Source organism: Salvia hispanica, chromosome 6 (assembly GCF_023119035.1).
Source record: "Salvia hispanica cultivar TCC Black 2014 chromosome 6, UniMelb_Shisp_WGS_1.0, whole genome shotgun sequence".
Lineage (NCBI taxonomy): Eukaryota > Viridiplantae > Streptophyta > Magnoliopsida > Lamiales > Lamiaceae > Salvia > Salvia hispanica.
In genome coordinates, this window is record NC_062970.1 from 32417747 (window position 1) to 32488943 (window position 71197).

At 37.6% G+C, this 71197-nt stretch overlaps 6 protein-coding genes across 8 annotated transcripts in view; 4 read left to right on the plus strand and 2 right to left on the minus strand.

The window, feature by feature from the left end:
* The window catches only part of LOC125192349 (translation initiation factor IF-2-like), a 3053-nt gene extending 2150 nt beyond the window's left edge, over positions 1-903 (plus strand). Inside the window, exons 3-4 of the mRNA XM_048089891.1 lie at positions 8-193; positions 569-903. Coding sequence (XP_047945848.1) covers positions 8-193; positions 569-649 — 267 coding nt within the window. The 3' untranslated portion in view covers positions 650-903. The remainder of the gene's footprint in view (positions 1-7; positions 194-568) is intronic.
* A 1210-nt stretch (positions 904-2113) lies between these two features.
* LOC125197049 (nuclear-pore anchor-like) lies at positions 2114-20347 on the minus strand. Its single transcript, XM_048095745.1, has 34 exons — positions 19824-20347; positions 19593-19739; positions 19234-19332; positions 18526-18654; positions 18317-18409; positions 18159-18224; positions 17717-17806; positions 17540-17617; positions 17313-17422; positions 16103-16223; positions 15859-15951; positions 15688-15736; positions 14977-15080; positions 14803-14871; positions 14469-14612; positions 14282-14386; positions 14081-14194; positions 13911-13989; positions 13449-13492; positions 13283-13353; positions 11745-11847; positions 11448-11582; positions 11275-11373; positions 11081-11122; positions 10954-11007; positions 10604-10783; positions 10443-10490; positions 9579-9626; positions 7760-7834; positions 7610-7684; positions 7342-7526; positions 6734-6836; positions 6307-6423; positions 2114-5204 (listed from the first exon to the last, which is right to left on the minus strand). Exons 1-34 carry the CDS (start codon positions 20127-20129, stop codon positions 2379-2381), a joined length of 6201 nt encoding a protein of 2066 aa, XP_047951702.1. The 5' UTR covers positions 20130-20347; the 3' UTR covers positions 2114-2378.
* A 2377-nt stretch (positions 20348-22724) lies between these two features.
* Positions 22725-24971, plus strand: LOC125196375 (serine/threonine-protein kinase AGC1-7-like). The gene is made up of 3 exons (XM_048094866.1): positions 22725-22841; positions 23075-23703; positions 23960-24971. Exons 2-3 carry the CDS (start codon positions 23075-23077, stop codon positions 24822-24824), a joined length of 1494 nt encoding a protein of 497 aa, XP_047950823.1. The 5' UTR covers positions 22725-22841; the 3' UTR covers positions 24825-24971.
* Positions 24972-29319: 4348 nt separating this feature from the next.
* Positions 29320-33598, plus strand: LOC125196067 (isocitrate dehydrogenase [NADP]-like). The gene is made up of 15 exons (XM_048094428.1): positions 29320-29492; positions 30058-30101; positions 30183-30292; positions 30557-30594; positions 30777-30854; positions 30940-30993; positions 31094-31195; positions 31363-31454; positions 32042-32145; positions 32268-32336; positions 32426-32541; positions 32698-32732; positions 32818-32960; positions 33043-33165; positions 33237-33598. The coding sequence occupies exons 1-15, from the start codon at positions 29444-29446 to the stop codon at positions 33328-33330; spliced, it is 1251 nt and encodes a 416-aa protein (XP_047950385.1). The 5' UTR covers positions 29320-29443; the 3' UTR covers positions 33331-33598.
* A 1933-nt stretch (positions 33599-35531) lies between these two features.
* LOC125194195 (uncharacterized protein At3g52155, chloroplastic) lies at positions 35532-38389 on the plus strand. Its single transcript, XM_048092275.1, has 5 exons — positions 35532-35998; positions 36171-36270; positions 36351-36530; positions 36968-37085; positions 37845-38389. The coding sequence occupies exons 1-5, from the start codon at positions 35776-35778 to the stop codon at positions 37923-37925; spliced, it is 702 nt and encodes a 233-aa protein (XP_047948232.1). The 5' UTR covers positions 35532-35775; the 3' UTR covers positions 37926-38389.
* Positions 38390-38606: 217 nt separating this feature from the next.
* On the minus strand, positions 38607-41956 carry LOC125194194 (myb family transcription factor PHL7-like). Of its 3 annotated transcripts, none has more exons than XM_048092272.1 (8): positions 41852-41956; positions 41687-41755; positions 41011-41226; positions 40480-40556; positions 40365-40407; positions 40177-40234; positions 39588-39657; positions 38607-39352 (listed from the first exon to the last, which is right to left on the minus strand). In XM_048092272.1, the coding sequence occupies exons 3-8, from the start codon at positions 41138-41140 to the stop codon at positions 38888-38890; spliced, it is 843 nt and encodes a 280-aa protein (XP_047948229.1). In that variant the 5' UTR covers positions 41141-41226; positions 41687-41755; positions 41852-41956; the 3' UTR covers positions 38607-38887. The 3 variants fall into 3 exon arrangements, with proteins under 3 accessions (XP_047948229.1, XP_047948231.1, XP_047948230.1); XM_048092274.1 differs by having other exon boundaries at positions 41707-41755; positions 41852-41952; XM_048092273.1 differs by having other exon boundaries at positions 41707-41948.
* Between the last annotated feature and the right edge of the window lie 29241 nt (positions 41957-71197).

Genomic DNA, 71197 nt, shown 5'->3' on the forward strand with positions numbered 1-71197 from the left:
TGTCCAGGAAATTATGGAAGAAACAATGAATAGAGTTCCTCTTATCAAATCGATTGTAGACTATTATGCTGGTCCAGATAGAGTTACTGCGAAGCAACAACTAGGAGAGCTAGAACGAGTGGCTGAAACTCTCCCAGCTAGTGCACCTGCTTCTGTGAAACGTTTCACTGACCGTGCTGTTCTCTCGTTGCAGGTAAAAACTTTGACATCCTAAACATAGGGCTTGTTTGTTTGTTGGGAATAATTTTGGATAAATTATTGCAAGTATCAAGGAAAACTACGAGCTTAAATCAATTAGTTAAATTCAATTAACCAATAGATGTAATAATTAAAGTAAAATTCTTATTTAAATTATTAAGTTAGATGATAATGATAATGATAATGATAATGATAATAATAATAATAATAATATAAATAAATAAATAAAGTGAGAGTAAAGGGTAGCTGGATTATTATTTGAATGTTTTTAAGGGGCGACCCTGTTTTGTGTGTATGATAGTAAGTCACACATCTCATTGTTATCTTGTTCGGATTTGACAAGAAATTTCAATTGTTTTTATTTATGCAGAGTAATCCGGGTTGGGGATTTGACAAGAAATTTCAATTCATGGATAAGCTGATAATGGAAGCTTCTCAGCAGTACAAGTGAGCTTTGGATGATTTGCCTGGTATATATTCTGCTTAATAAGAACCTTTATACTTACAATGGTGGAAGACTAAGAAGGGCTGTCTCTCTCACTTGGTTATGGCCTTTCGAAATTGATTGCCAATACGTAGGAGATTTTGTCCTCAGCACTTTTGCATTAGATGTTATGTCTCATTTCATAGACATATGCCAAATTGGTCAAACAAAGGGTTTATATCTGATATGATAAGGACCTCAAGTCCATGCTTAGCCAATTATATTTTGAGTTTTGGCATTGGGTTTCTGATCTAACGAACGTCTCTGTTATGTTTTTATTTGTTTGTGTTTTTTCCTGTGTGGTTTTTGTTCATAGCCTGCAAATCAGCCCATAACTTAGCCCTATTTTATCACTACATTTGGCCTGAAAAATAATCAATGAATGACATGAATTTAAATACAAAAATTGGTAAAGTATGATGGTTAGAGAGAAAAGGAGAGTAAAGTATTATTGGTGGAAACTAATTTTGATGGGTGGACCAAAATGAAAACAAAACTACTCTATTTTTCAAGAAGAAAATAGTAAAGAATTATTAATTAGTTATATACGATGTTATTTCCTTTATCAATATTTCATTCTATCCCCGAACAATTGTCCACTTTTGTTATTTTGGTTTGTATCCTAAAATTAGTCTACTTTAATTTCAATTTTATATTAAAATTCGTGTCATTTTTAAATTCTCTATTTTTATAGGATTAAAGTGAGTATCATTCAATATTATTATATTCCGTTCATAATAATATTGCATCACAATAATCTATAACTTCCATTACATATAAGTAATAAGCTCGTGTATTATAGTGAGGGGTTGAGGGACATTATAGGTAGACCATAACAATGACCAAAACACTCTATTCATTCCAATACAAGCGGTAGTACATTATTTTCTTCTTTTTATGTCTCACTGTGATTGACATATTAAAAAAAGTGGAAATATAACTATATTTTATTCTCTGTATCAACAAGATAAGTGGGTATTGAGTGTTTTTAGGACTGGGTAGTAGGTCGAATTGGGCCACACATAATATTACAATGAGTCTGGCTATATATTACTCCCTCCATCCCACAAAAGATGTCACACTTAAGGGATAATACGAGATTTTAAGAGATTTTATTTTGTGTGTTAAATGGAGAGAGAAAATATAATTTTTATATTCATGTGAGAGAGAACTTTTTCTAAAAAGAGAAATATGACATTTTTTATGGGACAAAAATTAAAAAGAAAAGTATGACATCTTTTATGAAATGGAGTATTTTTTTCACGTGGAATTGATTTAAATTTAAATGTAGCATGCAGATTGCAGGTAGCTTTACATATATTTAAGTCAGAGTTAATTAAAAATCAAAAAGTCAGAGCATCATAGACGAAACAAAAACAAAAGAAGCGACGATTCAAAGCTAAATCTGTTGCTCCTTAAATGGGTAGAAAATGACAAAAAAACGCGATGCACATCCATGCAGATTTATATTTTAATGTACGAACTCAAGAAAATCATGTAAATAAAGTTACGTGCATATCAACAAGATTTCCTAGTAAATAAATTCGAGAAAATTGTCCAAACATCATGGACGCAATCAAAACACATCAGTCGATATCAAAAAACTATCGCCAGTTGGATGAAATGTAAACTACTAGCTGCTCAGATACTTCAGAACCATGAACATCGTATGAAAAGCATCAATGCGTTTACATCCTTAACCAGGGGATTGCCCACGTCCAGTGCGTCCACGTACACCACGACCACGAACTGTTCGGCCACGAGCTCTGCTTGGTGAAGAAGTAACCCCTCCCATGCCAGCCTGCCTCAAGTGTGCTCGCTGCCTTGCTCTCTCCTGTAGATTAATAGTTGTTGCACCACTGTTCAGAGGTGACACAGGCTTTGCACCACTGTCCTGTGGGGGAGTTGATCCACCACTGTTAAGAGGTGACACAGGTTTTGCACCACTGTCCTGAGGGGGAGTCGATCCAGGTTGAACCGAAGATCCAACATCAACAATAGCAACAGTAGTGCTGGTTGATGCTTCCTCAGAGGGAGGATTGGATGAACCAGGTGCCCTATCGGTTTCTGCACTAGAATCTGCACCATGGATAAGCTTATCAGAACTGTCAGTTATGGTCTCATTTAAGTCACCTATCTTCTCTTCCTCTAGTGTATCAGATGTATCAATCTCCCCAGCTTCCAAGCCCAATGGTTCAATACTAGGTGATTTCTCAGGGTCCGTTGATTGTTCGCCTTGTAATTCTCCATTTCCTGGTCCTCCTGTCTCATTGATTGTGCTGCTATCACCATCATTATCAGCAAAATCACCAACCACCTCTCCCTCTTCTTTCTCACCACCTGACTCTGCAACTATGCGTTGAATATCTAGTTCGGTTTGATCTCTCAGTTGATCATCAGATAGCATAGAGTCGCTTGGTTTCTCCAATTTTTCATCTGCAGCATCAACTGGTTCACTGAACTCTTCATCTGCTAATGGTTCTACAGATTGATCTTCTCCAGTGTCAAGCTCATCCTTTTCAACAACTTCTTCCTTAATTTGCTGAAGGTTTCCCATATCATCTGATGATTCTTCAGTGATGACAGCTTCAGGTAGCTTTGTGGGAGGAGCAGCTAGTTCGTCACCTCCCACCTGTAGGCTATCTGGAGCTTTTGACTTTTTATGCAACGGTGCTGGGACATCAGAGGTAGTCTCTTCTGTAGTGAGCATCTCATCTTGCATTCGTTTACGTGCAGATGCTGTTGTGGGAGCACCTGCAGTTCCCTGAATCTCCACACTCTGGGATGGTAATCCAGTATTAGATTCATCTCCTTCTGTCATCTCCACATCACCTTGAGGTTCCTTAGGCTTTGTAATATTAGGACGAACCAGCTTCCTTCCCATTTTAAGGTTTGCTTTTGTTAACACAGGTCTTTTCTCTTTCTCCTCAGCTCTTGCTGCAGGAACACTGGCAGCAGGAGGTTCAGGGGTTTGAGACGATGGTACTGCTTGACCGGTGGACACTGCAACTGCTTGACCGGTGGGAACTGCAACAGATGTTGCATTATCAAGAGGTGGAGCATCTGTCGTGGTAGAGTCAGGGACACCAAAAGCTGGCTGTGCCAATTGTTCAAAATTATCTACAGCCAGGAAATAGGCAGAAGCAAAATCATCCAATATATTACTAGATGCACTTTCCGATTGACTGCCTCCAGGGTTCTTTATTCTTTCCACTTCATCTTGAAGAGCTTTCAAAGCTTGTTTATGCTTTGTAAGGTCGTCGGTGATTCTCCTCTTTTCTTGAGTGACATTTTCATGAGACTCGATTATTGTTTTCCGCATCTTTAGAAATTTTTGTTTTTCTTTATGGTGATCTTCTTTTTCTTTCTTCAGATCATCTCTTTGCCTCTCTACTGTTCTTTCTAGGATTTGTATCCTCGTATCTTTCTCCTTTTCTCTCAGCATCTGTTCTCCTCCAGAATCAACAGTATTTCGTTTTACAAGTTTAGCCTCCTCCAGTTGTTTGGACAAGGCTTGCCTAGCCTCCTCTAATTGTTTGGACAAAGACTGGACCTCTTTGCTCATCTCATCTTTTTCCTTTGCAAGGTTTTCAACCTTCCTTCTTGCTTGCACAGTATACCGCTTAAGTTTATCAATCTCGGATTTCTGAGAAGCTTCAGTTTGTGAGACTTCATTAATCTTGTTCTCTCGTTCACTCACTTCTGTTTTGCTTCTAGCTAGGTCTCTCTCTAGAATTGATACTGTTTCCTGCTTTTCTAATAAAAGCTTCTTAACTTCCTCCAGCTGACTATCCTTTTCCGCTAAGCTCATCTGCATCTGCTTAGAAGATTCCTTCAACTGATTATAATCATTGACATCAACATCCTTGCACTTCTGTACCAACTCGGCAATTCTCTTTTCAAGATGCATTTTTTCTTCCTTCAAAATTTCAACTTCTTTTCTATATGCTTCTAACTCTCTGTCTCTGTCTCTTAGAAGCTTCTCCAAATTCTCATTTTCAATTTTAGCATTCTGAAATGCTTCACGAAGTTTCAGGCATTCTTCAAAATTATGCCGGTTTTCCTCTCTGAGTTGCACATTGCTTTCACGCAGTAATGTAATCTCTCTGACCTGTAGTTGAAGAGATTGAAATTCTTCATCTGTAAGCAATGATGCACGTGATTTTCCTCGCTCTTCCTGAAGCAATGTTTGTGCAGACTCGGCCGACTTCAAAGCACTCTCTAATTGAGATTGCAAGCGATGCTTTTCTTGTTTCAATAATGAGATTTCTGTTTCAGCTATTTCCTTCGACCGTCGGAGATAGTTCACAACACTTTGCAACCCATCATCACCCCCAAGGTTCTTAGAACTGCTTCCAGAAGCTATTCCCTTTTCCTTCTCAGCCAACTTAATGTGCAAGGCTTCAAGTTGACTGTGCAAAATCTTGTTTAGTTCGTTAATTTCAGTGTACGTCTTGTCTGCTTCATTCCTATATACTTCAATGGCCAACTTTTCTGTCTCCCACTTTGACTTCAACTCCACCTGCAAAGACACATAATAAGAATCTCTCAAATTGCATAAACCTCTTGCAAGAAGAAACTACAGAAGAAAACTGTGGAAGGAAGTCTAAGTAGCACAACTTCCTAAACTATCCAGCATAGGACTTCTGTTTGAAAGATACTCAAACAGCACCATACATAAACTATCAATCAATATGTCTCAGCTTTTAGGCTTCACAAGTTCAGATAGTTACTGGAGAAAAATCTGTTCATTAGATTCATTTCATGCTATATATTAGATGAGGTACATCCCATCCATAATAACAGATATGCTCATCCAGCATTCCATATCTCCATGTCCCATTGAATGATATGTTCCATGTTCTTATGAGCCAAACTGTGTGGTGGGATTAAAAATTACGAGCCAGATAATGGATGAATTTCATATAGTCAAGTATAATGATTTCTAGAGGCTTACAAAAAATGGTAGGCTCCTAGGCTCCTAGTCCAAAGTGGTTTTTACAAAGAATACCAACAAATAACAAATCTTCCAAAATCAATGATGTCATACTAGAATTTAAACCAGTAACCAAATTCAAATATATGAATGCACTCCTAGCCCAAGGTGGCCATTTTAAAAAATACAAGTAAATACCTTCCCAAATCAAAGACATCATACCTGCACAAATACTAGTCACTAAATCCAAATTATATATAAACATATAGTATAAGGTTTGCCTAACATAAAAATTTCTTATTGTGAAATCTGTCAGAAGGCTTGCACTGCATATATAACTGACTTGCACTATACCTACAAGTCATTTGAAAGTTGAACCAATATGGGAATTCGCTCGCAATATTTGCTGAGTGTAGAACTAGTTCAGTGCAGTAAATTACAGGTTCAGCTCAAGTGACCAATAGGTGTTGTGCAAACATTCTCACAGTTCTCACAATAAAAGGTTTTATTTGAAGAAAACCCCATATGCACACATATATAATACCAACCTATGCCACAAGAAAAATAGGAATTTTCTATAATTCTCAACTTCATTTGTACAATTAACTACTATTCTGCATCCAGATTATTAACACCAATCATAAGAATAAAAAGAGAAAATCACATATGCAGTAGAAAGGGGTAATACATTTTCTGTCTTTAGCACATCTACCACTTTACGGAGCTCAGATGCTTCTTTTTGTGCCGAATCCAAGGCTTGCGATGTTTTCGTCAACTCTTGAATAGTTTCTGATTGTAGAATAACCTGGAAGAACAAACATAAACCAAATATAGTCATGTATTTCTCTTCAGAAAACCAGCTACTTAAACAAGATATCAAACAAATGTTATGGAACAATTTGTTTTAATAAGAAACAATTTTATTACAAAATCAAAAGGAATAAACATGAACATATACAATGACTAAACCTCAAAAGGTGGAGATAGTTATAAATCAAAACAAATATAAAATGACAGGGTACACATAATACCATAATGTAATAATTCCTACATATTACACTTTAAACCCACATTGTAACGTAACACAGCAGAGAGCAAAGTGGTGCGGAAGGAACCTGTCTCTCATAGTTGTCTTGAGCAGTTCGCCATTTCTTATGCTCCGACTCCAAGTCTTCTTTCAATGTAGAGATTTGGGATTCCATGACTACAATCTGTGATCTGTCACAATACAAGGCATGCAACTTTAGATAATCTCACGTGCAAGAAAATAACCCTGTCCTGCCATAAGCGACTCGTATTACTTTTTTTGACGTCCCACCTAAAGTGACTCATTTCCTTTTTTGGCAAAATATAACGAAATTACTCTCTCCTACTTTATTCTCTCTTCACTTAAATCTCTAAACATCATTTTCTTAATTCTTGTGCACAAAGAAAACAAGAAGATTATGTCCAGTACCACAAACAAATTCATACACCTGACATAAACTTTACCTAATGTCCAGTACCACATACAAATTCATACACCTGACTCCAACTTGTTTATTTGCATACTCAAATTGCAAAGAAGAAATTTGTTTGAACGCTGCTGAAGTATCATTCATTCATTGTTATTTAGTACCACATCAATTTTCATGAACTTCACTTCTCAGGCCTTCCAAGATATACTGTAAATTATCCACTGAAAGGGTGTTCACAACTTCACATAGGGCATATGAAAGCTTACATTTTTACAGAAAACGCATCCTTCACACTAGCAATCTCAGATAAAGCACCAGCAAGAGCCTCTTCTTTCCCAGAAGTTGCAGAAATTGCTTCCTCAGTCTTCAGCTTACATTCACTCTCAAGTTCATTAACATGCTCCCTGAGCAAATGAATCTCGTTTTCTAGCGACCTCTTAACTTCATCAGCCTATAACATGAAAAGACATAAATTGCAATGGAAAATTAGGTCAGTGAAGCAGACAATTACGGGAGGATAAATCTCAACAATACCTCTTTCTTAAAATTCTCATGGGCCAACTCCAACTGTGTGAGGGCTTCTTCATTTACTTGAGCGATGCTCTTGTACTAGTGTGGACAAATGAAATTCAGCACTTCTAACTAAAGGCAGAATGTAAACACCCAAACAAGACAAGAATATACCTGAAGCATGTGATTTTTGCTTGCCTCTGCTTCCTCTCTTAATTTCTCAATTTCATCCCTGAACTTGGCCAGCATCTAAATATATGACAGTGAATATGATCATTTTCAGTGTATAACAAAGATTCATTCTTTACAGCAAAGTAAAGAAATCACTAACAAACATTTCCAAAAATTAACTTTGGAGATTATGTTTAAGCTGACTGATGATGATTATATTACAATATTATTAGATTAGGATATCACAAGTTCAGATCAAAGAGACAAGCTAGCACAGGAGCAGAGATTTTGATTAACTATGGAAGACTTTTGCTCACACAGATTCCTGGAAACTTAAACTATAGGTTAATCCTTCCATACAAAATTGCTGGTAGAATTATATGGAAAGAATGATACTTAAAGTATTGCAAGCCCAAGAGAGGGTTATCAGAAACATAAAAACAGAAGAGTGATGTTACAGCATGGTAGTAGACCTACAAATTTACTGCCTAAGTTAACACCGGTGCTGTCATAATCTGCTAACAGCTAATCATATATTTTTCCTGAATTTACTTATTCCTCATTGCTGAAGCAGTTAAAAACAGATGAGCTATAACTCTCGGTGACATGCCTAGACTAGTTAGATAGCAGTAAAGGACTTGACACAAAAAGGGCCAATCTCATTCAAATTTTTAAACCACCGCCATTCATCTATACTTGTGTGCCCCACGCCCCAAGAGCGCTTTTGACAACATTGGTGGCACAAGCACCACAGCTCTAAGAAGATAGAATAATCTATTACATGACTCACAAGGGAAGATGGATAAATTGGGACAGAAGGTATCCTGATTTCCGGGAGAGGGGATGGCCGTGAATGAGAAGCAGGAAGGAACTAACAATCTCACTCGTCACATGACGCACGGGGCAGGTGGCCGGTGTGCTGGGAAAAAATATGGATGTTGGCACAAGGCAGTCTGACACCATGATTGAAGGGCGGGCTCACAGGTGCAGGAACAAGTGCATCGTTGGGTGCAGGGTATGATTTAGAATCCCAGGGTGCTGGTGAAGGAAGCATGTGGGTACACATGCCTGAGTTGTTCTGGTAGTTTATGATTAGCTATTTAATGTTTTTTAGTTAGTTAAAGATTTTATTGTTAGTAGGGCCGCAGGCTCCATATCTGGGTTTTGCTTGGCCCAAGAAATTAAACCATCTAGATTTTTCCTTCTGAGATCAGCAGCGCTGTGTGCTTTGGAATTGAAAGAACAAATTCTACGTTTTAAATGCTCTGGTTACTCTTCATTATTGTTTATTTGGTTTATTTGAGTACCCTTGTTTTGGTTATCATTGTTAGTTCTCCTTTAACTCAGTTTTTTTACTTTTGTTGGTTTTTCTTTTACTCAAACACCATCCCTGACCCAGGTTGTCCATAAAAATTTAAAAACACAACAGGTGTAAGCAGAAACTACATGAAAGACTTGTCACGGTATATTTATAGAGGTCATCCAATGTAGAAACATAGACGTCAATTTCAGCAAATGTTTTGAATTCTCCAATAGTCAGGATATCTAATAATTTAGATTTCATAACCATTAGTGCGAGGATTAACCAAGGAAAGCCAATCTGTTCTTCATCACACTCACATGACTCATAATGGCCATATAACTACTTGTTTATCGTTTGCATTGCAGAGTGTAAGAAACAACAGCAAGAATTATTGAAAGATGGGACATGTGTGCAAGTCAAAAATGTTCATATGAACCAAATTTTAGCGGGTATTATTCGAGTTGGCACACAAAAGACAAGATACATAACGAATATCAGAAGACAGAAAGTTTTAAATACCTTTTCAGAAGAAGAAGAAGAAGGTCCACTATCAGCACCATCAGAATCCTGCAGTGTATAGAAAAATGAAAGAAAATATGAAGAAACACCTAGTAGCTTGAGAATAGAAAATTTTGAAAGACAATAGAAGGTCCACTATCAAAACTCATCAATCGTTTAATCAGATTCATGAGGAAACTCAACATGTGTTTCAAAAACCCCCTATAAGGTGGTAACAAAAATAATTAGAGACTAGAGAGATTTCTAATTTTATTCAGAAGTTAATGGTTTTTGAAGAAAAAAAGCTACAGCTAATATTACCAAATATAAATTCACAAGAAAAATTATAAAGCTCACTAATCATCTGAACTAGTTACGAGGAGGACACGAATATCTTATAAGAGTTAATAACATGGAATATAGAACGTTTTCAAAATATAATAATAACAAAGCTCAAAGGGTATTTGATCATTTCAGATAAATTTCATTCAGTGTCTGGAATTTTTAACTTGATACCAACTACTGTAATGCAAGTAATTGCAATTTCATTTGTATGGCATTCCTTGTAAACCCACAGGAGTTTGCCATTTACTTCATTCACTACACATCATCATTCCAAGTTCATTCCATTCTAACCTTACTCCATCCATGCATACCAATCATCACCTAAACTACATAGAACTCTTGAACTAGCAGCATAATTTACTTGCATGCAAATGTGAATTACTAATTTATTATGAATGTCTGCGCTAATAGCAGTTCATCACTACAAATATTTTCATAATTTAATGTATAATATGCATGACTGTTCCCACACTATTTGCTGACTCTTAATCTGGAACGAGGCAAGATAGAGTATAGAAGATCCAAATGTCTAGGCCATACCTTTGTCCTTGTAGATTCCATAATCTTCTCCAGATCAGAATATCGAGCCTGGATAACATATTCAGACCAGTCAAAAAGACCATTGACTAGAAGGAATAGAGCAATAAAAGATGAAAACATATTCCATTTGAATATGACAATCACTAATAACACAGACGCACCTCTGCAATTGCTGCTCTAGAATTAGCATTTGCCACAGATCGCAAAGAATTAGCCAATTCTTTGTTCAATTCATCAATTTGTTTATGAGCATCCTTCAAACTACTCCCATGCTCAAGAGAAAGGCTTCGAACAAGATCCCGTTGTTCCTGAAGTTCTCTTTTTGCCTCAGCCCATTCTCTCTGCATAGAAAGTAAAAGTACTTTATAATAACTAACAAATGGAGTTTTTTCAAAATGACAAACTTCAGATTAAGAATTCAATTGCAAGACCTGTATGCATGCTGGAAATATTAGAGAAACCATGTATCTGTCGACATTCTCATATGCGACAAATCACAGGAAAGAAGTACCTCAATTTTGTTTACATAATCTTCTTGTTTTCTCCTCTCAACACCTCTAGCCTCCTAAACAATGAAGACATATTAGAGTCGCGACTGCTAACCTTAAAGAGGGAAAAAGTGGGAAAAGAATAGCTACCTCACGCACTTCCTCTGCACTCTGCATGGTGTCCAAAGTGGCCTGAGCACAGTCAAAATATTGAAAGTTAGAATACATCTTTTTACACGTTATTAATCACTTAAGAGTTTTTGTTACGATAATAATTATGATACTGCACTCACAGAGTCCAGCTACCGACGCATCTCAAATTTTAAAATATAAGAGAAGATTACCTGAAGTCGATGAACCCTCTCACTCAAACTACAAACTTCATCAGAAGCTCTTTTCTCAGAGTTCTGAAGCATTTCCTTTTCTTGCTTCAAAATTGATACCTAAAAGAGAAACAGTATACGTGATCAATAAGAACCTTAGAGTAAACATAACCAAAGAGAGACCTAAAAAATACCTCCATTGTCAACTTGCGAGACAGTTCATTGGCAGCATCCAAGGACTCTGCACTTTCACGGAGTTTCCTTTGGTAGTCAACTATTATCTGAGAGAACTCAACATTTCTTGCTCTAATTCCATTATGCTCTTCCCTCTGGTGCAAACCATAAATCAAAGCAACACATGTCACGCACCAGACAAAAAGGTTATCAACACGGAGATTAACACAAAATTGTCAAGTAAAATAATTTTCCATTAGCTTCCACAATTAACAGGTTTATGCCACTCCTAAGGATAAATCATTAAAGAAATAAACCTGTTGCTCAAACTCCTTCATAAACCTGGCAAGTTTTTCTTCTGCAAACATTGCTACCGTTTCCAATCTATCACGATCAGATCGCAATGATATGAGGTCATTCCTGAAGTAGAAGAATAAATACGTTCCAATTAGTATATAAAGCTAAACTTACTAATGACAGAATTCATTGTGTGTTTATCCAACAGTACAATGAGTTAATGTGTTAAGACTAAAAAAGGTATAAGAAGTCATCTTACTAACAGAAGCATCTTCATGGGAATCATAAGAAAGTGTTGTGAAATATAATTACAACTTAATTCCCTCATAACTATGGCATGGTCAACCCAATAGTGAAGAGATTGAACTTGCACTGATTTCTAAACAATTGATCTGAAACAAAATCCCATTAACTTCCAAGTCCACATGCCTTGTTAACCTATATAAATAACCAGGTTCACCAACTCCACAAATATTAATGCAATCTTCTTCTCCCCTATTCCCTCTGAAACAGATCATTTTCATCATGTTCCTAATAATACTAACAATTTGCCTCTGCTCTATCTGGTAAGGTATAGCAAAATCTAGGAAATCCATTCAACAGGAGTTGGTCATTGTTTACTTCATTGCGGAAGTACCACTGATAATATCAATAGAACTAATTGCACTGCCCCTGGTGGCATAATACAACAGTTTCCGGCATTACAAATTTACAACGGAAGTTAATGTTGATATAATTAAATATTGGTGTAACAATTTTGTCAAATAGATTAGCTTGATTGGTAGCAACCAATCATATTTAAAACAGGTATACATAATGAAGTTACAAATTAAACATAGATTGCTGCATTAAATTTCACACAATGCCCAATTGGGATCGAATTCCCACATTTGAGTGGCCATAATTTTTTCAACACTCTTATACTAAGATCCTGTAATACCACTATAGTTTCTTCTAAGATTTCACCCATTTTGAAATTTCACCCACTCGGAGAGGACATGCAAAACCCAAAGTGATACTCCTCCCATCCAGGATTAAATGGCTCACTTCGACTCAGTACAGGTTTGAAGAATGTAAAGAAAAGTGGGTGGAAAAAGTTAGTGGAATAAGTTCATGGAATGTGGGGCCATCCACCAAAAATAAGTGAAATGGGGCATATGGTGGACATCCAAAAATAGCTATGGGACATTTAATGGCGGGCGAAGGGAGTACATTATAAGCCATTGTGGCTATTGGCTAATAGACCATGAGATATTGATTGATAATCTAACCAAAAGGACAGGAATCAATAGCTCTACAGTGCTCTAAAGATGTCAGAAGATGTTTTACTTGCCCAGGGTGAACGTTTGATCATGTTTTACCTCAAATTTAGTTCACCACTATGGTGGTTGATAAAGCCAATCATTTTTCCCTTAACTTGAGGAGAAGAGAAGTGAAAGGTGCGAACCTCATTTTACAACCACAAAGTTACAGGAAAGAATACCATAAAAACATAAACAAGAATGAAAATACGAGACGCTCGACAAAATAAAAACAAGCAAGCATAGCATATGCTTACTTGGACTTTGCCAAATCTTCTTCCAGACTTCTCAGACGCTCTAAAGTATGTTCATGCTTTCTTGATGCCTCCTATAAATTATCACAGTATACAAATAAGGCTGAGGAATATGAGACAGAACAACAATGTATGCATTTATCATCCTATAATTTTTATGGATCCATACATGGCTATTTTCTTGTACGGGTATAATCTCCCTGCCTCCTCGCTCTGCAAAATGAATATATTGCTAATTAATCAGTAGATCTTTAGAAACAGAAAATATTGCCTTTAAAAACAACAGAAAATGGAAAGCTTCTAGAAGAGTGTTGTGGAAAAACAGAAAAGGGACAAGGCTCAGATAAAGAAGATAATGTATGATGTACTATTGTTCATTGTTAAAAAAGGTCAACAAAAAGAAAAGGGCTATATTTGAATCCCAATTTTTGGATATACAGATACAGTCAATATCTTCATGACTTTGTAATCTTAAGAAACTTGTTAAAACGAGGAACTATGCAGTATTTTCAGAATGCCCAATAGGGTAACAAAATCCAAGACACTCCATATTGTAAACTTGCTAGAGTTTAGAGGACGAATAAGCACATGAGATAAAACACAGCAAAGAACATATAGCAACAGGAAGAACCTGGAACTGCTTCAAGCCCGTGAGTAGGATAAGCACGAAGTTTTTGCTCCTCTTCATAGAGCCTCTTGTACATGGCCACCTATTTGCATATGAAAACAGCTTATCCAATATAACTTTAACTTGCACAAAAAGTACTAGAGATTTACAAACCGAGCATTTTAGAATCTTACAGAGGTATGAAGCGACTCAATCATGCGCTCCTGTTCCTCTGCCCTCAGCAACACTGCTTTAACTTTAGACACTGTCTCTTCTTTATGCATCTGAAGCTCCTTCTCATACTTTTCCTGCAAATGTTTCAAGGTCCCAAGTTTAATATCACCGAATGAACATGATATAAGAAAATATAATATAGCATAAAAGCTGCATATTGCCTTTAACTCTGCTCCGCTATCTTCAATCTGATCAGATAGATTGTGTACAATACTGCGCAACTGGACATTCTGTTCAACTAATCCATTTATGTCTTTGAAGGTCAACTGCAAGAGTGAATAAGTTCAATGGTCATTAACTCCTTATTCGAATAATGCAAGAATACATGAAAAGTAGACAAACATCTACCAGGCGGTCCAATATGACGTTTTCAGCTCTAGATTCAGTACCCACTGGCACAGAAATCCCACTAATGAGCTGATCATCTTGATAAGGGGAAACTGATCCACAACGCAACTGGACATCTCTACACTCCTTTAACAGTACAGCCACCTAAGACAACAACAAAAACAGGTATAGAATATAAAGGTTGGCAGCCTCAACCATATACTACCTACTGCAGAAAGCTACATTGTTCATATACAGAGTAAATCCCAAATATGTTTTTTCATAAGCCACGTCATATTATAATAAACCAATAGAACATTATCGTATTAAGAAAATGACATTTTCGCAACCAAACCTGTTGCTGGAGCTCAACAATCTCCTTCTGAGCAACTGCATAGTCACGCTCCTGCCTCTTTAACGTAGCCTGAAAGAGAAATTGGATCAGCAACAGCCTAAAGAATAGTATCTCACAGTCCACAGAGCCAATGTGCTTAGTTAAAAACATTTCAAAACAGACTGAGGGACAAACCTTGAGCTCCTGAATGGTAATCTGCAGAGTGGAATGTCCTGATAGTGTCTGCTGCAGTTTCTGATCTAAGGCAGAGTAGGCCTCGACAAGTCTTTCATGTTCTTCTGCAAAAAGAGCTTATTGCTTAGGGCTTTGACAAAGCATATAAAATTTGGAGACAGGGCAAAAAAATAAAAGAAAATCTGAAGCGGTCAGTGATTGCATCAGCAGAGATCTATACCCTTCACTGGTTTTTCGCTACAAAAATAGTACTACCTCTGTCTTTGAAAAATAGAAACTATTGAAATGGCACGGGTTTTAATACACAATTGGTAAAGTAAGAGATGATAATTGGTAAAGTAAGAGAGAGGGAGAGAAAAGTGAGTAAAGTAAGAGAGAGGAAAGAAAAAGTAGTAGAAGTAGTGTTAGTGGATTGTGGGGTCCACTTCCTAAAACAGAAAGTTTAGAAAGTTTCTATTTTTAAGGGACGGACCAAGGAAATAGTTTCTATTTTTAAGAGACGGAGGTAGTATTATTTGAGATGGCAAAAGAATACAAGAATAGAAGGTTAACACATAGGAAAGAAGGGAACAAGAGGCACATATTGCCAGGCTATAGCATATAAAAGAATCGACTTGTACTTAGTAATACATTAATGTTACAAACTTTCAATGACAAACATATACGATTAAAAACTAAATCTGTTTCATAGTTTACACACACATCATATACCTCTTTCATCCATGATGACTCCAGCTTTTTCTTCAATTTCATAAAGCACCTAACAAACGAAATCAGAAGGTAAGAAAAGAGTAATCATATAAAATAGAATTCAGAGAATACTTCCAACAACTGCAAAAAAGCCTTTCTATTTATAGAGATGAAGGTGCAAAGAAATCGCACGCGTTCCAATATAGCTTGGGATTGCTTTCTCCCCAACTGCTCGTGCCGTAGAGCATCAACAGCCTCTTGATATTTTGCATATATTTTCCCCAGCTTCAAAAAGGAAAACAAAGAACAAAGATCAGAAGAATTACACAATGAGCTAAAGTTAGGCCCACGAACTTTCTTTGCACAAAGTACTAAAGTGAATATTATACTGCTCTCTAAGATATATCACAAGATACATAAAAGAGATAGCACTCACACTCCATCCATCCCTAAGAAGTGAAGCTGCCAATGCTGTTCCAGAAACTCCGGCAGGAACTACAGGAATAATTGCTCGATCATCCAAAACCATTTCATCAGCATCAACTGAATTTGTCAATCTAAAAGAAAGAAAATACAAACAGAGGCTTAGTCCATCCAGAGATAATATTGCATATTAAGTTCAGAGAAACACAACTATGCAAATCAGAGTGCATGTTCAAAAACAGCTTTTTGTCAATAATGTTACAAATTGTTATTCTGATCACATAGACACAGTAAATGAGTATAAGCTTCATGAATTTCCCGAAAACAGTACATACAAATAAGCAGTGATATTAGATTGCATTAAGAAGTACTAGCTATTACCTTCATACAGCAATTACCCTTCATTTTGATTGGAGAAACAAATGACAGGCTAAAAATTCCAAAACACGCAATATAACAAAAAAACAGGGTGTACACAGAGAATAATTGAAGGCTTTGATAGCAAAATAAAAAATTTAATTAAGTGTTTAACTAAATTAAGACAATCCTAGAATCATAGTCAAGATATAGTGATAATTTGTTTATCTCGAATGAATAAATTAATTTAGCATAAATGCAGCAAACGTCAGTCACTCTACAGATAAACTAAGACCAGTGGAAACTTCCAAAGTAAGTGCAACTGTACTAGAAATGTAAAACATATCAGAGTTATGAACTGTCTGTATGAGCCTATGAGCATATATTTGTCAATCAAGCACACACAACATAGATGTAGATGGCATAAAATAAATCATCTACCATAATGTACTGGCCTTTTACCCTTCTGTTCAGCAACTTTGACAAAATTAATTATGTAATTATTAAAATGAGAGTCAAGAAACTACAGCGCTGCCTGTTTGGCAGGTTTTGGAGACGACATAGTGGAGAAGGAATGAAAAATTCAGGTTGATAGTTGATACAAGGAATGAGTATATGAACAGTGATTCGACATCTCATTCATTGGGAATTAACCACAGCGCCCCATGTTAGGAGGCACTCAAATTCATTCATTTCTAATTTTCTATTACCATTATATTTCCCATTTCCAGTCCACCAATTTTACTAAGCACCAATTAAGATATAAATATTACAAATTGAGGATCCTAAATACAGAAAGAGGAAAGCATGAATACCAGCTTGTCAAATATGTACTTAAATGCATTTAAAGTTCCAAAACAACTCACAAGCCAGTTGTAAAACTACTCAGAGGAAGGTTTTGAAGCTCATTTCCTCTTTTTAACTTCTCCAATTCTGTTTGGCAGCTTTGTAGCGTATCTTTTAAATCAGCATATTCCTACTCCGACAGAAAGTCAATGGAAGTTTGTTAAATATGGCACAACTCAGACAAAGAGAACACAAACTAAAAAAGAACTAATTATTGCCAGCAAATCATGATTGCTGACATACATACCTTTTCCACTTCCTTCCTTGCAGACACTTCTTTATCAAGCTTATCTTTACTTTCAGTTTCAACTTGATTTAAGTGAGTCTGTTAAGAACAAGCATCATAAATTATAGCATTACAAATGTATAAAATATTTAATGAAGCAAACTGGTATTGAACATAGTATCAATAAGCAGAGCTCACTTCAAGAGCCTTGATGACTCCCTCAAGTTCTCCTGCCTTCTTGGACCATTCCTCTGAGCTTTCTTTATATAAATCAGCAAGTTTGGTTATCTACAAAAATTTTGACCCTTAGACTGCATGCATACAACAAGCTTATGTGGATATAAATATATGACTCTGGTCACTCACATCAGCGTAAATTAAACATAAGAAAAAATTACAGAAAATGGATAACTTAAATCCATGAATGACAAGAGTGCTACAAACAATGTACAAATATTTTTACTCAATGCATTGATCATATTTATTTCAAACAAGTATCATAAACTGTGGTGAATAAAAGTAAGTTCACTAAATGTAATCAATTTGGAGTATATGAATGAGATCCATGCAGCAGATAATATGATAAGACGGGTATCTGATTCAGATGAAATCAAAAGCATGACTGCTGTGCGATACTTACTGTTGAAATTTCAGCTGAGAAACGCTGCTCAGCTGCTGCTGCTGCATCCTTAGTTGACAACAACTCCTAAACAAACAAGACAAATAACACATAGTCAGAGTGATCAAAAATTGATGTGATGATAGAATTTGTAGATCAAAGATGGAACAGAAACACACTATTTCGATCGATGCAAGTTTCTCCTCCAACTCCCTCGCTTTGTCTTTGTGAAATTTTAGAGAATTGGCACTCTCCTTCAATTTGTGTTCAACCTGGAATCAGTAAAGTGATTAAGCTTGTGAAACATATTTCTAAGAAAACTATGCATGGTAAAGCTATTGAATTGTTCTTTTCTTTCTCAAGAGGTCCAAGAGAAACAAAATCTTACATCCGCAAGTTTGCCAGACATATCAGCCTCATATACTCCATATTCCTTCCGGACCTGGATCAGATCATTAACCTTAGTCGTCAACTCCTCATTAAGCCATGAATTATGCCTCTCGAGAAGCTCCTTCTCCTGCTCAGCTCCAAATTAGATGTATTATTAGTACCACCATACACTAAACTGAAGTTGAATAGGAAAGAAATGCCAAGAGGCAATCTTTACAATACCAGGTCTAAGTACATCAAACATGTGAAAAAAGAATGCCAGAAAGCAAATCAAAGATACTCTAAATTTAAGGGTCCACCAAGTACACATGATTTTGTAATTCATGTACTAGATACATTTGACTAACCAGCTTCTGACATTGAATGCCATGACTCATGATATGAATTATGATGCTAACACTCTTAAATGTCCACAAGAAAAAACAGCATTACAATAACTTGAAGATGTCACTAAATTAATTTTCCCAGATTGTATTTTTGTATAAGAAGTGGCAACTGCAGGAAACAGGATACATAGATGTGTACATCTGTGCTAATCATAAGATTTCCACATGCTTGTCTGGATGCTTGTCGTTATCAATAATTTTAAATAGAATGACATACATGTTAAGAATCAAAACGATGATAGAAAATTGAAATGTAACGGAAATTAAGATAGAAAAGAAACAGCAAAAATTTTCCAAGAAAAATGAACAAATCATCTCACCTGCAAAAAACGGTCGGATGTTGCATGCAATCGCCCCAATTCAGATTCAATGTCCCTTATCCGTGCATCTTTTGATGCAAGGTTTTCAGTCAAATTAACCTTCAAAACATGACAGTCAATAAAAATACGCAACACTCAGGAATGCAACTTGGTTGTTATTGATGGAACTTGGAATTTCAACATTCTAAAGCAAATATTTCAAAAATATTCTCATCAAAATTAAAATGAGACACAGATTATGCACACCATAGGTAACTATTCAATGACCTGGGCAAATAGAGCAGTATAATTTGATAAATGTAGTCCACTAAAACCAAAGAAAAACATATAGGAAAGAATAATGAGTTATGGCAGCGTACAATCTTATCAAGATAACTCTTTATTGTAGCATTTTTCTCGTTGATTTCCAAGTCCCTTTGTTCCACCAACTCCATCAGCTGCCTCTTCGATCTATGAAGCTCTGATGCTTCCCTCATCAACCTCTCTACCTCCCCATCCTTTTCAATCTAGTAGCCGAAAACAGAAACCAACCACGAGTTAACAGTTGTCCAACAAGTGACCAAAACAAAAAGGTATAAATAAAGACTCACAGATTGAAGCAGAAATTGCTGTTTCTCGACTTTCAGCCCCGCAATTTCAGCATCGCGCTGTTCGAGCAAAGCACTTGTCTCGGTGTTCTGTAGCTGGAGAGACGAGTACTCCGCAGAAAGGGAAACGTATTTTTGTTCGTTGAGTGCGCACGTCTGCTCGAGAGTGATAGAGGCAGCGTCGGCCTCCGCCTTCACCGTCTCTATTTGATTGTACAGTCCACGGATGAAGTCGTCCGCTTTCTCCGTCAAGAGCGCCGCATCGTGCGAGCACCGCCGGTATTCTTCGTCCGATACGAAAAGCGGCATCTCCGCCTCTTCCTTATTCTTCGATTTAAACAGGAATTTCTTCAGATATGTATCTCATTCAACGATGGAAAAACCCTAAGTTCAAATTCGATTGTGGGAGATGTGTGCGTTTTTGGGGAATGCTAGAAAACGGAGGGATGCTGGTTTTTTGAAGCTCTTCAGTTTCACACGACATATAACTATAGTAGAACCGACGGAATTTCGTGAGTTTAATTTTCCCTAAACGCCGTTAATGAAGCCGCACACCGTAATTTTTTACCCGTTGCTCGATGATTTTTTGCTTAAAAGGAGTATCAGTCGAAATAAAATTTCAATAGATACGTGATTCAACATAATTGTATAGCCTCGAAAGTGCATATATACAAAATGCAAAAACAAAATTCTTCGAACATTCTCATATCGTCAGGATTCTTGCAATTCATAGGAAATTCTTGGAATTGAAGCTTGAGGAATAATGATTGATTGATATATTTCCATATGCCTAGTCCAAAAACTATCATATATAGTTAGGTGTCAATGTTTATGGTTCTGAGCACTAGCAGTTGTGACCGATCGCAAGGGCCTAGCAATCGGTCACTACATCAGCTCCCACTGACGAGCACCTCCATTCGCCTCCTGCCCAGGGCCGCTCCAGCGCCTCAGCCGAGGCCGATAATTTTTTATTTTTATTTTTTATTAAATTTATTCTTTTATAAATACCTCACAATCCCATTCATTAATAAATTTCTTCTCCTATGATTGAAGAATTGTGGTCACGTAGGCACTGATGTTTTATTTTTTTTTAATTTGCTTCGCGTTGTATTCTTTTTTTCAATATTGTAATATATCGAATAATTAATTATTCATGTATTGTAACTTAATTAAATTATTTAGACATTGATATAAAAAATAAAATAAAATAGTGATGATGTGGAAATGAGATAGGCTCTGAGATAGGCTCTGGGATGTGCTTTTGCAGGGATATATGCTCTAAGATGAGCAGGAGAAAATAGAGATAGGCTTCGGAGAGAGGTCGCCACTACTAATGCTCTAATTAGGACAAGGGTTGGAAATTTTGTACGTGAGCATGGGTCGTGCGGTTGTGCAACCAACTGCACGACTTGTGCTTAGCTCTCGATAAGGTGCTCTCAACTGATCCCACCCCAATGCACGATCACATGGGTCGTGTAGTCATCGTCCTTCCACAAACTCGTGCACTGCCGCATGGGTCGCATGCCAATGCTTGCTTGCATACGACCTTTAAGGTGCTCTTAACCTCTTCATGACACCATTTGCACGTCTTTTCATCTTTTATCCCCTGTTTAAGTCATTTTTACTTCAAAACTCAACAACTTTATCAACATATCAAAATATTAGGCATTAACTCAAATATATCAATTAAACATCTAAATCAATCAAAGTTAGATGAGAGTCACCCCCAAAAATCATATTCATGTTGAGTTTATCAATACCATTATCTATTTTGGCAAGAATGTTATTGTACATAAGGAATAATGATAAAGTCTCAAGGAATAATAAGGGCATCCACAACCCCGTTCCAGGGTCAGGCCCCAAATCCCCTCTACTTCATCATATTCACAACTTTAAATTATTTTACTCTTAAAATTGAAAATATTGAACAAGTATATTTCAAAAAATTTATTCATTAAGAAATTATAAATTACAAACCCTAAATTTTTTTAAAAAATTTACAAACCCTAAAAATCAAAACATACAAGTCCTATGAAGCCAAAAAATTAAAATTCATAAAAATTGAAAATGTTGAGCAATTATACTTCGAAAAATTCATAACAATAACGTAGAAAGAATAAAATGTTGTGGAGTTTAAATAGGCAAAAAAAAAATTAAAAAATCAATTTTTATAAAAAAAATTAAAAAAATGGTGTTGGGGTCTGGCCCGTGCGCTCGCAACGCCGGGACAGGCCACAATTGGGCGGCCCCAGGCCTCTCCAGCGTCCCCGGGCCTCTCCACCACCACCTGCAATGCTCCAGGCCCCGGGACTGGACCCTAGGTGCGGTCCGGCCCCATTTTTTTTATGAGAGTTGCGGATGACCTAAGTTTACAACTATACGTTAATGATATAGAAATATAATGTAATCATCGTAGGAGAAAAAAAATTAAAAACTGAAAAATACACGTGTAATATTATAGTCAGTTGGATCGCGGCTAAGATGGAGTTATACGATCTTATATAGTACCTACTACCTATTGCATTTCTTGGACTCAAACAATATATATTTGCATTTCTTGGACTCAAACAATATACTACTAGGAGTTAGTATTTTTTAACTAACTAGCTAATTCCACTGAATCGATGTTATCCTTTCAAATCAAATTTGAAAGAATACTAATTACATATTATTAGGAGACTAAAATGGATTTAGGAGATAGAGCATATATTCGCAATGGAATCTATGGAAATAATTCCCAACCACGATTTAAATTGCAAATGTATCTCCTATCCTCCCTGCACGTCTCTCTTTCTCTATTCATTTCCCGCAATTTTCTCTTGTCACTATTCTACCAAACCAACACCTCTGATTCTAGCAACAACCTTAACTAGCTAAGTCAAATACAAACAAACCATCTTTCTCACGTAGACCCATCAACGGAATTTTTTCTCGACTACCCTTTTATTTTCCCAAGATATTAATTCACCAATCATATACGGTGGCCGCAGCTTATGATTCATGTTTCTCTAATATTTGAAGGTAACTTCCTACAGTTATTATTGTTTAGCATGTTCACGCGTTTTAGATGTTGATGTTAATGTACTTGAATCAAGATTGTATGTAATTTTCGATGGTGACCAAAAAAACTTGGACAAATTTTGTATGTGTGTGTGTGTTTTCTTTTCTAACATTGTTTGTTGATGAATTGAAGGTTAGGATATGTTGTACATGTATTCATGTGATAAAAATAAGTAGTTTTGTTGCAAATGTAGATGAACGAGGCTAGCAGAGAAGATGAGATTGCGAAGGGAAATGCAAATGCGTGTGAGCCTGCATCCGTAAATCCTCACACATTCCCCTGTCCTCTCCCAACATCGAGAAACCCAAACGTAACATCCCCGACCCCGGGCACCATGGCAAGCAACGCCAAGAGCAGCATATCGCAGGGGTGGGGCAGCAGCAGCGGCAGCAGAAGCGACAGTTTGGAAAGCACGAGCAGCGCCCCCATCAAGCCCCACACGGGGGGCGATGTCAGATGGGACGCCATAAGTTGCGCCAATTCAAGAGACTCGCCTCTCGGGCTGACCAATTTCCGTCTCTTGAAGAGGCTCGGGTATGGAGACATTGGGAGCGTCTACCTTGTTGAGCTCCGAGGGAGCACCAGTTTCTTCGCCATGAAGGTCATGGATAAGGCCTCTCTCGCCAGCCGGAATAAGCTGCTTCGGGCGCAGACCGAGAAGGAGATTCTTGGTCTACTTGACCACCCTTTCTTACCCACCCTTTATTCTTACTTTGAGACTGACAAGTTCTATTGCTTGGTCATGGAGTTCTGCAGTGGGGGTAACCTTCATTCCCTTCGCCAGAAACAGCCCAACAAGCATTTTACAGAGGAGGCTGCCAGGTTACTTACTACCCATCTCTATTTTTATCTACTCCCTCTTTCACAAAAGTTGGTTGAAATGTTTCTTTTAAACATAAAATTTATGAAATTCATGTTTAAAGGTTAATACAGAGAGAGAATAAACTACGCCATATAATAAAGTATAAGAAAGTAAAATAGTTCAATAGTAATAAAAAGAAAATAAAGTTATTTGTGAAAAAATGAATACGACTCAACTATTCAACTACCTGAGAGTGAGGGTCTTGTTTTATGACAGATTCTATGCCTCGGAGGTGCTATTAGCGCTTGAGTATCTGCACATGCTGGGGATCGTGTACCGTGATCTGAAGCCCGAAAACGTATTAGTAAGAGAGGAGGGACACATCATGCTATCCGACTTCGACCTATCCCTCCGCTGCTCAGTCAACCCAACGCTCGTCAAATCCTCGTCCACACACGCCACAACAGACGCCATCTTAGACGACGAAAACGCCGTCCGCGGCTGCATCCAGCCATCCGGCTTCCTCCCCTACTTCCTCCCAAGGCAGAAAAACCGCAAATCCAAGTCCGATTTCGGCCTAGGCAGCAACCAGAACTCCCTCCCGGAGCTCATGGCCGAGCCCACCAACGTCCGCTCCATGTCCTTCGTCGGGACCCACGAGTACCTCGCCCCAGAGATCATCCGGGGCGAGGGCCACGGGAGCGCCGTGGACTGGTGGACGTTCGGCATCTTCTTATACGAGCTCCTCCACGGGACGACCCCCTTCAAGGGGGCCGGGAACCGCGCCACTCTTTTTAATGTCGTCGGGCAGCCGCTCAAGTTCCCGGAGGGCCCACAAGTGAGCTCCACGGCGAAGGATCTTATAAAGGGGTTGTTGATAAAGGAGCCGCAGAAGAGGATCGCCTACAAGAGGGGCGCCACCGAGATCAAGCAGCACCCCTTCTTCGAGGGGGTGAACTGGGCGCTTGTTAGATGCGCAACGCCTCCGCACGTGCCAGAACCCGTTGATTTCAAACAGTTTGCCAGTAAAGATCCACCGCAAGCCGATAAGAAGATTGAGGACAGTGATAAGAACCAGAACCAGAACCAGAATCAGACCTCCTCAGCAGATTCTTCCTATGTTGAGTTCGAGTATTTTTAAATGTAAATTCCAATGGATCGAAATATATGTTTCATTTTGTATGTATACAAGGATAATTAGGGATTAGTGCAGCTGAGTGTGAGATTGTATCATTATCCCTAGACAGCAAAAGAAGTTGTTGCAATAGAAAACCATCATTTTTTGAAAGAGTTTTACAATATGCTTTGCTTAGATCAAAAAGCTAGGTTCAGGGAAAAAATGAACTTTAATGATGTTAAGTTACTGATCGGATCAAAATATATTTGATCGTCTAATAATTAATTAAATCAAATAAAACCAAATCACACTTAAAATTGATTAAGCATTTATTTAGAATTTTTAAGTATTTTTATATAAGAACATAATACTGTATACTTTTCCAGAGAGAAAAAAAGAAAAAAAATATGCAGGACCCATTGAGGTGCCTACAATCAGCGCGATGAATAGTTACTGGGCCCACCGGTAGATACCCTTGATAGTTACCAAAAAAAAGAAAAGTACAACACATCTATCTATCTATAAATATATAAAAGAAGAGTTTTGGAGTATGTCAAGATTATTGATAGATGCAGAGGTGACCATTTAATTTGTTGTATGCTGTAGGCAGGCTAAAGTGATGGTAAAACGAAACCAATGTGGGCATTAAGTGCCTATTGTTTTTTTTTGTTAGTATAGAACAATAGGTTTGGTTTTGACTTAATCATCATTATTCTTAGCTACGCTTGGTTTCCAATTAGTCTGCAAAACAAACATATTTGTATGAATGGCATCATTGGTAGTTTATGATACACTTTTTATTAGCACTAAATAAACCTGTAAGTATACAAAGTATATATAGTATAGCTAAAGGTTGTGTGTTCACTAAATAAACCTGTAAGTATACAATAGAAAACATACACCAACTAAAAGCGAATAAAACACAGAGAAAGACGATAGAGATAAGGGAATCCCAGGGATGTGTGTTCACAGTTATGGTTATACAAAATTCCAACTACAATACCCTAACACAGTTATTACTTTGATAGAACGAGTCACCTAGCTTATGCTCATGCGATACAAACGTTGATTACAAGATTAGGGTTGTCAATCCTAACACGTAATTCCAAAAAGCTCCTAAGACCCTTGAAAAGTCCTCACTCTCAATTAACAGTGCCGTTTTAAGGGAAGCTAACTGTAGCGTCTACTAAGTGGATCTAACTCGCTAGAACTCTCTCACAGTTATGAAGCAAGTTATATTAAATCATACACAATTGTGTCACTCAATCATGCAACATCAAAATTACCTAGGGAAGAAACAAAGTAAAAACAAAACAGATAGTTAAATAGAAAAAGGAATTTGTATAACCAAAGTCGTTACTAACACATCCCTATAATCCTATGAGTTTAGTTACACATAAATGAATAAGCTAAAAACATAGATTGAAGGGAAGACAATTTGAACATAAAACTAAAGCAAATAAAACCCGTAGGTTGAATCCTTGTCGTTCTTGATGTTCTTGAAATCCTTTTCCAACTCCTTGCACCAATGAAGTACTCTAGGTCTTGATCTCTATGAAGTATTTTGCAAGTAGAAGTTCTCTCTTTTTTATGAAGTTTGAGGTCTTATTTATAGGTGAAAGCCATTCTTTGTTGTAGAAGGAAAAGATCTCTAAAATATGGTAAATCTGGGCGCAAATCTAGGGCTTCTTGAATTCGCCGCCTTTCTCCGGCGGGCCGCCGCACCTTGGCCGGCGGTCGCCGCGTTGGAGTCTAGAGAGTCCGTTCCCTCGGCGGCGGACCGCCGCACGTCTTCCGGCGATCGCCGGACGAGAATTCTCTTCCAAGCACATTTTTCCGAGGCGGACCGCTGCATTGATCTGCCCGCCGGGCGCCGGCGGTCGCCGCACACATCCGCGGCGGTCGCCGTCTGGCTCCAAATTTCCAAACTTGGCGTTTTGGCTCCCTTTTTCAGGCTCAATTATGCACATTTCTCACAAAACACGTCAAAATACCAAAATAGACAAAATATGCAAATAATGGACGTGTAGAGTGACTTTGACATTAAAAACGGACCAAACAATGACCTTAAAATAATGCAAAATCCGAGCGTATCAGTTTAACATGTAGTCCGAAGTTTGGTTTTCTTTGCCTTTTAGGATTTGTACTTTCATTTATTTAAAGAAACATTGAAGTACTTCTTTATGGCTTATGTTTTTATTGTGCCACATTGCCTTTTTTCATGTATAATCATGAAATTCAAACTTTGGCAGCTCAGACGTTTACCCTTATGTGGAGGATGAAAGTGTTGTAGACCCACTTCTAGCACAACATCTGCAACATTTTTGGCATAGACTTTTCATCCCTGCAAAAGGTATAAAAGGCTTTAGAGTATATTTCCTGTTTTATTATGGATATCTCTCATCTACTGTAATCTTCTCATTTTCCTTTAGCCGGCTCTTTTTCTGTTTTTCAGCAATGATGAAAACACGAGCAAGGAGCCAAAAATATTATTTTGCGAAGTTCTAGCCCTAGAATAAGAAAATTGTAGGTATTGACAATAGTTCTTCTGTAGAGTACATATTTTTAGCTCAAAAGTTTTATTTAATATTTAAACATTATATTATACTCCCTCCGTCCCAGTTTAAAAGTCACATTTTGCCATAAAAGTTCGTCACAGTTTAGGAGTCACATTTAGAATCTTCCATATTTGAACATAAAATTTTACCCCATTATTCATCAAAATTACACCCAAATGCCATTATGTACATAAAAATAAACCCCCCCCCCAAAAAAAGCTCAAAAGTCAAACCATCTCACTTTCTACCAACTCACTTCATTTATTACACACTCTACCATCTCACTTCATTTATTACATACTCCACTCCTAAACTAGGACGGAGGGAGTATTATATTATGTGATTTATCTGTGGCGTGATACTAGTAGCAAATAAAAAACAAGTAAAAAGTAAAAATTTTTAGAGGGAACATCTTTTTTAGTACACCAACTATTCTAAATGAACAAATTTGGTCCGTAACATTTCATAATATCTTTTGAGTTCCATTAACTATAAGTTAATATCAATTCAACTACTTTTTGGCTATTTTCAATATTTTCATGCCTAAAGTACTCTTAAGGCCATGAGGGCAATTCAATCTATTTACCCTCTCATTTTCATTAAAGTATATAATTTGGGATAATTGATGTACCAAAAAAATGACCCCTCTAATTTTAGTTTCAAAATAAAAATATCTTAATAATATTAATATTCTATTACTATTAATTATTTACGTTTAGTTTTACTTATTTGTAATATTTTAAATCATTGTACTATATTTAATATTAAATATATTAATAGTGAAATAACTTATGTATAAATATTTTAAACATTATAATTTATACAATATTTGTATATAAAAATAGTTCAATTTATTAGATGGAATATTAATTTTTCAATCTTAAAGCTATACAAAGAAGAATATGTTATTTTTAAGTGCAATACAAAATTGACAATTAAAATAAATTAAAATTCATTAATATACATAAAATCTTAAATAATTCAAAGAGCTCAGTTTTATTTTATCTACTCTTATGCAGTAAATGTAGTCTAGTTGAAATTATCAATAATCAATTTAATAAAAAAGACAATGACATTCCTTAGTTGAATATATGATTAATTTAAATCTATGATTATTTAATTAAATAAAAAATTAACAGTTGCTATCAATTGTTTAATATCACAATGTCGCGTCTTAATATTATCATTAGGCCATTTACAACAACATCATGAAAATTGTTCATAGTTCTCATATCTATTCCCTTGACTATTCGTGAATCATATTTTTTCTACTTTATTAAATTTTTATTTCAATGTAGTATATATTATATATTATGATTAACTTAAATTTTCAATTGAATAAAATTATGAGATTCATTAAAATAAAATATTTATCTTAATTTTATCTAAATAATTGAGAATGTAAACCATATAAAAGCATTAACTAGCACTAGAAAGTAATCTCATAATATTCAAATAAGGTATGGTATATATTAATAATAATAGTCTAAGAAACTACTAAACATAATCCCAAATAAATTAGAAGAAAGAAGAAAGTGGATGAATAAAGAAAGAAAAATAAATTACATATTTTAATGAAAATTACATACTTAAGAGTACTTTGGTCATGATAATATTGGAAATAGCCATAAATTAATAAAAATAATATTAACTTATAGTTGATGAACCTCAAAAGATATTATGAAATGTTACGGATTAAATTTGCTTATTTGGCATAATTGGTGAACTTAAAATGATGTTCCAGCATATTTTTATTTTGTTGCAAGCTCAGCCCGCCATTGGACTAGCTAGCCTAGTAGCCTTGCTTAACCCACCAGTAGTAACGAATTAGCTACTATCCATAATCTCAAATGAAGTAGTAGTAGCACTAATGATGGACCCCACCACAACCGAACCACGTTTTCCTCAAGTAATAATAATAATAAAAGGAAGAGAACATTTATTACCTCCCCATCGTTTTAAACAAGGAAATCAGCGCAGGCTGCTAAAAGGAGAAGATAATTCCAGCATAATTCGGCTCTGATTAAACCCAGTTCGGCAAGATTTTAAGTTGATTACCAAGGAAGAATTTTTCGCCATCTGACGATGAGTTTCGACAAGATTAAAGTCCAAAACCCCATCGTAGAGATGGACGGTCGGTATCTCTAATTTCCTGTCTAAGAATTGATTGCCTGCCACAATTCGTTGCTGATCTTTTTTTATCACGTGGGCTTGATCGAACTTAGTTTATTATGCAGTAGGCGCTTTTGCTGTTGAAATTGAGACTGTAATCCGTTTCTTGATCAAACCCAGTTTACATGTATGCTCACAATCTTGATTAGTTGGGCGTGCTGGCAGTTTATAGTAACATAAGCATTTTCACAAAGTGGGCTTATTGAATTTAATTATTTGTACGTTCTTTTAGTCTAAATTCTAGTTCGTGATGGTTAAAAGTCATCTGGGTTAGAAGTTTAGATCAGTGTTTTATTGTGGATATCTTTGTTAATTGAGTGCTTTTTAAATCATTTCTCTGAAGTGATGCTCTCTGGCTTAGTTCCGTGTGTGTGTTGGGTTCATCTCGAGGTGTTTAGTCTATTTGTCTGAAGATTTATGCAGACATGTTGTAGAGACTAGGAATGCTGCATATTTATGAGTTCCTCATTAGTGTATCTATGTAGAAAGCTTGATTGTCATGATTAAAGAATATAGTTTTTGTGCAGGCGATGAAATGACTCGAGTGATATGGAAATATATCAAAGAAAAGGTTTGGATACTGATCTCCTATTCCTTGCCAATAACACAATTGTAATGTTTTACTGGCTTAATGGGTTTATAACATTTACAGCTCATACTTCCTTTCCTGGAGCTAGACATAAAGTACTTTGACCTTGGTATTCATCACCGTGATGCTACAAACGACAAAGTTACAGTTGAAAGTGCAGAAGCCACTCTTAGGTATGTAATTTGTTTGAAATTTCTTTTTCCTTTTTTAAAGATTTTACTTTGAAAGCCTAATTTAAATGGAAAAATGAATTTCTTACTTGAATCTGTACGGTCTCAGAGTAGCATGACATTGCCAATTAAAGGATGAATAATCAACTATTCAACTTTCTTATCAGCTTGTACTCTGTTCTTATGTAATCAACTTGTTGTGAAGCTTTAACTGACCCTATAAATGAAATTCTCAGTATTTTTCTTCTCTCCTTTGATAATGTCCAGGTACAATGTTGCAATTAAATGTGCGACCATTACTCCAGGTATCGTCTTTAAGAAACAAGCCCATTAGATAAACTTTGCGTATGTTTCAGCAGTTCTTGAATGATGTTACATATGTTAGGCTATAAATGCAACTGAAGTATCACCACATCTGTACATATTAATTGTTTGACCTGTTTACATATTCTGTTTGACATATTCGTCATCTTGGTTGGCTGAACAGATGAGGCCCGTGTTAAAGAGTTTAACTTGAAACAGATGTGGAGAAGTCCAAATGGGACCATTCGTAACATCTTGAATGGTAGGAAATTTCCGTAGAAGAATAAACATGGATGTTCAATATAATCACTGATATTTACTCGGGAATGTGGATATTACTTCTGCAGGGACAGTATTTAGAGAACCAATCATATGCAAAAATGTCCCTCGGCTTGTGCCAGGTGCTTAATTCTTACTACGAGCTTCTTTACTGAGATTACAAGTTGGGTTTATTTTCTCTGGTCTTTCTGATATAAGGCCTGCAACTATTCCTATTCATAGGTTGGACCAAGCCGATATGCATTGGGAGACATGCCTTTGGGGATCAGTATCGAGCTACTGATTTAGTAGTTAAAGGAGCTGGAAAACTCAAAATGGTTTTTGGTATGTGTGTAGTTTGTTATCTAGTTTCTTAATACCCAGTGCATAAATACAGCCATGTATTTTATGAATCACTTCCTTAGATAAAGGAGGCATGACTTAAACTAGTACAATGCTCTTAATATTGTATGGACGATTAAAGACCGCATATGATATGACGTATGTCACAGTCCCAGATCGAGGTACTAAGGGCGTTGAAATGGAGGTGTTCAACTTTGCTGGACCTGGTGGTGTAGCTCTGTCAATGTATAACACTGACGAGGTTTGAATTCTCACAAATTTTCTAATAATTTTTTTATGATATGTCTACACAGTTCCCGAACATAATGGTGATCGGATAGATGGGAATAGCCTTGTCCTTGTGTGATTCTCTGGGCCCAGGCTAAAACACCTGCCTTGATCATGTCTGGTTTTGACTGAAAGATGCGTAAATTCCACCCCTTAAGCTAATTTATTCCATGGTAGTAATTTAATTTGAATGATACAGGAAAAGGCTTTAGGTTCCACAGAAGTTCTGAAAAGTGGATGAACTGATAGTAGTTTGTAATTTCCTTGTATGGCCTTTGTTTCATTTCTTTTCTTCTTTCTATCAGTCTATTGCCCTTCCCAAGTCCCAAGTACTTCTTGGTTAGTTGATAATGTTACTATTATGCTGTGCCTAATGTAGATTCCACTGTGTGTGACTTAAGCAAATTCTGAGCCTGAAACAATAATTTTGACTGACTGCAAAGACTACTAGGATTCAATTTTTTAAACAATGTGATAGCATTTAAAACTTAAAATTCACTTGCTAGAATATTTTGCAACTTTTTTCATGTAAAGAGTAATTATATGCTGTATGCTGCTTAGTCTATTCGTGCTTTTGCGGAGGCCTCGATGAACACTGCTTATCAGAAGCTTTGGCCGCTTTATCTTAGCACCAAAAATACCATTCTGAAGAATTATGATGGAAGGTATTCCTCTTTTTTTACTAATCTCCTAAGTTTGAATTTCATGCCACCATGCCAACACTTTACAAATTGAGCCTTTTACACTTTTTTGCTTAAATCCGTTGTTTGCGTTCATATTCGTGAAGGTTTAAGGATATCTTCCAAGAAGTTTATGAAAAAGAATGGAGGTCCAAGTTTGAGGTTGCTGGGATTTGGTATGACCAAGTTTATGAAAGACAGAAAGAGTAGATATGCAAATCCATTTTTCTAAGCTATAAATATTAATATGAACTCTTGAAAATAGGTATGAACATCGTCTTATAGATGATATGGTTGCTTATGCTCTAAAGAGTGATGGAGGTTATGTCTGGGCTTGCAAAAATTACGACGGAGATGTTCAAAGTGACTTTTTGGCCCAAGGTTTGTGCAATCTTCAGTTTAGGCAAAGACTTGCTTACATCTGAATGCACGGTGGATGCACCGGAGTGTGCCTCTTGCATTGATAGGGTTCATTGGAGTTACATGCTTTTGTGTTGCATATAGTGTAGTAACAACTAGCTATTTTCCGTGATGCAGGATTTGGATCTCTAGGTTTAATGACATCAGTGCTGGTGCGGTAACCGTATCATTAATCTGTTCGAGCTGTGTTTTCTTTTCCTTGATGTTGTTTGGCAACAACTTTTCGTATTTGAATAGGTCTGTCCAGATGGAAAAACCATTGAGGCAGAGGCTGCACACGGTACAGTCACGCGCCATTACAGAGTGCATCAAAAGGGAGGCGAGACTAGCACTAACAGCATAGCATCGATCTTTGCATGGACACGGGGACTTGCACACAGGTAGATGATTAGTTTTCCATGATTACCGGGCAATTAGCTGTTACTACTTTCTTCATTTTCGACTCTGTTTTGATATTTGTAGAGCAAAGTTAGACGGAAATTCCAAACTCTTGGATTTCACAGAGAAACTAGAAGCTGCTTGCATTGCAAGTGTGGAGTCTGGAAAGATGACCAAGGATCTTGCCATTCTTACTCATGGAGCTAAGTGAGTGAAATTTTCTGTAAAAAAAAGATTTCTCCTGTTTTGTCGCCTTTGACATGGATGTGTTGTTGCAGCGTGTCTAGAGATCAGTATGTGAACACCGAAGAGTTCATTGATGTCGTGGCTGAGGAGTTGAGACGTAGACTGTGGAAGAAGGCAAAGCTATAGACGGAGTGTCGGAGCTCCATGTTTGTTGTGCAAAGCTATAGTTTCTCTTATTAAACCGACTGTGATTGATTTATCAAAAATTGTACTAAACTTTCAACATAGTTTCTGTAGTAACTAGTGCGGAAACGTTTGGCTGAAAGTCGCTTTGTATGCACTTGCTTTACATCACCATAAGCATTCTACTATCCAAGTCGAATGAAATAGAAATAGTAATAAAATTCAGACAGAAAATTCATTATAAATGCGAGTTTTACAGTTTTTTAGCTTAGTTTTTTCTTTTTACTGTGAAAATTGTAGACATCGATGATGAACGATTATTTCATTTTAACATATGCCGGGATTTTGTCTTAGCATATTATGTTTGATAGTTTCGGTTTTTAGCATATGAATTGATCTATTTTCGTTCAAAGTGACAATGTTGTTAAATTTGATAGTCAAAATGACATCTTTCACTTTGTATGAATTGATCTGTAATTTACACAATAAATTTGAACACTATTAGCTAAACAATAGATTAGAATTTATTTTTTATCTTAAATAGTAGGATTATTTAACAGTTAGGCCTCGTTTGGTAGCTATCAAGACATATATAATTTGTGATAGTTATCATAATTTCAATTAGTTTATTTATCTTAATTGGATGTTTGATAGCTTAAGATAATTATAAATCTCTCTCTCTCTCTCTCTCTCTCTCTCTCTCTCTCTCTCTCTCTCTCTCTCTCTCTCTCTCTCTCTCTCTCTCTCTCTCTCTCTCTCTCTCTCTCTCTCTCTCTCTCTCTCTCTCTCTCTCTCTCTCTCTCTCTCTCTCTCTCTCTCCTCCCTCCTCCCTCTCTCTCTCTCTCTCTCCCCTCTCTCTCTCTCTCCCTCCTCCCTCTCTCTCCCTCTCTCCTCCCTCTCTCTCCTCTCTCTCTCTCTCTCTCTCTCTCTCTCTCCTCTCTCCCCTCTCCCTCTCTCTCTCTCTCTCTCTCTCTCTCTCTCTCTCTCTCTCTCTCTCTCTCTCTCTCTCTCTCTCTCTCTCTCTCTCTCTCTCTCTCTCTCTCTCTCTCTCTCTCTCTCTCTCTCTCTCTCTCTCTCTCTCTCTCTCTCTCTCTCTCTCTCTCTCTCTCTCTCTCTCCCTCCCTCCCTCTCCTCTCTCTCCCTCTCTCTCTCTCTCTCTCTCTCTCTCTCTCTCTCTCTCTCTCTCTCTCTCTCTCTCTCTCTCTCTCTCTCTCTCTCTCTCTCTCCCTCTCTCTCCCTCTCTCTCTCTCTATGGACGGAGACCCCTCCCTCTCGCTCTCTCTCCCTTCGCCGTAACACCTTAATTCGCGCCACCTACCATCTCGCTCAGAACCCATCACCTATGGGCTATGGCCGTCGTCTCCGTCGCCGCACGCGTCGGAAGCCCGTCTCTATCTATTTCGGCATCGATCTACTTCTCCCCCAATTCCAAAGTTTAGATTTTTACTCGTGCTCAGATAAATCTTGAAGAATAATTGCAAAACTTTTAACCTTTGATTCAGAAAGAGTCGCCGGAAAAGATGCATAAACGGAATCGTTCAATTTCGTTCTCCGGAGATTGGCGGATTGAGAGAATGAAAGAAGAGAGACAATAGCAATTTTGAGAAGAGGAAAAATATGGAGGCACATTTTTATTTTGTTTAAGGTTAGAAAAATTGATGGGGTAAAAATGTATTTTGCTAAAATTAACTGGATATCCTGATATGTAACATAGCAAAATTGAGGTTTACATATATGGTTGAAACATGAGGGCTTTGTGCGGGCCGGATATAAGACACGAGCTATTTAGATAAGTAACATAATTACCAAGCGCACAAATAAACCCAGATTACTCTCTTATCTAGTCGTAACATAGCTACCAAACGGCCCCTTATTGTTATTGACATATGAGCATTTTGTGAGTTTGGTACATAGCATTCTAATTTTAAAGTACTCCATTAATATTGTGACTAAAATGTGAAATTTTAATTTGATAAATAATACTCCACTATCAATATGTATTTAGAGTGAGTTTTTATATACTACTATAAATTTGATAAAAACATAAGATAGACAAGAGGAGTGAAATATTAATAGTTAAAAATTGATAACTAGGAGATATACAATAAATTGATACTAGAATGTATTATAAATTTAGGACTCATAAATTATCGAAAACCTAATAAGTGGCCTAATCTAAAAATACAGCAAGATGGGGGTTTCACTGTATGTGGTCAGACCGCATTTTTAGAGAGAGTGGGGTCGGTCGGATAAGCCCGGCCCGGTCTCAAGATCGTCTGTGTATAGCCGTCCACCACCGGTTTACATCCACAGAGAGAGAGAGAGAGAGAGAGGGAAGTGATCTTTTCTCTATGGTGGAGGGAACGTTTCCAAAACCTGAAGACGTTAGTTAAGAAAATCTTACTGTACCAAATTTCAATATTTTCATTTCCTTATTTGAAAACCGCCATGATTGCTGCCGCGCTGCAACCGATCTCTGCATCACCACAATGTCTGTGCTTCCCTAAGAGCCGGAGTAGAAGAAAGCCCTTGGTTACTGTTCGGAATTCGCTGGTAATTGATACGCCTGCGGACGAGCAGGCCTCGGCCGAAACTCCGCCGGAATCCGTCTCCCGCCGCCTTATACTGCTCCGTCACGCCAGGAGTTCCTGGGAAGATCGTTCTCTCAAAGGTACTTATTGTGTTGTTTCCAAGCTACCAATTTCCGGAAAAGTGAATAAAATCTTTGTGTGGATAATGTGGAAGTAATGCTCATTTGCACTAGTGTATCAGCTAAATCAGGGTAGAGTAATTTTGATTTTTTTGGGGGGAAATATGTAAATGTTGTTTCGGCTATTTAACAGATCATGATCGGCCATTGAGTAAATTGGGACGAGCAGATGCTGTCAAGCTAGGTCAGAAACTTGAGCAATTGGGCTGGATTCCTCAACTTGTGCTATCAAGGTGGGAGATAGGCGCCTCTTGATTTTGATTTGATTGATAGACTCGATTGAATTTGTATTTAGTTGTGTGCATTGCTGTAGTGATGCACAGAGAACACGGGAAACATTGAAAATTATTCAGGAACAAGTGCGTGCTTTCTTGGAAGCCGAGGTACATTTTATTTCAAGCTTTTACTCTGTTGCAGCCATGGATGGGCAGACAGCAGAACACCTTCAGCGGACCATCTGCAAATACTCGAGAAATGAGATCCTTACAGTAATGTGAGTGCTGATTGTAGATTACATTTCATCTATTGGTAAATTAAGGTGACGTATAAACATGTCTTGAAAATATGATAATCTTTAAGTTATTACCGAATACGCGACTAAAATTATGTTTACGTGTGGTAGTGAAATTTTAATTGAGTGAACCTTTGTAGGCCTATATTACAGCTTTAGCTTTTTGTGTCTTACTGGCCCTTCCATGGAGAGACCATGAATGAATATACAAGTAATATACAAACACACAAACCTATGCGCACACATGTAATTATGCATTTATGTATTGCTTCTAGTTGTCCTTAAGAGCAAGGGATCCAAGGTAGTAAAAATAGTTCAAATTCTTTTTCTTTTTCTATTTCTTTTATACTCTTTCTTAAGAACCTATGCCTTTATGTTGTACTCTTTTAATACTCTTTCTTTGTGTACTAAATATACAGGTGTATGGGCCATAACAGAGGATGGGAGGAGGCAGCTTCCATGTTCTCTGGTGCCTCCATAGAACTGAAGACATGCAATGCTGCTCTGCTGGAAGCAACTGGGAATTCATGGGAAGAGGTCCTACATAATCTCTATGCTGTAGCTTGTAGTTTGAATTCTTTAGTTCTTTGCAATTTTTTACATAGTGAGTAACTAAAATTTGTTTAATATGGATTATTAATTTATGCTAGAACATGTTAATAATGTAGATTCACATATGGAACTAATGCTGGAACATGTTAAAGGGGATTTCGCTTATGTCTAGAGGGAAATCTGTCTTTTCGTCCAATCTTCTTAAATTTATCAATCTATGATTCAAGAAACAGTTCAGACCTCCTCAAAACAAAAGGCACTGAGGCATTTCTTTTCTGATAATAGTTTTGGTGTTTTTTGATGGGATCTGTCAACCCTTGTTGTGCATTTTTTTGATTTTTGATTGGATCTCTCAACCCTCCTCAAAACAAGAGGCACCAATGTGCTTTTTTTAAATACTCCATAATTTTGATTTTATATGTGCATTTGTGAGTGTGTGTGTGTGTGTGAGTTATCACGGTCTTTAATCTCATATAGGAATGTTGTAGAGCTGAAATACTGAATAACAATGTTAGTATAGGAGTCATAACCCTTTAGTGATATCAACTGTTAATGATTGCTGTTTGCTGGCACCTTATATTGTGATGTTTTCATAATGTTGCAATCATCTTCAATTCACTGTGGCATTTTCGGATAGTTGAAGTAGGCAGCAGCTGTTGCCTTCCTCATCATATCAGTTCAAAAGCAGTGGACTTATCTCTCTCTTGCGTTGGCAGCTAACGTCATATTTGTTTCAAATTCCAGGCATTTTCTTTGGCAGGATTTGGTGGTTGGAAGCTTCATGCCATTATAAAACCCGAATCTGATCTCCTAGGTGCTGTTTAAGTTGAGGCCAAATTATCATCCCAGATAGCATTGCACTTGCTCCGCTCCTAATCATGAGAACTGACATGTTCGTGTCAATAGAGGAGCTATGGGAATCAATTTCCCTTCTGCTGCTATCTTCCGAACAAGCTCTATGAGCTTTCTTACTATAGAGCAGCTATGGTCGCCATGAGTTTGGTATGACCATGAAGCCTATGCTTTGACTGCTGGAAATATGAGTGCTCATGTGTATACTTATTCAGCTCACGTAAGTTCATATTTTGGATGAACGTACATATTGAAGAAAGGCATCTTATGTACATTTTAGGAACTATTCAGAGCATCCAGCAATGTTGAGAGGAATTATGTTGATATTAATTCCAGTGCTCTTCACGGATGATGTTTTATCTTCTGCATATGTTATCATGGCCAGTTCATTTGTATTGATATAGTAATTATAACGTGTATTCTTGTCTCTTTCTATACGTTCCAGCTTCTTGATATCATTTTGTGGAAGTTAGCTCAGACCCATTTCTAAATAGGTGAATTTAAAGACTATAATGCATCTAGCACTTTGAATATTATGTATGTTCGACTATTAAAAATCAAGAGGATTGATGCCAGCTAACATTGAACCAATTATGGATAATGATCATTGGAAAGAAGTATTGACAACTCAAACCAAGATTCGAGAATCTGAACGTCAGGAACAGCTATCGCATTCAATCATCTGCGTGTTATTTAGGTGAAAGAACAGTAATCTTCCAGAATTCACCTCCTCAGAATCTAAGCTTATTAAAGCTAAATACTCATTTCATTAGATCTATACGCCAGAAGTTCATCTACCTAGTACAGATACGTGTTTCAGATACAAGACATACAAGGTGACAATAAGCATACATCATAACGGATTAATCGTCGCTATTTGTGACCCTCTGTAACTGGTTTTTGCCTGCAATGACTAACCCTGATTAATGACCAGATTATTCTCTGGCCAAGAAATTAGAATCTGGCTCCTGATAAGGGGGACTTGAGCTCGACTCCAGTACTGAGTGGCTCAGAACCATTTCTTGTGCTGTGCATGCAATGTTAGTGCTCCTGCGCTGCTTTTTGTCTGGTCTCTCATTTGGGCTGAGTGGTGGTGAAGACACACGGCAATCAGAATCAGGTGTTTGTGGAGCGTCATGAGAGGACTCATCTAACGAAATGCACTTGGCTGGATTAAGTTCTTCGGCAAGCTTGTTGCCAAACGGGGGCTCGGAAGTTGCAGCAGGGGTCCCTGGGTCAGTTTTGTTCTCAGATTCAGGGAAAATTCCCTCTGTTTCAGGTACAAAAGCACCCAAGGCAGGTGCTTCTGGGAGAACTCCACTTAGGCGTTTTTGTTCTTCAATAATCTTTTTTAAATACTTTCCTTGGGCTTCTATCCGCAACTGTAGCTGTCTCTGCACCTGTAAGATACTACAACAGTATAATATCTCACAGACAATAGAAGAAACAAGTATCTTGGGCAAAAATTATTTGCTCTAGTGGCCCCGGATCAATGAAATAACAATACCATGCATCTTAGTTCATTAGCTAAGAAGACTTCTGATCCCACTAAATTTTCTTCTCTTTCAAATGGTTTTCCACAATTTATTGTGAAATGAACATAAATCTCACAAACAGTTAAACAGCATGAGGTACCTCCAATTGCTCATGCAATCGCTTTTGAACCTCCATCTGCAGCTTCAGTGCTTCAGTTATTTGCATACCTCTGTAATGAAAACAAAATCCTTTAGTGAACTGTCATGATATATTCATTATTCACCATAAACACATACTTCCTTTAGTGAACTGTTCAGAAATGAGTAGTTTATGATAAAATTGGAGACGGGATGTAACTTTTGTTGATGATGTATTTGTGCAAAAAGTACGAGATACTTAATGAAGTAGGGGAGAGAGACAAAATAAGTAGGGCCACGATGGCATATGTTATATATATATATATTATGTTACATTGGGGAGTTTCTTCTGTAATGAATTTCCATTTTAGATAGTGACCTAAGGAAATGGACATCCAAATAAGGTAAGATCAAAGATGACATGTTGAAATGGGGACAAAGGGAGTAGCATTTAAGCACAAGGAAGATACATCAATAAGAATAAAGGAGACTACATCAAAGTGGATTATATATGGAAGAACAAAAAAGGTAAAAAAGATGTCAAACAAATAGGTGCCAAGTTATTGCAATGAGAAATTTTATAAATACTATAATTGTTGTGAAACACTTACGATGAACCATCTAAGCCAGAAAACATGTCTCCAGAATCTTTCTTTTCAGCTTTTGTCCCTTCGAAATCATAGCATAAATGAATAAATAAATTAATCGACAACAACAATAACTTTCTACAAAAAAGACCAAAGTATTGTTACTAGTTACTACCTGTACATGCACAGAACATAGTCAAGAGAATACCTACCATCAGATGAAGAATCTGGAAGATAGTTGGCAAGCCTGTATTTCTGTGGGAGATTTTATGTTAGTTCACACACTAGATTGATGAACATACTAAAAAGGGATCTGATGGTGCATACCTGTAAGTGGCTTTTGACATGGTAAATTGTTAGCCCTTGAACTCCCATAACTCTTAGAACGCCTTTAGGAGTAGCCCCTGAACAGAAAGCGGCTATAAGTTTAAGTTATCCCTTTAAAATATAAAGATGTTCAAGAATTGTGGATTTAACAAGGATACTGTTTTTGTTTATTTTGCCATGCCACTAGAGTGGGGAAAAGAAGCAAAATGTGTTTTGTCTCAGCTATTAGGCACACCACTTATACATCTGGCTATTGAAAGACACGGCTAGTGCAATTCCTTACAACATATCATGATGTATTGGAACTCTCCTATCTTCCCCAGCTCCCCCTCAACTATTACAAGCAAAAATAAACTTTCTCCCATTGATGGAACAAAGTAACTTTAGCTAAATTAGCAACAATTTTGTTTCGTCTAATTCTTTTTTATTGGGTTACTAATCTGTTAATCTTTTCCTATAGTTGTTACTAATCGATACTCGACTATTCTTACAATAATAACTGCAATTGTGGCCGAATCCAGAAACACTTACTATCTGGCCCTCCAAGTTGTGCTACAGCATCAACAAATTGCTCATGAAGCTCATGAGTCCAACGAAGCCGATGCTTTGATGCCAAGTTGGCATTGGTGGTCATATTGTTACCTCCACCCATAGAATCCATCCAGCTGGTAATGCAGTCCAACAGCTGATTTTGGACTATTGCATCCCTACGAGCTAAATTGGAGCTAAAACTTGAGCCAACAAAACCTGAAGTTATCAGGAAAAAATACTGATTAGCCACACACTAAACCAAGAGAAACCCTTATATGCAGCTTAAATCTTACAACATGCGCTACAAATAGTTCTTAACATCATTACTTCTACGACATTAACATGTTTCATTTTCCTCTGTATGAGTTTGTTATACAAAAGAGAATCATAAACTTCAATGGATATCGAACAAATTGCTGAAGTTGACAATAATTCAAAATGAAATGGTTCAACGATGTGCACTTAGTATCATAATGAAAAAAAGTAGCTTCAATTTTGCACTCCTCGAATAATTTAACCAGAATTTAGCCATAGGTTCAGAAATCAGCATTCTGAATTTTTTAAAAATATCAAGAATTGACCAAAAACATGGAACCCACAAAAAACGAAAATAGTTCTAACAATCGGGTTTAACTTTCCACATCATAAATTTTAGAAATAGTGAGAAAATCCTCACGCAGATCTGCAGAATCTCACGGTGCAATCCTTCAACAGCAGTGAGCTGGGCAATTCAAAATTCTCCAAACTAACAAAACGAAAAGAGGAAAAGAATGAGGGCTTGGTATACAACAAGGATGATTAGCGAGATGAATTTAGGAGATTGGGCAAATGAAAGGAATACTCTGAGCTAAAAGAGGAACTGGCTCACGAACTCACGATGGCTCTGAAAATTTTTGTTTTCTGTTTTTTTTCAAGTTTTTGTTTTCTGTTTCTTTTCTAAGTTTAATTTGAATATTTTGACTATGGGGTATTTACTTGTACTGCATTTGTTGAGTTACCTAGAAAGCAGAGCAAAGGCTTAAATGGTCCTGAACATATGCCCATTTTATAATTTTGATTTTAGATATTATTTTATGAATTTTTGGGTCTTAGGAGTATTTCAACTTTGATCATAATCGGTCCAAAGTTAACTATTCCGTCAAATTTTAACGGTCAACTTTTTTAATCTCGATTTTGATCAAATTAAGCAGCTAAATAGCACAATAAAATTTAGCGACAAGAACAAATCCGCCACTGGGAGATTGGGGATTATCCTCAGATTTTCCGATGATGAAATGCCCAAACAAATCTTTCGTTTCCACCACATTCTCCGCACACAGGAATTCCTCGCTGCAAATCCTCTCCACCTCCCGATCGAATTTGTAACATCTCGATTTCCCGAACCCTAATTTTAGAGCCCTAGAATTTATTTTGATGACGTGGAGACGTGAATTAAGTTATGAATGCATTTATTGCATGAGATGCTATGGCCGAGTCAAGTCTAGGGTTTGCGTTGGAAGTTTGAAAAGTCAAACTTGTTTATTATATGATGTGGCATGTGATTTATTAATTTATGAGATGAATTATTTGTTTAAGGGTGAGTGAGAATATGAGAGAAAATTTTCATAAGTACTTGCCACCCAATTCTTGTGATTTTCGACCCCTTGGCCTTTTGGAGGATGAATTCTAATTTTTCTGGATTTAATTTAATTCTTGGGATAATTATCCAAATTAAATCCAAAACCCAATCATTCCTTATTTTTATGGAGAAAAATCGAGCCCCCTTGTGTCTTGGTGATTTTCGAAAATCACCTATTGTGGGAAGGAAAGAATTATTTTATTTTAGTTAATCCCTTATTTGATTTCCTTCCATACCTAGAATTTAAATATTCTATCAAATCTTTCCATACCTCAAGAGATCTTGCCTTATCTTATTGTAGTTAATATTCAAAATATATTCCTTATGGGAGAACCCGAAAATACACGCGTACTACTCTTTATACTTGGAGGACTTTATTTTATTTTGCTCCGTGATATTTTATTCTACTCCGTAAAATATACCAAAACAAAATCTTGCTATTGAAGAGCCATATATTTCGAAATTTACATGCTTGATACCCTAGTTTATTTTTGTTAATTCTTCTTCCCTACTTCACAATATTTATTTATTTAATTGTGGAGAATAAGATCTTACCAAATATTCTATTTATTTACCTAAAGATTTTATTGAGCTCTATAAATAAGGAGCCAAAAACCTAACCCTAGCCATCACAAATTTTCGCCCCCCACCATACTACACGCCCCCTCTCTTCTCTCCACTCTCTCCCAATTTTCTTCTACTTTACTCCATTAATCCTTCATCCTTTGAGAAGAATTCGAGATTTAACCTCAAGATTTTTGAAGAAACAAGTCTCTACTTAATTTCTACCGTTCATTTTTCTCTTAAGGTATTCTTATATCCATCTTCTTGATTCTACTCGATTCCTCTTCTTTCTAACCGATTAATCGGTATTCTTGAACCCTTATGCATCTTGTTTGAGTGAAAGTGGGATAAAAGGGATATGTAAATATGTATGCATGTAGTATGTGTGTGTGGCGTGTGCGTGGTGTGTGTGTGTGTGTGAGCGTGTCGTGTGTGTGTTGTGTTGTGTGGTGTGTGCTTGATGGCTAAATACTCTTGTGTAACTTATGTTGGTGTTAGATCTAGAGTTGAGATGCGAATGGAATTTATATGATGATCATGACTTAAGTTTGATTAGTGATAATAAGATGAACCGATGGGAAAAGGGAAAGTGTAGAGACATGCATGAATTAGGAGTTTGTCTTGAATCTGATTTGTGATACGTGCCTATGTGATTAAAAGGTGAAACCTCGGTTGCGAAGCCGGATAACGGAAAAGCGAAACTACTTGAAATTTAAGCAGTCGAGGTGGGCTTTACTCTTAAAACTCTTTTTTATTTTATCAAAAATATTGATTGGTGTTATAAGGGTGGTTTAATTGTTATGCCATGCCTATGTTCGTTTTATTGTGATATTGTGTGCCTGATGCCTAGTTTGTGAGTTCGCTCCATTGGGCTATAGGGCTATGGATGTGATTTTACGAATTCGGGTCTGAGTATGGGCCGCAAACCCTACCAGGCTGTGTACACGATGGGATCGGGAGCCGTCCTTGCTAGTCGGCCGGTCTCGTGGGCGAAAAGTGTGGCCACACTTTCGTCGCACCATGGAAATATTGTGATTGTGATTGTGATTGTGGAAATTTATGAGAAAATTGGGAGTTATTTTGACTGGCCAGTCTATGAAAAATATATTTTGTGATACTCGTGATATTCTCTTATAACTGCTTAAAACTCGAATTCACTTGGTAAGGGTGGCATAACTTATAAAATGTTTTGGCAACGAGTTCACTGAGTATTTCAAAATACTCAGCCCTGCATGTGTTTTCCTTATGTGCAGGTTGAACGATGACGAGCGGTGGCGGGTGTTGAGCTTGTTAACTAATTAAGATGGATAATTTGAATTTCAAGTGTAGTTGTGTCTTCATACATAGCTGCTCTTTTTCTCTTGGTCGTTTTCCGCTGAGTTTTTGATACACTTATGTTACTTCCGAATATTTTGCACTCTCCTTTCGGTTTAGAGGCCTTAGACTATTTTGTGGTTTTTATCTTGGAAACTATGTCATACTCTTGAGATTTTGATCGTCATTTATTATACCTTCCTTTTCTTATTCAAGCTTCTAGGTTAAATTAATGCTTTAAATACTCTGATACTTCTTTCTAATCTTTTGGTCAACACTCTTTAAATGAAACCCTAGCCTATGTTTACTTCTTTAGAGTCTGTTTGGGTAGCAGCCGCCGCATTTATTGTACCCTAGGAGGGCGGGCTGTTACAGAATTCGTGCACAAACACGGGCGTCTTCGCCGCGCCGTCCCTCATCACTCCGACCGTGTTTGTGCACCGGTTGGAGAAAATTTAAGAACACGGAGGATTAATCTAATGAAATGAAAGAGGATTAATACATAAAATATTCCCAGTCGTCACCTACGTCTTCTTCACCAATTGAACCAACAAAACTCTCTCTCTCTAGCTTTTACATTTTCACGCCTGAATCAGAACACCAAATTCACTCTCAACAAATTCGATCGGAGACGCCTGTGTTTGTGCACGAATTCGATTGGGAGATGGAGAGGATTTGCAGCGAGGAATTCCTTTGGGCGGAGAATTTGATGGAAACGAAAGATTTATTGGGGCATTTCATCATCGGAAAATCTGAAGATAATCCCCAATCTCCCAATTAGTGATGGATTTTTTCTGTTGCTAAATTTTGTTGTGTTATTTAGCTGCTTAATTTGGTCAAAATCGATATTAAAAACGTTGACCGTGAAAATTTGACAGAATAGTTAACTTTGGACCGATTGTGATCCGAGTTGAAATGTTTGGGACCCAAAAATTTAAAAGATAATGTCTATGACCAAAATCATAAAATGGACATATGTTCAGGACCAGTTTTGGCCTTTACTCTTTAGAAAGGGTCAAAATTGTCCTAAAAATATGATAATTTTATGATTTTGATATCAAGAATTATTTATTAAGTTATTGCATACCGAACAAATAAAAATAATTCAAATTTAGTTTATTTTGGATGGAGGCGTATAAAAAATTGATGTTCAAATGCTGTTTAAGTTATTTTGACTGGATTATGAATCTGATTTTCAAAAGGTGAATATTTTTGACCAAATTCGTGTTTTGGTCATATGTTTAGGACAAAAATTGATCTTACTCTAATATTTTTCATGATTTAAAAATTAGTCTAAAATATTGCAAACTCTATACTGTTTGTTATTTCACTAATCAATCACCATATCCGATTAACTTGTCTTTTTTATCCTACTTGTCGAAAACTTTAAAATTGTCTAAAATATCATAAACATTTTCCGATTCCCCACGTAAAATAACTTTTTCGGGCCTAAATATGCTGTTCACTAAAAAAAAAAGGCAATAAATTATGCAGGCGAGATACCCGACCAACCAACTGCGTTGTCACTCTTTTTATTTGTTATGTGTAGAATATTACTCTATTTGTCTACAATTATTTGACCAATTTCATTTTTTGTTCGTCCATGATTTACTGACACTCTTATTCTTTTACTATTTTTGGTAATGGTCTCCACAATCCACTAACTTTTCTCGTTGACATTTTATTATAAAACTAATACTCCCTTCGGCCCTAAAAAATATACAACATTTGAAACGACACGAGTTTTAATGCACAATTAGTGAAGTAAGAGAGATAGAAAGAAAAAAGTGATTGGAGTATTGTTAATGGAGACCGAGACTGATACTCTGATATCTTTAAACTGCGTGCACAATAAGGAATATCAAGCTTCCTGGGTCCAGAGAATCCACTAGATCACAAAGTCTAGGAACTCACGGAACGCTGAAAGATCTCGGTCGTCGGACACACATAATATCACTTCAAAACCCTCAACCCACGTATACTAGAATTAGTATAGGGAAGTAGGGATCGATCCCACGAGGACAGATGCGAAATCATGCATTTAAAGGGCTTTTGGGTGGTATGGCTACTGCCACGCAACTTGGGGTTGAGGAACTTATACTAGACAAAGGAAAATAAATTTAACTATACCTAGATCTAAGAAACGGAAAACAACCACGTAACACAAATTGACATCATATCATCACTATCTCAACAAACTTCCTAGATCTAGTAATATTGCTACCTAATCTAGCTAGATAGACTCGATGCATGCAGTGGGGACCATTTTTCCAAAAATAGAAACGTACGACCAAAAAGCTGCAAAATAACCAACTCAAAGCCTAACTACCTACAGAACGCAAAGCATCATCGGAATTTAACTGAAACATCATGAAAACAAAACAACGCTAGCAACTCAACGGCGACCAACAAATCGGACGTCAGAAAAACGCCGAGAAAACCAACAAAAACTCAGATCTCTATGTCCTAGATGAAGTAAAGCAAAAACGAAAGTAGAAATTCAAAATCCATGCACAACTCAGTTCTCCTGTTCAGATCCACACTTCGGATGCTAAATCCACTCCGGATCCAAGCATCCGAGACAAACTCCGATCAAAATCATCTCCATAACTACAGATTTCCCGATTCTCCACAGATCAACAACAACAACCACAGATCAACTCATATTTCCCAGATCAAGTACACAAAACATCCAACACAAAGAATAACAATCAACCTCCGAAACAAAACTCCTCAAAACATGAAATCAACATAGATCAACACAGAATCAACACCATCATGACGTAAAATAAAATTCATAGATAAACGATAAGTAGCAAACGAGCAATCGACTTCGAAAACGGTGAAGTTCGACGGAAATCAAAACGCAAAAGCTGAAAAGTAAACAATTGTATCTTCGCCCTCCTTGAGGACGGTGTTGCAACAGAATTTCCCGAAGTGAACCACTACGCTAACCCATAATCACCATTTTCCCCAAGTGTGTGTGTATGTGAGCTGAGAGCTAAATCGTGTATATCTCGTGTGTTGCATGCTCCTCCTTATATAGGCGTGGAGGTGGGTCCAGCTGGGGCTCTTTCGTGTGAATAGTCTTTTTTGCCCTCGGCCTTGGATTCCCCCTCGTCTAGCCTTTTTCTTCCTTGATCCTGCTCACTTTTCGCCTTTTTTTTCCTTTGCGGGTCCACTGCTTAAAAATTGTGTTAGACCCAGTAAATGGTGATTTTTCATCACATAACCGATGCATGAAATTAGCCTTATCAGAGATCACCTCATTAAAGAGAAAAAAGTTTTCTTAAATAGAATTAGTCTATTTTTAAGGGACATTGAAACCTACTCTTTTTGTCTCTTTTCACAAGTAAATTTTAAAGCACGTAAGCACACAACCTGATCAAATTAAAATGTGACATGTTCAAGCTGGGTGACTACTACGACCGTTGTGTGTGAACAAAGACAAGGAGAGTGTTCAAAACCTAAACCCCACTACACTATTAAGCTAGCACAGGTAAGTAAGGGTCGAATCCCTCAGAGATGGATGCGGTTGGAGTTGAGAACGAGACATTTGGAAAGGTCGGCTACGACCACGCTTTAATTTTGGGGTTTTTAGACTTAACTAAGCGAACTGATCAACTAAATGAAAGCACCTTCTACACTAATGACTTGACTGGATCAACTAAACTAAACACGACAAGAATAAAAAGTACACGGGACCACTGACACATCCGCGCGCACTCGGAAAAGCTGACAATATAGAAAAAGGTGAGGACGACAGTGGTTTCTAACTAAGGTACCGAATGGAAAGCAGAAGCACAAATTAAAACAGAGCATCAACATGAAACACGAGCAGAGCAAGGTAACACAGATCCATGAGAATTGCACTTAACGAAAGCAGATCTAAGCTAAATGAAAGTAAATCATGCAAGTTTAAGAACATAAACGTAAATCTACCTACGGGGAAAGCAGTAAAAGAGCAGATCCAAAGCGAACAAAAGCAATCAATACTGAAAACACTAGATCTAACCAAGCTTGCATCGAAAACTCCATTTCATTCTAGATCTTCGGTAAAAACGAATGAACAGAATTCTTGCGCAAATCGAACGACAAAATGAAATAAACTAAGTAGCGACTAAGAGAAGAACATGATTAAACTTAAGATCTACGAAAGCGATGAAAATAACAGAAGGTAAATTGTTCAAACTTCTCAAAAGACTACACAGATGATGAGCTAAAAGGACTTCTTCACGGATCTGGCCTCGTCTCCCCTGGGGAGGAAGAAGAGCTGAGAGCTTGATTGAAAGTGGAATGGTGACCCCTCGGCAGCTACTAAATTACTCCATAACTAAGCTAAAACTTGAGTGAGTGAAGTTGGTGAGTGATGAGTGATGTGGAATTCATGCAATGTCTCCATATTTATAGAGCGCATGTTGGGCTCAAATTCCTAGGTTAACCCATTTTGCCTTTGACATTTCTGCCCCTTCTAGAATGGCCTTTGCTCTTTCTCTCTCCTGTGACTCATCATTGCAGATGCATAATTCCACTGGATCAGTTCAGCAACCTTAGCGGATCAACTTGGCTTCTTTTCGTGCTGTTTTCATTCCTTTCTTGAGTTGATCCGGTTGACCCTGCACTTTCTATTTCTTCGTTTTCCAACTTCTGCACACTCAAATTTGCCACTCTTTTTGCACATTATTAGCCATGTTAGTATAATAAACCCAATAAAACCATGCATGTATTGAGCCCGATCAAACTGCTCACACTTAAACTGTGCTTATCCTCAAGCATGAAAGAACAACAAGAAAGGGGGAGATGCATGCATTGGTCCCTGACCGACTCCTAAACAAGAAAATCAAAACACAAAAAGACACTTAAACAGCAACACAGATCATACTTACATGTTTGAGACTGGCGCATGTCGGGTAACATTCCCCACAAGCTCAAGGTCACTCCAAATACTTCTGCAGTCTCAAATTCGTCCCCCCCCTTTGGTTCGGTCTGAACAACCTATCAGTTTGTCAAGATTTCCCCTTATTCCAACCAACTGTTGGATTCGCTCGGTCACTCATTTCTCACCGGAGATGTTAGGACCATTCTTTCATCATTTTGCCATACCACTGATGCTTTGAGTTCCATTGGCACAAACTAGTTCCTTAAGGTCTTTTATTCTGGTTGTAATGGGGCCAGGGGGTTATAGTGTAGATAGGCAAGGTCCTAGGGGTCCTAAGTTCAATAAAGCTTGATGTAGGACATGTGAGCTTAGGAACAGAAATGGAACAGCCTCCCTTTTACACTTTTATTCCTCCCAAAGATCTAGCAACATTCATTGGCCATTGTGGCCTTATTTTTTTCTATATCTACTACATAGTTAATGTTAGGAGTAAAGCTCAATTTTGGTCCTAAATATATGACAAAAACACGAATTTGGTCCAAAACATTCACTTTTTGAAAAACAGGTCCATAACAAATGAAATTCTTGTTGAAGTGGTCATTTTTTAACGGTTTCGTCAATAAACTAAAGGTTAGTTTTTTGACGGAACTGTAAAAAAAAGGACTACTTCAACGACATTTTCATTTGTTATGAACCCTTTTTTTCAAAAAGTGAATGTTTTGGATCAAATTCGTATTTTGGTCTTATGTTTAGGACCAAAATTGACATTTACTCTTAATGTTAGAACTACATAAGATTACGATTATGTAATTCAAACTTACTATTCACTTGTTTCGCGTTTCATCACACATGACATTATTTCTCTATCATCTTTAGTAATCTTTCTTTTAAACTTACGGCTTTGACAATTTAGGGAGAGGACAGTGCTTCAACAATTTTCTTTGTTGACCTTACTGCTCTCTCATTTTCAACTTGAGGTTCATGTGCAACTTGTTTACTTTTGTCCTTTTTAAAATTTCATTCCTCTTGTGTTAAAAGTCGATCATCTCCCGTTACACCAATTAGATCCTTCACAAGAGAGCATATCATGGAATCAACTCTGCCATGCTTTCATTCCAAAACATAAAATGTTGTTGACAGAAGAGATCATTTTTATACCCAAAGAATATCATTTTATGAAGCACATATATCATTTTATTGAGTATAATCCTCATTTTTATAGATGTATATAGAATATCATTTTATTACATATGAGTATCATTTTTATATATACAAATTAACATTTTTATACTTTGCGGAGATAATATTATTTTGGAGTTCAAAACTATCACATTTATGAATGCAAAATATCCTTTTATAAAGTAAAAGTATCATTTCTACAGTAAAATAGGAACCATAAACATCTTCAGAGCCATATCATTTTAACAACTCAAAATATCTTTTTAACCACTAAATGTATCATTTGTATCATTTTATTAGCTAAAAGTATCATTTTATAAACTCAAAGTACCATTTTAACCACGGAAAGTACCGTTTTATGAAGAAAAAGTATAATTTTTATAGATGTATATGGAATATCATTCTATTGCGTATGAGTATTCATTACACATGCAAATTATCACTTTTTTACTTTGCAAAGAGAATATTATTTTCAAGGTCAAAACAATCATTTTTATGAATGCATAATATCATTTTTTTTAAAGTTACTTGATATTTTTCATCTCCACCTTAGTTCCTTTTTTTCTTCTTGTCCTTTCTCCGTCTCTAGCTCATTCTCTTTCTCTCTTTCCCTTTCTGTTCCTTCTCTGCCTCATTATCCCTTCTTGTTCCTTCTCTTGCTCTTGCTCCTTCGCCTGCTCTGGCTCCTTCTCTTTTTCCTTGTTTCCAACTCTATCACTTGGACTGTTGTCCCATTCAGGTATGAGAGTGAAAGTAGGAAACTCATTCCTGTTCTTGAGAATATATGCTTCTCAGCCACTTTAGTTAGTTCAACCATGATGTCAATCCATTCAGGATCATCAATTTCATCACTGTTCATTGCCTATGTCATTGTTTCCCTATTTTCTATCACTTGCTCATCACCATCCTCTCTCAATCCCATTGTCTTTCTTGTTGTATCATAAATTATTTTAAAGCTATCAAAGTTCCTTACATTTTTCGGTGCCTTATCTAGGACCTTAACCATCTTCGTGGCAGCTTCTTCCACTCGTTTATGAATACCTTAGTTGAATTTTTTATGCTTGTCCCCACTTCATCATGTCATGTCATATCCATAAGTTCTATACATCCGCAATTAATGGCCTCTTCATCCTTCTCATGTGGGAGCTTTTTCGTACCGCTGATATATATCCAAGACCAAAATCTGAATCCGTCAGTTCTAGATTTTCCCTCTCTTTCAAGAGTTCAGCAGTCCATCCCTTCACAATGGAGAACACCTTGTCACTATCTTTATACCATGGACAATCCGGTCCACATAATAAATCACTCTGAATATCTTGTTTCTCTTTTGCCCCAAAGCTGAGCCTACCACTACTGCATCACACATGATTCAAAAGGTTGAGACCAATAGGGGCGGATCAAGATTAGGGTGCTCACTAGTGCTTCCTTTAGCTCTCAAATGCATGCACATATTCAAGAGTAAAATCAAACTTGACATCTTTAGCTAATAAATGACAAAATGGTCAAGCAATATTTGAGATATCCTTAATAAAATGCCTATAGAACCCGGATGCCCTAGGAAGCTCCTCATGGCCTTCTCACTAGAAGGAAGTGACGAATAGGGGTGGGTCGGTATGATATACCGTACCGAGAACATCATACCGCATACTGCAGACCGTATCGAAAAATGCGGAAGCATTCCTGGCATGTGCTTGCTCCCTATTGCCGTAGCCAATTCTCCCACTTTGAGTTCCAACTCTCCCACTTGCATGGATAGGGTGTCGCCAGACCTTGCTCCAACAGGCTCGTGTTCCTTTCCAGATTGAGCAACCGTTGGCTTGTCACCTTCCTGTTTTCCTGAACCTCGATGATGCACACCTCCAGTATTTCCTCCATTTGGAGGAGGTTTTCTCTTCCATACCTACACAATGTTCAGAATTATCATTCATATAAAGATCTTGTGCTTCATATGAGAAATTAGAACAATCTGGGTCATAATATGATCCTCCTTGATCGGGGCTGTAGTACTCCTTGTAGTATCCGCCCAGCTGCTCATCAAAGTATGGACTTTCCATTCATGTGAAGAGATCCATTAAACTAAAAAGAGAATAAAAATAAAAATGAAAACAGTAAAATCTAAAGTAGCAAAATTGTTCGTTGGAAGATATCAATCACAAAGTGATGTTATTCACCGGCAACGACGCCAAAAACTTGATGCACTTTTATTAGCACTAAAAATATCTGCAAGTATACATGGTAGATTTAGTATAGCTAAAGGTCAGTACCGGGTTGTCGAACACGGGGAATAATATCACCGACTGGCTATCTTCTACTAAGCTTATTTTACTATTTGGAGAAACAAAGATTTTTCGAAAACTTTTGAAAATAATAATATGGAAAGCTAATTGCAACTAAAACTAGAGGTAAAATATATGAGATAAGAGAATTCCAGGGATGCGCGTTCACAGTTATGGTTATACAAATTCTAGCTACAATACCCTAGCACAATTTATACTTCGATAGAACGAGTCACACTAGTTATGCCCATGCGGTACAAGCGTAGATTACTAACGCTAGGGTTTTCAATCCTAGATTCGTAACTCCTAAAAGCTCCTAAGACCCTTGAAAAGTCCTCACTCTCAATTAATAATGCCGTTTTAAGGGAGCTAATTGTAGTGTCTATTAAGTAGATCTAACTCGTCAACCTCCTCTCACGATTATGTAGCAAGTTATATTAAATCTGCATCGAATGTGTCACTCAAACATGCACTATTACGGAACAACTTAAGGAAGAAGCGAAGTAAAAACAAAACGGATATTAAATAGAAAAATGAATTGTATAGCCAAAGTCGTTACTAACATATCCCTAGAATCCTATGAATTTAGTTATACATGATAGAATAATCTAAAAATATAGTTTGAAGGGAAAACAAAGTAAACATAAGAACTAAAACGATAAAACTCAAAGGTAGAATCCTCGTAGCCTTGATCTCCACTTGAATCCGTCTTCAACATCTTGCACAGCGAAGAACTCTCAAATATTATGCTCTAGAATTATGAGGCAAAAAGTGTGTAAAGTAAAGTATGAGTGTGTGTGAATGAAGAGGTTTGAGGGGGTATATATAGGGGATAATTCGAGTCCTATGGATATAAGTAGGGGTGAGCATTCGGGTTTCGGTTCGGTTTTTCGTCCAAACCGAACCGAACCTGAAAAACCGAATTTAGGTGAAAATTAAAACCGAACCGAAACCGAAAACCGAAAAACCGAAAACCGAACTATAAAACCCGAATTAAACCGAAAAACCGAAATTATATTATATTTAAAAAAACCAAAAAACCGAAAAACCAATACCCGAAAAACCGAAATTAAAACCAAGCATTCAAAGTAAAACCATGGCATGATTAACATCTCAACCAACAAAAATATTTAAGCTACAGCATCACCTCAACAAAAATTAAATTACATAAAAACGTATGCAACATGATTAACAAATGGAGCTGCAAGTTCCTTTCTAGATCTAAAGCTTCGTAACTTTCCTTGCTCAAACTTCCAAATATTCAATACCTACAATGAAGAAACATTAAGAAATATTATTGAAAATGCTAATGACAGTAGAGGGAAAATGCTCAATTTGACCATATGTCCATACGACATCAGTAAAATTGGATAAAATTACACTCAATTTCAACATATTAAAATTACAATAAACAATTTCATCATCTAATAAAGCAGTAACAATATATAAACTATATAGCTCAATATCAAAATTTTAAATCTGGGCATGGATATCTTACCCTTTAAAGCATAAAAATAAGTCTGAATTTGTACCTAGCTTCCTGGAGACGGCGTGGATGGCTAAAGGGCGGAGGCGACAGATGGTCGGGTGGAGAGGCGACGAAGTGGGGACGGAGGCAACGGACTGAAGCACGGCTGTAGGGCGGAGGCGGCGACGGGCTGGAATCTGGAGGAGATAGCCGCCGATTTGTACTTGGGAGGATTGGAGATGGAGAATTTTAGGTTTAGAGTGGAGATCCAGAATGGAGGCGGAATGAATTTCATTCTATTAGGGTTGGAGTTTTAAGTATTCTTTATATATATATATATATATATATAAATAATTAATATATTAAATATAATTCGGTTTTTTGGTTTTTCGGTTTTTTTTACATCCGAACCGAACCGAACCGAAAAACCGAAATTTTCAAAATTTTAAAACCGAACCGAACTGAAAAACTGAAAAAACCGAACCGAATTTCAAATTTTCGGTTTGGATCGGTTCGGATATTCGGGTTTCGGTTTTTTTGCTCACCCCTAGATATAAGGAAAAAGGTTGGCTAATTTTGGTAAAATCTGGAGGAAATCTAGGTCAAATCGTGCGCCGCATTTTTGCAGTGGACCGCTGCACCTTGGCCATCGGTCATTGTGGGTTGCCCGTAGCTTTTTCTCATTAGTGTAGCACTCGCTGCAAATTAGTCTAGTGGCTTCGGGACCTTCTCGAGCGGTCGCTGCTCACTCCCCAGCGGTCGCTGGGCGTCTTTAGATTTTTAGCACAACTTTCTCCGGAGCGGGCCGCTATAGCGGAGCGGCCGCTGTGGCCCAGCGGTCGCTGCGACACACGCCGCGAGCCGCTGGACGTTTTGAACGCTCCAGACTTCCATCATCGACTTTTTCCTATCTTTTTGGCTCAAATATGCACAATTCTCACAAAACATATCAGAATACCAAAATAGATAAAACATGTAAAATACGGACATGAATTGCGATTTAGATATTGAAAACAGACCAAATAAGGGTCTTAAAACAGTGCAAAATCCGAGCGTATCAGTCATGAAAAATTGACATCATACACCTTTGGAAAGTAGTTGGGGCATTACAAAGCCCAAAAGACATTCTTTTATAAGCATAGACTTCATAGTGACACACAAAGACCGACTTATGTTTGATCCTCGGGTGCTATCAAAATTCGGTTATACCCTGAGTATCCATCAAGGAAACAATAGCATTCATGCATTGCTAGCCTATTCAACATTTGATTAATAAAAGGGAAGGAGAAGTGGCCGAATCTTTACCCCTTTCTTTCCCTCACTTCTTTAAACCCCTTAGTTGTGATTTTCCGAACTTGCTATCCTTAGCTAAGTGTGGTCGGGACACAACTTTTTTTTTCACTTTATTAATACTCTATCCCATTCTATTCTCTCTTATCAATATTCATTCCACTCAATAATTTTACCCCTTCATCATTCTTATCTCTATTTTCTCACTCAATCTCACAACTTTTTCTCCATATTCTTCCATTGTATCATGTGATGACAACCGAAATCAATGTTGTGATGGGTGCACCACATCGTTTGGTCATATTATTCCAAGTTCCGTCCAATCGTTGACATCCTATCTGTTGGCATACCAAGATGTATATGCCCCCAGCATGCCCACCTATTGCGTTAGACTACATCCAACATTCCGATGAGATGAACTAAATATAAAAAGTGGATATCTTGAATTAGACAAATGAAAAAAGAAAGATGGATATTTTTAGTGAGATGGGAGGAGTAGTAATTATAGTAGATAAAATGTAAAATAAGAGAAAGAATAATATAAAGAATAATTTTCTCTATATGATTTTATCTCTTACTTTATTCTCTACACTTTAACTATTTATTGTTATTTTTTGTAAAACGAGTGCTCAAAATGAAATTCCTCTATTACAGAGCAACGAACGGTGTATTTCATAATCCAATATCTTTAATTTTATAAGATATTATCCGGATAGAAAAAATCCACACATGTATCTGATTAAATTTGAGATATAATCTAAATTTACCAAATTATTATTTACGAAATTATATTCGAATTTCTTTCTTTTATTTCATTTCCAGATTATGAAATAAACCCTAGATTTATGTAAAACTTATATTCTATAATTAAACAGAAAATTTAGTTACCAAAATTACATCCTCCATCCTCTAATAAAAAGGTAATCTCCCTAAATGCAACATTTAGTCCCTTTGCTTTCTTCTCCAAATCCATCCTGACATGGAGAGGAACAACCATCTCAAAAGAGCAAGAGGCACTGAAAGAGACGAGGATAGAGAATGCAACACAGAAAAGAAACTAAAAACTACCATCGATGATGACGAGTCTTACAAAGGCGATGCCATGGGAATTTTCGATTTCCCGTGGCTGAAAGAGGGCGGTTTCGTTGGAGTAGACGACGAGCTATTGGAGCAGCATGATGCGTTCTCGCGGTGTCCCGCAGAATCTGATTTTCAGTCAAATAGCAATGTGGATCAATATTGTTGCATACAGCAAGATTCTTCGCTCGTCGATCTCCCTGACTACAAGTTTGACGACGACGATTTAGATCGCATTTTGAGTAGTCTCATTGATCCGCCTCTCGACGATAATGTTTGTATCAACAACAACAAGCCCTAGGAATTTCGCCTAAATTACTTGATTTTGCAGTTGCCAAATCTCGGAAACATATCGCAAGTGATCAACTAGTAGTAGTTACTTTTATGGCCATTTAATTTGGTATAAACTCATCCCCTCGTCCTGTGTCTTCTTTGTTTAGGGAAATGTGGTGACATGTACTTTTCTATGTCAAAATAGAAAGCCAAATATTATTCTTAACATTATTCCGAGAGAATATATTGAATTTATAAAGGAAATATATATATGTTAAATAAAAGTAATAATATTCATAAAAAACTTTGTTGCCTCCTAAAATACGGAAAAGATTGAATTCTATTAACACTATTTTTTTTATATATTTATAATATCATTCATTTTTTTTCTTAGAAAAACTCCTCTTTTAATTTATACTGTAGAAAAAAAATATTCACTCTTCTAATTTTATATAAAAATAACTAGTTTCTTACACATGATCACTTGTAGTTTTATGAAAAAATAAGTAGTTTCTTACACATACATGATCACTTCCATTTCCGAGATGTGGCAACAGCAAATCAAGCAATTTAGACAAAATTGAAACAAAAACCTATGCAATGAGGCAAAATATTGAAATAATATTGAAATAATCACACATATATGATGTTCGTCGTCATCGTCAATTTCTAAGGCTTGTTGATACAAACATTAACATCGGGAGGCTGATCAATTAGACACCTCAAAAGACAATCCAAATCGTCGAATTCAAACTTGCAGTCAGGGAGATCCACGAGCGACGAATCTCGCTGTACGCAACAATACTGATCCACATTGCTATTTGCTTGAAAATCAGATTCAGCGAGACACCGCGTGAACGCATCATGCGGCTCCAACAGCTCGTCGACTACTGCAACGAAACCGCCCTCTTTCAGCCACGGGAAATCGAAAACTCCCGTGGCATCGCCTTTGTAAGACTCGTCTTCATCGACGGTTATTTCTCGTTTCTTTTCCTTGTGGTATTCTCTGTCCTCGTCTCGTTCGATGTCTCTTGCTCTTTTGAGACGGTTGTCCCTCTCCATGTCAAGATTGATGAATTTGGAGAAGAAGGCAAAGGGACTTTATTAATGTTTTTGCATGTGTAGGGAGATTTACCTTTTTTATTAGAGGATGAAGGATGTAATTTTGGTAACTAACTTTTTTTTGTTTATTTACTTTTTGTTTAGATATGAATGTGATATGTGTGAATTGAGGAGGTGAAGTGTTAAGAGGTAGCTAAATTGAAACTGAATTCTTCTAGTGTTTGTGCGTACATGCATAAGGAACATTAATTGGAGAGCATATTTCGGTGCAAAGAGCTACCTTTATGCTTTTTTCACACATTATTATCTTCTCTCTTTTGGGTTGGTTAGACCCTATGGAAATGCGCATTTTACGATCTTTCCTCACATTATATATTTCTTTGCCTCTCTCCACAGCTCTAATTATATCTATATAAAGAGAATATTGTTTTCAAATATTATACTATTCCTCTAATCACCATTAAATATCTCATCTTTCTTTTTCCATCATTGTTCATTTTATTTTTACTATTTTTACTAAGTGAACCATACATTTAATTAATTAATTATACTCACAAATATTATAATACTACTATATATAAAGTAGGATCTACAAGGAGTACTAATTTTTACAACTATATATAAAGTCAAGGAATTTCGTAAATTCAGTACTGGTTAGATATGATACAATTAATAAGGATTGGAGGACAAAGTAGTTTGTTCATTGTTATATTTAAGTTTAAGCTAGAATATATTGTATTTATTAGTACATCTTTGTGTTTTCAGTAGTTTGAATATAATTATGTGAGTATCACATTGTATAACTATTCATTAATAAAATTATCATGTCTAATGATAGATAACGCCTTTATATACAACTGTATAAAAATAAAGAGAAGAAACGTGACATAAATTTTAAATTTTTATTTATTTAATTCTAATTAAAAAAAGTCAATTTACGCTGTTAAGAGTTGTACGCGCCAAAATAATGCCCCTTTCTGTTAGTGGAACGGACCTCACGCATTTCATCTTTGTCTTGTACTATATGATTAATTTTACTGCCCACAGGAACAACGCTTGGTTTCGAAAGGGCAGATTTACAAGAATATAATTAGTTTTACTAATATACTATTTTGAAATGTTTATAGTATGATAAAAATTGTTAGAAATTGAGTTCATAAAACAGATTTATTATGTGTAATACAATCCAAAAGAAACGAAAGAAAAAGTACAACGCAAATGGTATACAAATTGAATTACAAAATAACTAAGTGAAAGAATCGTAAATGAAAAGTCGAGTCGGGAAGTCATCTTTCTGCAAGATTAGATATGTCCTAGTAGTGCTTTAGGATTTGGAGTATCACCCCCAAAAGTAAAACGACTTACGTCTCTGATTTACTTGATTTTTGCATGGTTTTAGAGAGTAGTTTTACTTGGTTTTGATAATATATTGTGTACTTTGAGACATGATTGTAACTATTTCTCTATGATATTAGTATTTTGACCACTTTGTGAAAACGAGCTTAAACGGTGAAAGGAAGCATCCGGGATTAAGAGGGAGAAAATGCCGAACGAGGCTGGCAAGCCGCCAGCTTTGCACAATGACCAACCTGAAAACTCGCCAGGATCCTTGCACCAAAATGCCGTAAGCAGCTGACGACTCACTAGCTTCGACTCTCAACGAACCTGGCGACCCGCCAGGTTTGGCCGACAGTTCTATTGATGGAAATTAGAGCCCTAATGAATAAAATATACAAGAGACGCCTCCTACAGAACCTTTACATGTCTCCAACCCAAAAATCTTAGTTTTCCATCTTAGAAGAAGAGAAGAACGAGCAGAAGACAAGTATTCAACGCAAGATTGAAGACGAGGGCTCCAATCCCCCCAATCCAATTCTAGGAGTTTATATTTTAGTTTTATCTTTGTTCAAATAATGTATTTGAATATTTCTTTGACTTCTGCGATGAACATGCATAGCTAAATCCTCCGTAAAGTTCTATGGGGGAGATGCAATGACTCTTATGTTTAATTGATTTCCTTTTTCTATGTCTTGGCTCATGTCGTTATTTGGTTTCTTCTGTGCTTATACATTTATTTGACTGATCACCTTATAAATGCATATGGATTTTACCACAATATCGAGAGATGAGTAGTCTAATTTGAAAGATGAGAAATTGACGTCTTTGCCAATATAATCGAGAGATTTGAGCATTTGAGTGAAACAATTTATCTTAGAAGCTTTTAGGAGTTGTTGCCTTAGTTCTATGAATGAGACTTCGGCTCTAGGTAGCAATCTACAAATTGTATGCTTCGAGAGAAGATATAGCTTTACCTTAGGATTCTACCTTCCCAATTCTTGATCTACATCCGTTATCTTTTATTTCCTTTTATATGTCTAACTTGTCTCTACTTGCTTTAGTTATTGTTTATGCCATTTTGATTCATCTAGATAGTAGTTGAGATTGATTCGTCTAACGCTTATTGTCTCTGTGGATACGATACTCTTGTTTGTTGTTTGCTAAATTAGCCCCGTACACTTGCGGGTATACTTGTGTAAAAATAAGTTGAGTCAAGGATTTGGAGTATCATCCCCAAAGATAATACAACTTACTTCTCTGAAGTAGCAGCGCCGCTAACAGCAGAGCTCCAATGAACTGGATGACGGCGAGGGCAGAGCTTTGACAAAATAACAATACAGAGGGGGAGAGAGCATGTATGAATGCAAAGAATTGCAGTTGTTTGTGTAGAATGCATGGAGTGACTCCGTAGTCACCGCATTGGGAGCTTGGAGTCAACGCAAACATTAAGTCTATCTCATTGTTGCAGTGTAATTGTCGGGTGATGCGAATCAAGTTGTAAACTTGTAAAAATTAATTACAGACTCATTTTGATGTATTGTATGACCAAAGGGCTAGAGCTTAAAAGGGGTAACTATAGCTCGGAAATAAAAAAAAATTCAGAATGTAAAAAGTAATGGGCCTACGGAGTTGATATCCAATATGATATGAAAATTTTACCACCATCTTCATATTCTAAAGAGCTTTTTTGTGTGGGTAGCTTGAACGCCTCAATCGGAGTTCGATAAAGAAAGTTACTGTCATTTAACAAAAAATGCGCATGGCAGTGCAAATTAGAAAAGGCAAGATCACTCCAAGTGGTGTTGGAGACAAATCCAAGAGAATGCAATAGAATCTATATGATTGGCATAGATTCTCTTGTTAGGAGACAACCAAAAGTTTGTAAGTTTTAATTTTCTAGGCGTTCTTTTTGAAAAAAATAAAATATAAATATTTAATTCAGTAGCTGCTGACGTCAACGTGTATAGGAGTACAGGCTGCTGACGTTATCATGTGTAGGAGTACAGGTTGAGCGGATTGTAAATGAGGGTCGGTGATGTGAATCAAATTGTGGTCATTTATTGCATTATGTTAACATTTTTTTTAAGGTGAAAGTCACACTCATTTTGATATATTTTATGACAAAAGACCAAGCTCTAAGAGAGAGAGGAGAAAGGAAAAAGGTCTTAATCTGATCAGTAATCAGCCCTTCAAGATTAATTTGAAATGCTTCTACAAGTCCACCATTGCATTCACCTTCGAAAGAGCTTCGCGTGAATACCTCGCACGCCTCAATCGAAGCCCGGTAAAAGAAGATACAACTGTTTTACAAAGACTGTGCAATGCGGTGCAAAACGCGCGACCTGTTCGAGAGTCAGAAAAAAAAAGTTTGACCGGGCCTTTTCTAAGTCACAGATCACCCGACCGGGCAAATGTTATTGGGCCTGTATTGTTGCCCACTATGAGTGGCTAGATTTTAGGGATTACTTCTAGCTTGTTAGGGGAGCTTGTAAATATGAATCCATGACTTTTTGTTTTGATAGATTTTCATGTTTTGGTTCTTACCTATGTCTTTATTTTATCCGTATTGGCTTTTGCTAGCAAACTTAATCCGGTAAAGGCCTTAACTTCAATATCTCTTTAACTTGGAGTGGGGAACTAACATAGATAAGGAACTCTAGGCTAAAACTGATCAGGGGATAGTCCGGGGTGGATCTTGTGTGTTGAACGTTCTTAAAAGCCAATCCCGAGCTTACTATGCGACTGTAGGAGTGAGGGGTTGGTGAGTAGAGCCTAGGAGACGTGATCAGCTTATCCTAGGTGTAAAATTCCACGATCAGTGATCAACTGCGTGAGAGCGTAAAATCAACACGATCCCGATAAATAATAGAAAGTAATTAGACTTTAGGATTTATGTGAACAAGCGACCAGAAACAAGCTAGGAGTAGTCTTCCCTCTTTATCGTGATTCCCTTGCATTTTTCCTTCTCGTTTAGTACTTCACTCGCCTCTTGATCATAAAAACTCAAAATTAAACTATTTTACTGCTTTTTAGTTAGGTTTACTAGTTTTAGCAATTAATCTCCTTCCTATGGGTTCGATACCTTTTATACTGCACTGCACGTCTGTATACTTGTTTTGTGTACTTAAATTGCACCCTAAAAATCACGGGCTGCCAGCATGCGCTGATCGGGCCTCAACGGCCCAGAAATCGCGCACCGCATTAGGTCAAAAGCATGTCAACGATCCCTGAGTTTGCCGCGATAGGATTTTCATGTTTAGAAGGCAAGTTTCCTTCACTCTCTCCATTCCTACTTCTATTCAACCTAACGCTTACGTACTTGAAGGGGTTGGCAGCGGAATCGTGCATGAAATAAATCAGATAATAAAAGTGATCTATTTAGCATATTATTTTGACAAAATCTATTCGCGTAATTATCACATGTATCACGCTCATAACTTGAATTAAACATGCTTTAAGTATAATCGAAACCTAAAACATGTTTTTTTTACGGAGTAGGAATAATACCTTGATGGTTCTCCAAAGAATCGATGATAGCTCGCTACTTCTCCTCATAAAGATGTCGAGTACTAGACCACGGATCTTCTGGCTGGTTCCCGAACTGTATTCTGATATCAGTGTGACTGATCTCACCGGATTACTAGGACTTGAATAAATAGGACAGAAAAATCGATCTCACAGAGGAGAGCTGAAGGAGAAAAAATCGTCATCTACAGTGTAGGGAAGGAGACGAAATTTTTGTGATAAAATAAAGTCTATTTTCTGTCTCATTTATTCTCCTATTTATACTAAGTTCAGAGAGGGATCTATGGAAGGTTTTGGATATGGCCTCCCTCAATTAGCTTTTTACTAATTAAATTGAACCCCAATATTATATAAGCTTATATTGGAATATTACAAGCAGCCACTACAGAAGTAATATTGCACTGCCCATCCAAATCCGAAATTATAAGTAACCCGGGTTTCCGAGTTTTGTTTAAATCACGCGCTTAAGATATAAATGTCCATTAATTTATTATTGTCTGCTATAGACTTAATTAATTAACATCTTATTAATTCCAAGAGTGGACTTATCATGAAACGCTTATTTATTATCCATAGAGTAATTAAACTCCAACTAGCTAGGTTTCGAATAATAAAACCTTGTTTCGCGCTCCTCTTGAGGATATTATCAAACGAAACTCACCTCGCGCACGATTCAACATAATAGCAATCCTAGCACCGCTAGATATCAATCACCACTACCCAATATATCATGATTATTGGATTGCGAAAAACTCGCACCATTTGATAAGTCAAAGCAGTGCATAATCAATACCGTATGCTCAATGCTAACATACATTGCTTAAGAAATAAGCATTTATCAAGACCTCGTCTTTCAGTAGATAGCATAAAGACTTGTCTCGGTGTTAGATCCGTTCAGTACTCTACCACACCAATGTCATTTTATTTCAGTAAGGCTTAGAAATATGCAGACTGATATTGAAACCTTTCACGATAGGTAGTCTAGGCCTATCTAGGTTGTGAAATTCTTATTTTTCTTTATTCAGAACTGACCGTGTTACCTTAAAGTGAACGTCACCCACAACCGGTCTACTAAAATAAAGACTTAGACTTTGTTAAGTTGCTTATACTTTTGAATATGCAATAAACATTCATTAAATGTAAAACATAACAACATTATGACAAAAATAATCTGTTTTATTCCTTGGAAAATAAAATAAGAGTTTTTACAGTATTCAATCACTCGAAAGGTGATTTCTAGTATACACACTGTAACAATATTATCATTTAAATTCACACACTCACACACTACGTCTCTCATTCCATTCTAAGTTTTTCATCTTGAAGAGCCTTAGAAGTGCAGTGCAGGTTTGTGTTCTCACTCGATCTAACAGGTCCAGAGGATTCGACTAGACTTCAGAGGCTAGAAGATCACGAAACTATCAGACAGGGGTCGTTGGGTGCACTCTATTTCTCCAAAACCTCAACCCACTATACTACAACTTAGCACAGGGAAGTAAATGATCGATCCCACGAGGACGAATGTGTTACGAAATTACATTTGAGGATGTTTTGGGAAAAAGGGTGTGTTGGCTGCTGCCACGCAATTTTGTGGGTCAAGAACTTAAAACTACTGGGTCTGAGAGATAGGAAAAACTTTACTCTACCTACTGGGTCTAAGAAATGAGAACGTTCGGAACATGCATGACTTAGAGAAATGAGATATTTTAAGGTTCTAAGACAACTGGAGTTAACTTAACTAGACGGACTTTCCTAATTTGGACAGACAAGTATAAAGCGAAAAGTGGGGAAAAGTTTCCTTAAACTACAGGGTCTGGAAAAGCATGCAGAAAAAGCAAAGTACATGTGTAGAAAGTACTGACAAAAGCAGATCTGGTTCTAACTATCAACAACTTCATCTTCTTCGGGAATCAAACGAGAATAGCAGATAAAACAGAGTATTAAACACCATGAAAACAGAGCAAACTTCATATCTAAACTTAAAACGAGAAATTAAAGCCTAAACTAACAGATCTACGCTATTGGACCTAAAGGATGCAGAAACAGAAAGTAAATAGCCATAATCATGCACAACGTAAACAACAAACACTAGATATGCGAAACTCCAACTAAAATACACCACGATTCAACAAATCCAGACATCTCCATACGCAAATCCACAACCTCCATCAACAAACCAACAGATCTCGGCTCCAAACATCCAACAATAAACAAGAACGAAAGTAAAAAGGCAAGAGATAAACATCAACTCAACGATATCCAACAAAAACCAACATAAACTTCCATAATAACGAGAACTAAGTTCGAATCCAGCAAATCAAAGTCAGAACTAGAGTTATGAAGCTAAAAACCAACGAGTACTTGAAACCGAAAGTAAACTAAGCAAAACAAAGTAAATATTGTTTCTTCGCCTTCACAAGGCGATGTTACACAGCAGCAAAACAATGATGAGAACCACGGTGGCCAGAATCACTCCATCTCCAAGTGCGCAGCAAGTGAAATGAGAAATTTGAAGTGTGGAACTAAGGAATGGAACAAGAACTTGAACTAAAAGTGTGTAGAAGTGGTTGTCTTGTTCTTCAAGGTTGAACTCTTTATATATGTGAGGCTCTGATCCCTAGGGTATCCCTCTGGTAATTAGACGCTTTTGCCCTTGAATAAGACTCTCTAAAATAATCTGCTCTTGCTCCATTCTGCTCCTGTCGCCAACTTTTAATTCTCCCAGGTCCGAACGACGACTTCTGATTTTTACTTCAATTCCATCTCTTTTGCATCTGCCAGGTCAGGTAATAGTGACTCCTAGGTCCGACAGATTCACTACGCACCTGAACTCATAAACACAGATTAGCGCCCCAAATGCACAGTATTTTAACCCAAAACCAATGCATGAAACGAGCCTTATCGAACTGCTCACACTTAAACCATACTTGTCCTCAAGTATAAAGACAAGAAAAAGAAACAAGGCAAGTTTCAATGCATGGTTTCCCCTTAACCGACTCTACTAAATGGAAAAAGACTCAAACTACTAGACCTAGACGCTAAAGGACTTAGACAAAGAAAACAGACAAAAACACACATACTAAAACACATTAACACATAAATGCATAAACTGGTTCATTTTCTAGCAGCTATCCCACAAGATTAAGGTCAATCCAAGAACCTACAGTGTTTGAATCTTCCCCTTCCCTTCTTCTATATAATCGGCTTGTCAGTTTGTCAAGATAGCCTCTAACTTTACTAATTGTTGGATTCGCTCGATCACTCATTCCTCACCAGGGATGTTAGGATCGTTCGCTCTTATATTGCCATACCACTGATGCCTCGGGTCAGAGAGTTCTTCTGTCTTTACTCTTATTATAATTTTTTCTCCTTCCCTCCTGGACTTTGTCCAGCTTATACCTCCAGTTTTTTTTTTTTTTCAGACTCTCTGGACTTTGTCCAGCTTATTCCTCCTTTTTAGACCCTCGACTTCGTCCAGCTTATACCTCCAGTACCATTTCCCTAGGCCGAAGAGGTTATTTCTATCACCAAAACTTTTCTCCTTCTAAGTTCTCTCCCTAAGCATCAAGTGGCAGCCCTCTCATTTTGTGTTAGTATGAAGTGTTTAAGGCTTATAACTCACTCTTATGGAGGGCTTCACAATTAGATCAGTCGAGGCATATTCTATTGTCCTTACTTCATCCAAACCGATTTTGATTTATTAAGGAAAATGGCATCAAAGTTGACATGCATTCTCTCTTCAATTACTCTCACTAAGGGGCTTTTTCTTTCTATTTACCAGTTATGCATAAACACAGAATTTCCTACTAAACGACTTACTACTAACTCCTAGACCTAGCAAACAGACACACATGCTTGACACTGACTTGCACTAACTCCCTTCCCCATCCCACTTCACCATGCTTGTCCCCAAGCATTTTTCGGTGAAGTGGAAATCAGGGCTAAGTTCGTGCGACACTCAACAGACTCACAAAAAACATATTATATAAAAACAAACTTCTCACACTTGGCCTTCTGTTCCCTTGGCCTAGGGGTATCCTTCTTCACTGGTACACCGGGTGTGGTCTCACTGTCCTTTCTCTTCCTGGCTGATGGCATTTCCTGGACGCTGGATGATGGCTGCTCTGAGGTGACTCCTGGGGCTTGTTGCCTAGATTCTGTGGGCAACTTCGGGGGCATGCACTGCTGTTGGACCCGGAGGATCTTCTGGTCAACCACAGTGACCATTCTCATCATTGTTTCCACGGCCTGGGTCATTTTATCAGCCTGCGCGACCATCATCTCCCTCTGAGCCACTGCCTCCTCGTGTATCTTCAGCAAGATTTCATGTTGCTGCACCGTATTCGTGCCTAGCCTCAGCATCGTTTCTTCCATCCTGGTTTGCCATCCTTCATCAGCCACTCTTTCGCTTTCTCCTCCATCCACCTTCTCAGTCTTTATCTTTGTCCCATCAAATTTCCCCACTTCGTAGAATCTGAGTACATCGTTTTTCATTATCGTCAGTCCTTTGTTGAAAAAGAACGCGAGATCGAAGTACCCTGGGGCGCTACACATTGGCAGGTTAGTGACTGAGCCGGCTATCTTCATTGACACATTCCTCTGGAGGTATGCATAGGCGGTCCAGTAGTGGGTTCTGACTCGCTGGCATGCATAGGCGGTCCAGTAGCCGGGGTGGACCTTCACATTGTTCAACATACACCACATGAAGTACAGCTCTGGAGTAGTGAGAGTTGCACCCGCTTGACCCAAGAGATTGTACCCGATATATACTTGTGCCAATCGGAGTACAGGGTCAGTGATGTGTATCCCTTTTGATGTGCTTGTCTTGAATTTTGCCACCTTCTTGTGGGCAATCATCCTCCAGGCCTCCTCAGCATCGAAGCCTGCTGTATTCTTTGGTGCGCCGATCTCCCTCTCGTTCCAGGTTCCTTCTTCCTCTTCCTCGGGTGTGAGTAGTCCCATTCTCAATGACCACTCCCTGATACTCATCTCCATCTCTTCATTGAATAGTCGGAAGGAGATTGTGTCCGCGTCGAGATCCATAGTTTGTTTGAATTTGAAGGATGTGAAGAACTCCTTCGCCAGAGCCACCAGTACCTCCTCTTCACTGTGGTTTAGAAGCCACTCGAACCCAATGCTCTTGAAGTACGAGATGAACTTCTTCTCCACTCCTAGATCCCTCAGGTCCGAGAGGCACAACTTCTTTCCGGATTTCGCCGACTTCCCATTTGCGGCGCGTCCATCACATGCTCGCTGCAACTTGGGGTCCTCGAACTGGACCATCGCTTCCAACAACCTCTTGGTCTCAAGGACCTCCATCGTTTCGAACGGGCTTTCTTCCACATTAGGTATCCCCGTCTCCTCATGCGCTTCCTCTCGGTTCTCCTCTTCTTCTGTCGGATGGGCAAATGGCACTCGGATCGCCTCCGGCTCGTTAATCACCACCGTGGTGGACGCTGGGCGAGATTTCTTCTTTTGGGGCTTAGGAGTGTGCTTCCCCTTTCTCTTCCTCTCTGCCTCATATCTCGTCTCCAGGGCCTCCGGAGAAATATCCTTCTCGGCCGCCAAAGATTCCTGGACCTGGGGGACGCCGTTCCCTGTTTCTTCTGTGTCCTCCACTCTTAATCTCTTGGCCCTATTTGCCTCTGCCTCATCCTCTTGCTTCCTGTTCCGTCGGGACTGCCTTCTTGTCAACCTCTCATCTGTCGGGGTCCCTTGCTCCTCAATAGTAGTGTCATCTACCACTACGATCTCCGTCTCTATCTCCTCACTTTTTTTCTCAGCACATTTTCCATCGCCGTCTCTTTCCTCTTCCTTCTCAACAGCATCTTTACTAACAGTCTCCTCTTCCTTCTCAGCCTCCTCATCAACAGTCTCCTCTTCCTTCTCAGCCTTCTCATCACCAATTTCCTCTTCTTTCTCAGCCTTTTCATCACCAACCGCGTCACCTTCTTTACCTACTCTACCCTCACTACCCTTCTCACCATCTACAGCCTTCTCCACATCCTGCCCTTCGGTCTCCCCTACATCCCCTGTTTCCTCTCCCTGGTCCTCCCTTGCCTCAGCACCCTCCCCACCGTCTATACCCTCTCTCTTCTCTCCCTCATCCCCTGACCCAGTGGCCTCTTCCTCCAGTATTTGTTCTTGATCAACTCGTTCACCCCCCTCTTCCTCTCTCTCGGATTTCTCAGTATCCATCCTATCACCATCCTCCTCTGCAGTCTCTTCTTCATTTACAGAAGGCTCGGCAAGGGGCTCAGTTTCTGTTTGAGGAATAGTGTTTGGGGGGTTCGTTTCTTGGGTTAGGGTTTCGGGTAAGATTTGGGGGTTTTCTTGGTGTGTGGGTAAGGCTCATGCAGTGGGTGTTTCGATTAAGGTTTGGGGTCTTGGTGGGATTGTGAGTGGGGTTAGGGCAGGAAATTCTTCTTCTTGCTTTCGAAACGTCTCCGAGATGTTAGCGAAGAATTTGCTCACCTTCGGTAAATTCCCATACTTCTCCATGAATTCTCTCACTACCTCTTCGGGATCCAGAACTTCCTCGTTTGTCGCCGTGGCGGAAGCTAGTGTAGATGTTGGGTTTTCCGGTGCAATTTCTGGCTGCGGTTGAACTACCCCCGGTGTGGGTACTGGATTTTCTTCGAGTAGTGGTGTCGGCGGTTTCTCGGCAGTAGGGTTCGAACTCGTCGCCTCTGCCGACGTCTTTTTCGCCTTTTCCTTCGGTGGATTTTTTCCGCGGGCTGAGCGCGCCATCGGATTTCTCTGCATCTTCGTTTACGGCGGTGGTTTGCGGCAGTAGATTATCGGTGGTGGTGGTTTTCGGAACTGCAGAGAGAAGAAAAGAAATTGTGAATTGGGAGCTGTGATGAAATTATTTTAGGAGAGGGAGGTTAATTAGTTTTTAGGGAAGTTATTTTAGGAAAAGGAAAATAAAAGGAAAATAAAAGAAAAGAAATAAAAGGAAAAGAAAAGAAAATAAAATGGAATATCATGATTGGCTGCAGGCGAACGGTCGCGTCTCTGACGCAAGCAACCGTACGCCTCGCCAGTTTTTTTTTGAAATTCAAATTTTTAACTTCCCCCTGATTTTTCTCTGATTCCCTCTGACCGGATAATCTTCGACACTTAGTAAAAAAAACGAAATTTACTGAACATCTGGGTCAAATAGATAAGCTTTTTAAATTTGTGCATTTCCTCAGACGCTCAGAATTTCAAAAATCTTTTTGGGTTTTAGAAATATATATTTTTGTATTTTCATAAAAAAAACTTATTCAAGTTATTTACATCTAAATGTTTAAATATTCTTGAGAACTAGTTGATCCAGTCAGTGTATCGAAAATTTTTTACCCTATCTACCTGACCTAGTAATTCCCGAAGAATATTTAAACATGGCTTACTAGGCAATAGTGGAAGGTGTGTGGAGTGGAATTTCTTCCACTTCACACAACTCCGAGCTATCCCTAAACACCTTCACTCTATGACCATTAACAAGGAAAGGAACAGAGTTAGCATTGACTCCCTGAATTTCCACTGCTCCATGCGCTCGAATGCCAACGATTGTGTAAGGGCCTATCCACTTGGACTTCAGCTTTCCAGGCATGAGCTTGAGCTTTGACTGAAAAAGGAGTACTTTCTGCCCGACCTGCAGCTCCTTGACCCGAAGGTTTTTATCGTGCCAGAGTTTGGTCCTCTCCTTATACCACATGGCTGAATCATATGACTCCAGCCTCAATTCCTCTAGCTCCTGCAGTTGCAGCTTCCTCTCTTCCTCACAGGCATGAGCCTTCATATTCATTTCCTTGACTGCCCAATACGCTTTGTGTTCTATCTCCACGGGCAGGTGGCACATTTTTCCAAATACCAATCTGTAGGGTGACATTCCAATTCGTGTTTTATAAGCGGTTCTATAGGCCCAGAGAGCATCATGAAGACGCTTGCTCCAGTCCTTCCTCGAGGTATTCACCTTCTTCTCCAGGATGCTCTCGATCTCTCGATTTGAGATTTCAGCCTGCCCATTTGACTGGGGATGATACGGAGTAGATAACCGATGGTGGACTCCATATTTTCTCATCAGTGCTTCAATCGTCCTATTACAGAATTGAGTCCCCTGTTCTGAGATGATCGCATGTGGCACTCCATATCGGTTGAATATATTGGCCTTTAGAATCTTTGAAACTTCTTTCGCGTCGCTTGAACTTGTAGCCTTGGCCTCTATCCATTTGGACACGTAATCCACAACAACCAATATATATGTATTCCCATATGAAGATGGGAATGGGCCCATGAAATCCATGCCCCAAACATCAAAGATCTCACAGACTATTATC

Coding starts and splice junctions, on each gene's coding strand:
- LOC125197049 (XM_048095745.1), bottom strand. CDS start 20,129: ATGCCGCTTTTCGTATCGGACGAAGAATACCGGCGGTGCTCGCACGAT. Junction 17,618..17,716: donor GAGTCATCAAGGCTCTTGAA/GTGAGCTCTGCT, acceptor TGTTCTTAACAG/ACTCACTTAAATCAAGTTGA. Junction 14,613..14,802: donor TTGTTGAGCTCCAGCAACAG/GTTTGGTTGCGA, acceptor TTGTTGTCTTAG/GTGGCTGTACTGTTAAAGGA.
- LOC125196375 (XM_048094866.1), top strand. CDS start 23,075: ATGAACGAGGCTAGCAGAGAAGATGAGATTGCGAAGGGAAATGCAAAT. Junction 23,704..23,959: donor TTTACAGAGGAGGCTGCCAG/GTTACTTACTAC, acceptor GTTTTATGACAG/ATTCTATGCCTCGGAGGTGC.
- LOC125196067 (XM_048094428.1), top strand. CDS start 29,444: ATGAGTTTCGACAAGATTAAAGTCCAAAACCCCATCGTAGAGATGGAC. Junction 31,455..32,041: donor CAATGTATAACACTGACGAG/GTTTGAATTCTC, acceptor TATGCTGCTTAG/TCTATTCGTGCTTTTGCGGA. Junction 32,733..32,817: donor GTTTAATGACATCAGTGCTG/GTGCGGTAACCG, acceptor GTATTTGAATAG/GTCTGTCCAGATGGAAAAAC.
- LOC125194195 (XM_048092275.1), top strand. CDS start 35,776: ATGATTGCTGCCGCGCTGCAACCGATCTCTGCATCACCACAATGTCTG. Junction 35,999..36,170: donor GGAAGATCGTTCTCTCAAAG/GTACTTATTGTG, acceptor GCTATTTAACAG/ATCATGATCGGCCATTGAGT. Junction 36,271..36,350: donor CCTCAACTTGTGCTATCAAG/GTGGGAGATAGG, acceptor GCATTGCTGTAG/TGATGCACAGAGAACACGGG.
- LOC125194194 (XM_048092272.1), bottom strand. CDS start 41,140: ATGGATTCTATGGGTGGAGGTAACAATATGACCACCAATGCCAACTTG. Junction 40,557..41,010: donor ACAACTTGGAGGGCCAGATA/GTAAGTGTTTCT, acceptor CTTTCTGTTCAG/GGGCTACTCCTAAAGGCGTT. Junction 40,408..40,479: donor ATGTCAAAAGCCACTTACAG/GTATGCACCATC, acceptor AATCTCCCACAG/AAATACAGGCTTGCCAACTA.